This window comes from Coregonus lavaretus, assembly GCF_964263955.1.
Source record: "Coregonus lavaretus genome assembly, chromosome: 24".
Classification (NCBI taxonomy): Eukaryota; Metazoa; Chordata; class Actinopteri; order Salmoniformes; family Salmonidae; genus Coregonus; species Coregonus lavaretus.
This window is the reverse complement of record NC_140011.1, coordinates 45806055-45878143: the sequence shown is the minus strand read 5'-3', so window position 1 is coordinate 45878143 and position 72089 is coordinate 45806055. Positions and strand designations below refer to the sequence as shown.

Below are 72089 nucleotides of genomic sequence, written 5' to 3'. Positions count from 1 at the left end.
ACAGTACACTACTATAGACCAGCTCTATACACCCTATCCCCTACACAGTACACTACTATAGACCAGCTCTATACACCCTATCCCCTACACAGTACACTACTATAGACCAGCTCTATACACCCTATCCCCTACACAGTACACTACTATAGACCAGCTCTATACACCCTATCCACTACACAGTACACTACTATAGACCAGCTCTATCCACCCTATCCCCTACACAGTACACTACTATAGACCAGCTCTATACACCCTATCCCCTACACAGTACACTACTATAGACCAGCTCTATACACCCTATCCCCTACACAGTACACTACTATAGACCAGCTCTATACACCCTATCCCCTACACAGTACACTACTATAGACCAGCTCTATACACCCTATCCCCTACACAGTACACTACTATAGACCAGAGCTCAATACACCCTATCCCCTACACAGTACACTACTATAGACCAGCTCTATACACCCTATCCCCTACACAGTACACTACTATAGACCAGAGCTATACACCCTATCCCCTACACAGTACACTACTATAGACCCTATCCCCTACACAGTACACTACTATAGACCAGCTCTATACACCCTATCCCCTACACAGTACACTACTATAGACCAGAGCTCTATACACCCTATCCCCTACACAGTACACTACTATAGACCAGCTCTATACACCCTATCCCCTACACAGTACACTACTTTATACACCCTATCCCCTACACAGTGCACTACTATAGACCAGAGCTCTATACACCCTATCCCCTACACAGTACACTACTATAGACCAGCTCTATACACCCTATCCCCTACACAGTACACTACTATAGACCAGAGCTCTATACACCCTATCCCCTACACAGTACACTACTATAGACCAGCTCTATACACCCTATCCCCTACACAGTACACTACTTTATACACCCTATCCCCTACACAGTGCACTACTATAGACCAGAGCTCTATACACCCTATCCCCTACACAGTACACTACTATAGACCAGCTCTATACACCCTATCCCCTACACAGTACACTACTATAGACCAGCTCTATACACCCTATCCCCTACACAGTACACTACTATAGACCAGCTCTATACACCCTATCCCCTACACAGTACACTACTATAGACCAGCTCTATACACCCTATCCCCTACACAGTACACTACTATAGACCAGAGCTCAATACACCCTATCCCCTACACAGTACACTACTATAGACCAGCTCTATACACCCTATCCCCTACACAGTACACTACTATAGACCAGCTCTATACACCCTATCCACTACACAGTACACTACTATAGACCAGCTCTATCCACCCTATCCCCTACACAGTACACTACTATAGACCAGCTCTATACACCCTATCCCCTACACAGTACACTACTATAGACCAGCTCTATACACCCTATCCCCTACACAGTACACTACTATAGACCAGCTCTATACACCCTATCCCCTACACAGTACACTACTATAGACCAGCTCTATACACCCTATCCCCTACACAGTACACTACTATAGACCAGAGCTCTATACACCCTATCCCCTACACAGTACACTACTATAGACCAGAGCTCTATACACCCTATCCCCTACACAGTACACTACTATAGACCAGCTCTATACACCCTATCCCCTACACAGTACACTACTATAGACCAGCTCTATACACCCTATCCCCTACACAGTACACTACTATAGACCAGCTCTATACACCCTATCCCCTACACAGTACACTACTATAGACCAGAGCTCAATACACCCTATCCCCTACACAGTACACTACTATAGACCAGCTCTATACACCCTATCCCCTACACAGTACACTACTATAGACCAGCTCTATACACCCTATCCCCTACACAGTACACTACTATAGACCAGAGCTCTATACACCCTATCCCCTACACAGTACACTACTATAGACCAGAGCTCTATACACCCTATCCCCTACACAGTACACTACTATAGACCAGAGCTATACACCCTATCCCCTACACAGTACACTACTATAGACCAGCTCTATACACCCTATCCCCTACACAGTACACTACTTTAGACCAGAGCTCTATACACCCTATCCCCTACACAGTACACTACTATAGACCAGAGCGCTATACACCCTATCCCCTACGTATGTAATGTAATGTTGTCCATCTTTCTATATCTAATCCTAGGTCGTACTGGCAGGGCCGGACGCACAGGGAGAGCGGTCACCTTCTTCACCGAGGATGACAAGCCTCTGCTGCGCAGGTACGCCTGGGGGAGGAGCCTAGAGATCGACAGGGGGAGGGGATGTTTACTGTCAGGATACAAAACAAAAGCGTATTGGAAAGCACAGCCTGATGGGAGCTGTAGTATTAACTGGCCTCTCTCCCTCCTCCCTCTCTTTTCTTCTCTCTCCTCTCCCTCTCCTCGCCCTCTCTCCTCTCCATCTTCTCCCTCTCTTCTCTCCCTCTTCTCCCCCTCTCTTCTCCCTCTCTTCTCTCCCTCTTCTCCCTCTCTCTTCTCCCTCTCTTCTCTCCCTCTTCTCCCTCTCTCCTCTCCCTCGCTCCTCTCCCTCGCTCCTCTCCCTCGCTCCTCTCCCTCGCTCCTCTCCCTCTATTCTCTCCCTCTTCTCCCTCTCTCTTCTCCCTCGCTCCTCTCCCTCGCTCCTCTCCCTCGCTCCTCTCCCTCGCTCTTCTCCCTCTATTCTCTCTCTCTTCTCCCTCTATTCTCTCTCCTCCCCCCTCTATTCTCTCTCCTCCCTTCTCCCTCTATTCTCTCTCCTCCCTCCCTCTCTCTCTCTCTCTCTAGTATTGCCAATGTGATCAAGCAGGCAGGTTGTCCTGTCCCTGACTACATGGTTGGCTTTAAAAAGATGCACAGGTGAGTTTACAGCTGCCTAGAAAGGTTGAATACCTGCATGTGGTTTAGCTGATGTTTCCTGTGTTAATACCTGCATGTGGTTTAGCTGATGTTTCCTGTGTTAATACCTGTATGTGGTTTAGCTGATGTTTCCTGTGTTAATACCTGTTATTATCCAGTTAGTAGATGAGTTATAAATCATTATCTGTTATCCCTTAGCTTACTTTCCAATCCTTTCATTCTCAACCGAATCTCGAAAATCGAATTCCGGTCACAGTGTAGGGCTTCCGGTCACAGTGTAGGGCTTCCGGTCACAGTGTAGGGCTTCCGGTCGCAGTGTAGGGCTTCCGGTCACAGTGTAGGGCTTCCGGTCGCAGTGTAGGGCTTCCGGTCGCAGTGTAGGGCTTCCGGTCACAGTGTAGGGCTTCCGGTCACAGTGTAGGGCGCAAGATAAAACTGACATTTTGAGGGAGAGGAGAAAGTGAGAAAGGATGGAGGACGCTTGCCATGAAGCGCTGGGCGTCTTGTTATGACCTGCATTATCTGAATTAGGCCCACAGAACTACACGTAGGAGGAGCGGCTTCTATGGAGGGACTTGGAAGACATTCAGAGTTGGTTTATCGTTGAACCAGAGCAAACATTAGCTAGCTAGCTAACAAGCTTGTGTGTGCAGAGCAGCACTATAATTTAAAACACGTCTTACCTTTAATGTAGTTCATAAATCCAATGTGAAACGTCATAACTATAGTATCCAGAACTAGCATTGAAAAAGTCAATCCATTGTTCTCTAATTAAACATCTCCCTAATTTCTGAATCAAGCTTGTAACGTGGTCAGTAGGCTACAGTAACCCAGGCTACAGTAACCTAGGCTACAGTAACCCAGGCTACAGTAACCTAGGCTACAGTAACCCAGGCTACAGTAACCTAGGCTACAGAGGGGGGAGGGGCGGGTAGCCTACACACCCACTGGCAGAGAGTTCTGCTGGCAGGCAGACGCTGGAATACGTTTCTGAGTGACAGAGTGAGGGCTTCGTATAGGTGCTTTGTTGCGATTTCTGTGGGACTGGAAAAAAATGCCCGGAATGTAAAATAACGTTAACTGGTTGCCAATCTTTTAAAATAACGGTTTTTTTTCCGGATCAGTATAGATCACTTTTGTTTCAGGTTCTGTTCCTCAAATAATGTTGTTATTTTCCTGTTTTCGGTTCTTTTCCCCTGAACCGGTTCAAGCCCTTGTCCCATGGTAAGGTGAAGCTATGTTCCCTATGTGGTAATAGCTGTGTGATAAAGTGTTAATAACTGTTATTCCTTAGTAGTAAATAGGGCCGTGATGGTAACCTATTTGTACTGAACCATTCGGTACAGGGACTTCGGTTCAGTCAGTACTGTGAACCAGAATGAATACATAAACATGTATATTTTTTAATAAAACCTACACTGCGTTGTATGCCTCGAGTAAATCTGAGCTGAAAAAAACATTTCAAGCTATTCCGTTAAAACAACTACAACTAATCTTAACTGGCGGATTTCAAACTATCCTTTTGTGAGGCGCTGCCGGGAACTCTGTTGATGGCGAGTGGTGGGATCGATAAACCAGAATTGGAGGATCCTCCCATCTTTTAAATCTCCAGTTTTGGGAACATTTTGGTTTCCAAGTAGATTACAGTGGTGATGACAGTGTTAACAGTATGTCGCCACTGATCAATGAGAATAGCCAATGCAGAGTGGCGCGTGTAGCTTGTTGTTGTTGTTGTCAGCCAATCACAAGTCATCAAAGCGCCACTACAGTCATAGAGCCTCCGTGTGGCAAAGCAAGTTAGGAGATTATCTAATCAATGGAAAATGGAATTAAAATGATGGATTTAAAAGTTTAAATGAGATGTATATGCTACAACAACCAAGAGCCAGCAGCTGCTACTTAGTAACCTGAATGGAGTTGTTATTTGTAACTGTAGGACAGGGAGAAAGCCAAGCAGGCTCAATTAGCCTAGCTAGCTAACTTAGCTAACTAGCTTCTCTCGGTTTGATGCAGTCAAGATAGGTACTAGTAATCCTATTGGATGATAAATAACCAAGCTATGACAAGCTAGAAGTTAGTCTACTAGCGCAAGTGGGCTTGGTTGGTTGCTGCCTCTCCCGTTTCACTCGCTCACAGTACACACGCCTCAAGGTCCTCCTCCGCCTGCTCTCCCTGGTGCTGTATCAGCTCTGGTCCTCCTCCGCCTGCTCTCCCTGGTGCTGTATCAGCTCTGGTCCTCCTCCGCCTGCTCTCCCTGGTGCTGTATCAGCTCTGGTCCTCCGCCTGCTCTCCCTGGTGCTGTATCAGCTCTGGTCCTCCTCCGCCTGCTCTCCCTGGTGCTGTATCAGCTCTGGTCCTCCTCCGCCTGCTCTCCCTGGTGCTGTATCAGCTCTGGTCCTCCTCCGCCTGCTCTCCCTGGTGCTGTATCAGCTCTGGTCCTCCTCCGCCTGCTCTCCCTGGTGCTGTATCAGCTCTGGTCCTCCTCCGCCTGCTCTCCCTGGTGCTGTATCAGCTCTGGTCCTCCTCCGCCTGCTCTCCCTGGTGCTGTATCAGCTCTGGTCCTCCGCCTGCTCTCCCTGGTGCTGTATCAGCTCTGGTCCTCCGCCTGCTCTCCCTGGTGCTGTATCAGCTCTGGTCCTCCTCCGCCTGCTCTCCCTGGTGCTGTATCAGCTCTGGTCCTCCTCCGCCTGCTCTCCCTGGTGCTGTATCAGCTCTGGTCCTCCTCCGCCTGCTCTCCCTGGTGCTGTATCAGCTCTGGTCCTCCTCCGCCTGCTCTCCCTGGTGCTGTATCAGCTCTGGTCCTCCGCCAGCTCTCCCTGGTGCTGTATCAGCTCTGGCCCTCCTCCGCCTGCTCTCCCTGGTGCTGTATCAGCTCTGGTCCTCCTCCGCCTGCTCTCCCTGGTGCTGTATCAGCTCTGGCCCTCCTCCGCCTGCTCTCCCTGGTGCTGTATCAGCTCTGGTCCTCCGCCTGCTCTCCCTGGTGCTGTATCAGCTCTGGTCCTCCTCCGCCTGCTCTCCCTGGTGCTGTATCAGCTCTGGTCCTCCTCCGCCTGCTCTCCCTGGTGCTGTATCAGCTCTGGTCCTCCTCCGCCTGCTCTCCCTGGTGCTGTATCAGCTCTGGTCCTCCTCCGCCTGCTCTCCCTGGTGCTGTATCAGCTCTGGTCCTCCTCCGCCTGCTCTCCCTGGTGCTGTATCAGCTCTGGTCCTCCTCCGCCTGCTCTCCCTGGTGCTGTATCAGCTCTGGCCCTCCTCCGCCTGCTCTCCCTGGTGCTGTATCAGCTCTGGTCCTCCTCCGCCTGCTCTCCCTGGTGCTGTATCAGCTCTGGTCCTCCGCCTGCTCTCCCTGGTGCTGTATCAGCTCTGGTCCTCCGCCTGCTCTCCCTGGTGCTGTATCAGCTCTGGCCCTCCTCCGCCTGCTCTCCCTGGTGCTGTATCAGCTCTGGTCCTCCGCCTGCTCTCCCTGGTGCTGTATCAGCTCTGGTCCTCCGCCTGCTCTCCCTGGTGCTGTATCAGCTCTGGCCCTCCTCCGCCTGCTCTCCCTGGTGCTGTATCAGCTCTGGCCCTCCTCCGCCTGCTCTCCCTGGTGCTGTATCAGCTCTGGTCCTCCTCCGCCTGCTCTCCCTGGTGCTGTATCAGCTCTGGTCCTCCGCCAGCTCTCCCTGGTGCTGTATCAGCTCTGGTCCTCCTCCGCCTGCTCTCCCTGGTGCTGTATCAGCTCTGGTCCTCCGCCTGCTCTCCCTGGTGCTGTATCAGCTCTGGTCCTCCTCCGCCTGCTCTCCCTGGTGCTGTATCAGCTCTGGTCCTCCGCCTGCTCTCCCTGGTGCTGTATCAGCTCTGGTCCTCCTCCGCCTGCTCTCCCTGGTGCTGTATCAGCTCTGGTCCTCCTCCGCCTGCTCTCCCTGGTGCTGTATCAGCTCTGGTCCTCCTCCGCCTGCTCTCCCTGGTGCTGTATCAGCTCTGGTCCTCCGCCAGCTCTCCCTGGTGCTGTATCAGCTCTGGTCCTCCTCCGCCTGCTCTCCCTGGTGCTGTATCAGCTCTGGCCCTCCTCCGCCTGCTCTCCCTGGTGCTGTATCAGCTCTGGTCCTCCGCCTGCTCTCCCTGGTGCTGTATCAGCTCTGGTCCTCCTCCGCCTGCTCTCCCTGGTGCTGTATCAGCTCTGGTCCTCCTCCGCCTGCTCTCCCTGGTGCTGTATCAGCTCTGGTCCTCCTCCGCCTGCTCTCCCTGGTGCTGTATCAGCTCTGGTCCTCCGCCTGCTCTCCCTGGTGCTGTATCAGCTCTGGCCCTCCTCCGCCTGCTCTCCCTGGTGCTGTATCAGCTCTGGTCCTCCTCCGTCTGCTCTCCCTGGTGCTGTATCAGCTCTGGTCCTCCTCCGCCTGCTCTCCCTGGTGCTGTATCAGCTCTGGTCCTCCGCCTGCTCTCCCTGGTGCTGTATCAGCTCTGGTCCTCCGCCTGCTCTCCCTGGTGCTGTATCAGCTCTGGTCCTCCGCCTGCTCTCCCTGGTGCTGTATCAGCTCTGGTCCTCCTCCGCCTGCTCTCCCTGGTGCTGTATCAGCTCTGGTCCTCCTCCGCCTGCTCTCCCTGGTGCTGTATCAGCTCTGGTCCTCCTCCGCCTGCTCTCCCTGGTGCTGTATCAGCTCTGGTCCTCCGTCTGCTCTCCCTGGTGCTGTATCAGCTCTGGTCCTCCTCCGCCTGCTCTCCCTGGTGCTGTATCAGCTCTGGTCCTCCTCCGCCTGCTCTCCCTGGTGCTGTATCAGCTCTGGTCCTCCTCCGCCTGCTCTCCCTGGTGCTGTATCAGCTCTGGTCCTCCTCCGCCTGCTCTCCCTGGTGCTGTATCAGCTCTGGTCCTCCTCCGCCTGCTCTCCCTGGTGCTGTATCAGCTCTGGTCCTCCTCCGCCTGCTCTCCCTGGTGCTGTATCAGCTCTGGTCCTCCGCCTGCTCTCCCTGGTGCTGTATCAGCTCTGGTTAATAAAGTAGTTTACAAATGGCCTCCTTTGCTGCTTCCCTCACTCGGATCCGACCACGTCTATACAGAACTGGTCTCTATATAAAAAAATGTATTTATGCATTTATTGTGAATGATGTCACAGAAACTGGACTTTGGCCACAAATAGGGTGCTTTTTAATTTTGCGTATTTAGCAAAATAAACAAATGAACTACAGTAACTGTTGGAATTTTATTTTTGCGTAACTGAATCGTGACCTCAAAACCGCAATAAGTACTGACCCGTGGGTTTGGTGAACCATTACACCCCTAGTAATAAAGCATTATAGCCGTTATTCCTTAGCAACAAAGCATTATAGCGCTTATTCCTTAGCAACAAAGCATTATAGCCGTTATTCCTTAGCAACAAAGCATTATAGCGCTTACAGTGAGGGGAAAAAAGAATTTGATCCCCTGCTGATTTTGTACGTTTGCCCACTGACAAAGACATGATCAGTCTATAATTTTAATGGTAGGTTTATTTGAACAGTGAGAGACAGAATAACAACAACAAAATCCAGAAAAACGCATGTCAAAAATGTTATAAATTGATTTGCATTTTAATGAGGGAAATAAGTATTTGACCCCTCTGCAAAACATGACTTAGTACTTGGTGGCAAAACCCTTGTTGGCAATCACAGAGGTCAGACGTTTCTTGTAGTTGGCCACCAGGTTTGCACACATCTCAAGAGGGATTTTGTCCCACTCCTCTTTGCAGATCTTCTCCAAGTCATTAAGGTTTCGAGGCTGACGTTTGGCAACTCGAACCTTCAGCTCCCTCCACAGATTTTCTATGGGATTAAGGTCTGGAGACTGGCTAGGCCACTCCAGGACCTTAATGTGCCTCTTCTTGAGCCACTCCTTTGTTGCCTTGGCCGTGTGTTTTGGGTCATTGTCATGCTGGAATACCCATCCACGACCCATTTTCAATGCCCTGGCTGAGGGAAGGAGGTTCTCACCCAAGATTTGATGGTACATGGCCCCGTCCATCGTCCCTTTGATGCGGTGAAGTTGTCCAAGAACACCCCCAAAGCATATTGTTTCCACCTCCATGTTTGACGGTGGGGATGGTGTTCTTGGGGTCATAGGCAGTATTCCTCCTCCTCCAAACATGGCGAGTTGAGTTGATGCCAAAGAGCTCCATTTTGGTCTCATCTGACCACAACACTTTCACCCAGTTCTCCTCTGAATCATTCAGATGTTCATTGGCAAACTTCAGACGGGCCTGTATATGTGCTTTCTTGAGCAGGGGAACCTTGCGGGCGCTGCAGGATTTCAGTCCTTCACGGCGTAGTGTGTTACCAATTGTTTTCTTGGTGACTATGGTCCCAGCTGCCTTGAGATCATTGACAAGATCCTCCCGTGTAGTTCTGGGCTGATTCCTCACCGTTCTCATGATCATTGCAACTCCACGAGGTGAGATCTTGCATGGAGCCCCAGGCCGAGGGAGATTGACAGTAGTTTTGTGTTTCTTCCATTTGCTAATAATCACACCTACTGTTGTCACCTTCTCACCAAGCTGCTTGGCGATGGTCTTGTAGCCCATTCCAGCCTTGTGTAGGTCTACAATCTTGTCCCTGACATCCTTGGAGAGCTCTTTGGTCTTGGCCATGGTGGAGAGTTTGGAATCTGATTGATTGATTGCTTCTGTGGACAGGTGTCTTTTATACAGGTAACAAACTGAGATTAGGAGCACTCCCTTTAAGAGTGTGCTCCTAATCTCAGCTCGTTACCTGTATAAGACACCTGGGAGCCAGAAATCTTTCTGATTGAGAGGGGGTCAAATACTTATTTCCCTCATTAAAATGCAAATCAATTTATAACATTTTTGACATGCGTTTTTCTGGATTTTTTTGTTGTTATTCTGTCTCTCACTGTTCAAATAAACCTACCATTAAAATTATAGACTGATCATTTCTTTGTCAGTGGGCAAACATACAAAATCAGCAGGGGATCAAATACTTTTTTCCCTCACTGTATTCCTTAGCAACAAAGCATTATAACTGTTATTCCTTAGTAACAAAGCATTATAACGGTTATTCCTTAGTAACAAAGCATTATAACTGTTATTCCTTAGTAACAAAGCATTATAACGGTTATTCCTTAGTAACAAAGCATTATAACTGTTATTCCTTAGTAACAAAGCATTATAACTGTTATTCCTTAGTAACAAAGCATTATAACTGTTATTCCTTAGTAACAAAGCATTATAACTGTTATTCCTTAGTAACAAAGCATTATAACTTATTCCTTAGTAACAAAGCATTATAACTGTTATTCCTTAGTAACAAAGCATTATAACTGTTATTCCTTAGTAACAAAGCATTATAACTGTTATTCCTTAGTAACAAAGCATTATAACTGTTATTCCTTAGTAACAAAGCATTATAACTGTTATTCCTTAGTAACAAAGCATTATAGCGGTTATTCCTTAGTAACAAAGCATTATAACTGTCATTCCTTAGTAACAAAGCATTATAAATGTCATTCCTTAGTAACAAAGCATTATAACTGTCATTCCTTAGTAACAAAGCATTATAACTGTCATTCCTTAGTAACAAAGCATTATAACTGTCATTCCTTAGTAACAAAGCATTATAACTGTCATTCCTTAGTAACAAAGCATTATAACTGTCATTCCTTAGTAACAAAGCATTATAACTGTCATTCCTTAGTAACAAAGCATTATAACTGTCATTCCTTAGTAACAAAGCATTATAACTGTCATTCCTTAGTAACAAAGCATTATAACTGTTATTCCTTAGTAACAAAGCATTATAACTGTGTATCTGCAGTAAGGTAAAACGTCAGCTCCAGAAGAAACCACCCAAGAGGAGCACCATCCGTACCACCCCTCACTTTGTACTGAAGAAGGGAGGAGGAGAGAAGAAAGGAGGAATGGTTGGACAGAGGAAAAGAGACGGACAGGAGATGAAGGGAGAAAAGGGACAGAAGTCGTCTGTTGGAGTCCAGGGGACGAGGTAGGAGCTCTGATCATGTAGAGGAAACAAAGGATCTTTCGCAATTCATCTCATCTAGTCCTCGCCTCCTTCTCAACCCCATTTGGAGGAGGAGAGGCAAGGTCCTTCCCCGCTGACCTTCTTTTCCAGTTCCAAGATGAATTGAGAAAGATCCATCTGGGTTGATGTTGTCTGCTTTTGATGATATTTGTGTTTTAGTATATTGGGAGGTTGACACAGATCACCTCTGACCCTCAGACTGAACTAACACCCATCTGGGTTCTGTTTTCTCTCTCTCTCTCGTTGTCTCTCTCGTTGTCTCTCTCGTTGTCTCTCGTTGTCTCTCTCGTTGTCTCTCTCGTTGTCTCTCTCTCTGTCTCTCTCTGTGTCTCTCTCTGTGTCTCTCTCTGTGTCTCTCTCTCTCTCTCTCTGTCTCTCTCTGTCTCTCTCTCTCTCTCTCTCTCTGTCTCTCTCTGTCTCTCTCTGTCTGTCTCTCTCTGTCTCTCTCTCTCTCTCTCTCTCTCTCTCTCTCTCTCTCTCTCTCTGTCTCTCTGTCTCTCTCTCTGTCTCTCTCTCTCTCTGTCTCTCTCTCTGTCTCTCTCTCTCTCTGTCTCTCTCTCTCTCTGTCTCTCTCGTTGTCTCTCTCTCTCTCTCTCTGTCTCTCTCTGTCTCTCTCTCTCGTTGTCTCTCTCTCTCTCGTTGTCTCTCTCTCTCGTTGTCTCTCTCTGTCTCTCTCGTTGTCTCTCTCTCTCTCTCCATCTCTCTCTCTCTCGCGCTCTGGTGTTCTGTTCAATTCAAAGGGCTTTATTGGCATGGGAAACATGTGTTTACATTGCTAAGGCAAGTGAAATAGATAATAAAAAATGAACAGTAAATATTACACTCACAAACGTTTCAGAGGAGTAGAGACATTTTCAAATGTCCTATTATGGCTATGGACAGTGTTGATTGCCCTTTGGCAACAGGTCACAGATCTTGCTGCTGTCATGACACACTGGTACAGCGCGTTCGGAACGTATTCAGACTCCTTCCTCCTTTCCACATTTTGTTACGTTACAGCCTTATTCTAAAATGGATTAAATCGTTTTTTCCCCTCATCAATCTACACACAAAACCCCATAATGCAAAAACAGGTTTTTAGAAATGTGGGCATATGTGTATATATATTTTTTTAAACATAAGTATTCAGACCCTTTGCTATGAGACTTGAAATTGAGCTCAGGTGCATCCTGTTTCCATTGAACATCCTTGAGATGTTTCTACAACTTGATTGGAGTCCACCTGTGGTAAATTCAATTGAATCCTACAATGTGATTTTCTGGATTTCTTTCCCTAATTTTGTCTGTCATAGTTGACGTGTAACTATGATGAAAATTACAGGCCTCTCTCATCTTTTTAAGTGGGAGAACTTGCACAATTGGTGGCTGACTAAATACTTTTTTCCCCACTGTACCTACATACATACAGAAAGTGTTTTGGTTCCTTCCCCAGATCAGGGCGGCAGGTAGCTTAGTGGTTAAGAGCGTTGTGCCAGTAACCGAAAGGTCGCTGGTTCTAATCCCCGAGCCGACTAGGTGAAGAATCTGTTGATGTGCCCTTGAGCAAGGCACTTAACCCTAATTGCTCCTGTAAGTCGCTCTGGATAAGAGCGTCTGCTAAATGACCAAAATGTAAGTCTGTGCCTCGACACAATCCTGTCTCGGAGCTCTACGGACTATTCCTTCGACCTCATGGCTTGGTTTTTGCTCTGACATGCACTGTCAACTGTGGGACCTTATATAGACAGGTGTGTGCCTTTCCAAATCATGTCCAATCAATTGAATTTACCACAGGTGGACTTCAATCAAGTTGTAGAAACATTTCAAGGATGATCAATAATGGAAACAGGATGCACCGGAGCTCAATTTTGAGTATTTCATAATATTTGTAATACATTTCCAAAAATGTCTGAACCTGTTTTTGCTTTGTCATTATGGGGTGTTGTGTGTAGATTGATGAGAATTTTTTTTTATTTAATCCATTTTAGAATAAGGCTGTAACTTAACAAAATGGGGAAAATTAGACGGGTCTGAATACTTTCCGAAAGGCACGGTACATATCTGGCAGTAATATTTGCGTTTTCTCCCAGAATAATTCCCAGCTTTGTCATTGTTCTTTTTTATGATGTGATTTTAGTAAATGAAGAAGTTGGGAACTGATTGACAAAATATTCTCTCAGTAGAGGAAAAAGTGCATCCGTCTCTACCTCCCCTGTCGTTCAGTGTCTTTTTGTGTCTCCCTTTTTCTACAGACAATTGGCTGAGTCAGGATCTGTCTCTGATCTGTAGAGATGTTTAGAGATTCTGACCATTTTGTATTCTCTTTTGAGGTCAAAATAGTAATTTTAGTTTTGTGTTTTTGTTTAATTTCTGTACCAATCTGATTTCCCTGTGTGTTTTGGATAATATGGCGGTTTAGTGTTTTAACAGCTGACATTCTCATGCTCTTTTCTCTCAGCTCCGTTTTGCTTTATTGGCACGACGGAACAATGTAAATATTGGCAAAACCTATTTTTTAATTTACAATATTAACATAATTACAATTGTTAATGGGACAATAACTCTGTCACTCTGTTCTCAGGAAGAAGAAGAAGAAAGAAAGGAAGAACTGAAAAGACGGATGGAGATGGTCAGAGATATATATTTACTGTCCTGTGTTCTGGAGATGGTCAGAGATATATATTTACTGTCCTGTGTTCTGGAGATGGTCAGAGATATATATATATATATATATATATATACTGTCCTGTGTTCTGGAGATGGTCAGAGATATATATATATATATATATACTGTTCTGTGTTCTGTTATTGCTTATATATACAGATACGTGTGATTTGTATTTCTTGGACATTTGAATAAAAACTGTTGATTTTCATTATTTATTTGATTTAATAAGTCAGTTAAGAGCAAATTCTTATTTACAATGACTGCCTGACAACAGTGAAATGGAACACACCAGACATCACACAAGATCTACAAGACACACGTCTATCTGTCTTAGATATAAGATACAGACATACGTCTTGTATATCTATATCTTATATCTAAGACATATCAGCTGCACCATCGAGAGCATCCTGACCGGTTTGCATCACCGCCTTGTATGGCAACTGCTCGGCATCCGACTGCAAGGCGCTACAGAGGGTAGTGGTACCGGAGCGCCAAGTCTAGGTCCAAAAGGCTCCTTAACAGCTTCTACCCCCAAGCCATAAGACTGCTGAACAATTAAATGGCCACCCGGACTATTTACATTGACAATTTACATTGGAACAATTTCAAAGATTACAGTTTATATAAGAAAATCTGTCAGTTGAAATGAATTCATTAGGCCCTAATCTACGCAGCGCGACATCGCATTGAGTTGATCAGGCTGTTGATTGTGGCCTGTGGAATGTTGTCCCACTCCTCTACAATGGCTGTGTGAAGTTGCTGGATATTGACGGGAACTGGAACACACTGCTGTGCACGTCGATCCAGAGCATCCCAAACATGCTCAATGGGTGACATGTCTGGTGAGTATGCAGGCCATGGCAGAACTGGGACATTTTCAGTTTCCAGGAATTGTGTACAGATCCTTGCGAAATGGGGCCGTGCATTATCATGCTGAAACATGAGGTGATGGCGGCAGATGAATGGCACGACAATGGGCCTCAGGAACTCGTCACGGTATCTCTGTGCATTCAAATTGCCATCGATAAAATGCAATTGTGTTCATTGTCTGTAGTTTATGCCTGCCCATACCATAACCCTGTCATGGAAATTCACCACTAAGGACTAAAATTCAAAGTAAATTGAGCAATCTTTATTATCACGGCCGGAGAGGTTCACAAACTCAATCCAAGCTTGATGGAAACTCTAAGGGCGTTCCCTTTCAGTCCTTATAAACTGCTACACAAACAAGTCATATAAGCATGATTTACATTATTCATTATTAACGTTGATTCCTGCATGTGACTGACTTATACCACACCAGGCATTTTACCTTGAAACTGAGATCTTGTATCATCACTCCTAGTTCCCAGAGCAATGTTCTGGGCGTACTGCCAAATTGCTTATCAGTGATAGAAGGGATTCCTCCCCTTACAATCAATCAGCCATTTGCATGTACCCAACAAAGTTGGTTATTAGAAAAGCAGCATTGTGCTAAACATACGTTCATACACACAAAGAACATTTCCATCACAACCCACCATGGGGCACTCTGTTCACAACAGTGAAATCAGCAAACCGCTCACCCATCTGCCCGGTACAGTTGAAACTGGGATTCATGCGTGAAGAGCACACTTCTCCAGTGTGCCAGTGGCCATCGAAGGTGAGCATTTGCCCACTGAAGTCGGTTACGACGCCAAACTGCAGTCAGGGCAAGACCCGGGTGAGGACGACGAGCACACAGATGAGCTTCCCTGAGACGGCTTCTGACAGTTTGTGCAAACCCACAGTTTAATCAGCTGTCGGGGTGGCTGGTCTGATGATCCCACTGGTAAGGAAGCCGGATGTAGAGGTCCTGGGCTGGCGTGGTTACACGTGGTCTGCGGTTCTGAGGCCGGTTGGACGTGCTGCCAAATTCTCTAAAATGGCTTATGGTAGAGAGATTAACATTAAATTCTCTGGCAACAGTTCTGGTGGAGATTCCTGCAGTCAGCATGACAACTGCACGCTCCCTCAAAACTTGAGACGTGTAGCATTGTGTTGTGTGACAAAACTGCACATTTTAGAATGGCCTTTTATTGTCCCCAGCACAAGGTGCACCTGTGTAATGATCATGCTGTTTAATCAGCTTCTGGATATGCCACATCTGTCAGGTGGATTGATTAACTTAACCCCTCCCACCCTCTACTGAATTTATCTCCCAGCGTCTGTTGGAAAGCAGACTGAACCAGGTTTTCCTCTAGGATTTTGCCTTTGTTTAGCTCTATTCTGTTTATAAAAATAAATAAAAATACCTAGTCCTCGCAGATGACAAGCATACCCATAACAAGATGCAGCCACCACTATCCTGGAAAATGTGAAGTGCTACTCAGTGATGTTGTGTTTTCCCCAAACATAAAGTACATTTTTTTGCCAAATTTTTTTCAGTTTTACTTTAGTGCCTTATTGCAAACAGGATGCATGTTTTGGAATAGTTGTATTCTGTACAGGCTTCCTTCTTTTCACTCTGTCAAATAGGTTAGTATTGTTGAGTAACTACAATGTTGTTGATCCATCCTCAGTTTTCTCCTATCACAGCCATTAAATTCTAACTGTTTTAAAGTCACCATTGGTCTCATGGTGAAATCCCTGAGCTGTTTCCTTCCTTAATTAATAACTTCAAAGGGATATTCAGTGTCTGCTTTTTTTTAAAATTTACCCATCTACCAATAGCTGCCCTTCTTTGCGAGGCATTGGAAAACCTCCCGGGTCTTTGTGTTTGAAATTCACTGCTCAGCTGAGGGACACAGATAATTGTATGTGTGGGGTACAGAGAAGAGGTAGTCATTCAAAAATCATGTTAAACACTATTATTGCAGTGAGTCCATGCAACTTATTATGTGACTTGTTAAGGACATTTTTACTACTGAACTTATTTAGACTTGCCATAACAAAGTTGAATAGTTATTGACTCAAGACATTTCAGCTTTTCATTTATTTATTTGTAAAAATGTCTAAAAACATATCTACTTTGACAATATGGGGTATTGTGTGTAGGGCAGTGACACACAATCTCAATTTTTGTATCCATTTTAAATTCAGTATGTAACAACAAAATGTGGAAAACGTCTTGTGGTTTGAATACTTTCTGAAGGCAGTGTATTTGGGACAGATCCCCAGTGTCTGCCCATGGTAAGCATCATACAGACTTGTATATCATAATCTGTAAACCTCATTACTCCTGATTGTTATAATTTTGACAGACTAATGTAAGCACTCTACATATTAGTGTTATTTTGACAGACTAATGTAACACTGACTAATGTAATGACTCTATACAGACTAGTGTTAATAGAATATTAGTGTAACATTTGGTATTTGCCCGACCGTCATTGTAAATAAGATATATTTTTTAATTGACCTGCCTGGCAAAACATTTTTTGTAAGATGGCACGTTGATGACATCTGTCGTTAAACGTTCATTACTGCAACACAAGTGTTACCGGATGTCTTGCTGAACAACACTGATGACTCTGTCTTGTCAGTTTGCTCCCCATACCAAATAGGAGAAATTGTGCTCCCGAGTGGCGCAGTGATCTAGAGATCCTGGTTCGAGTCCAGGCTCTGTCGCAGCCGGCCGCGACCGGGAGACCCATGGGCGGCACACAATTGGTCCAGCGTCGTACAGGGTAGGGGAGGGTTTGGCCGGCAGGGATGTGGGTTCGTTTCCCACGGGGGGCCAGTATGAAAATAAAATAAACAAAAAAACATGTATGCATTCACTAACTGTAAGTCGCTCTGGATAAGAGCGTCTGCTAAATGACTAAAATGTAAATGAGACTCCCAGATCTTGATATGTAGTTATCAGGAATATGCAACATTGATTCCTATCATTAGAATAACAGTGGCCCTAGACTCTGAATGTCAGCTTTACCCAGGGGTGACAATAAGGCGGTCTGGTCCGGTAAGCAGAGACCCAGCCAGGCATATCGCAATATTTAAAAATACAATACCGGAAAAAAAAACGTTGGAAAGCAAATGGCTATTACAATGAAAAGACTCCAATCGGTCTTTTAGCTATCCAAATTCTTAACTTAATTGATCGAACAGTAGCCTAGCTTATTGGCACCAGCGGAGAACATCGGCCATGTCCCCGGCGTGTGCACATTCACTGTCTTTATCATTGGGTCAGTGCCACTTTGGTTTGTCTTTGGACAATCTTGTGTCTCCCGTTTTCTTAGGCCAATTATATGGATCAGACAACATCGGTTTTTGTTGATCTGTTTGTCAGCAGAGTAGGCTAACCTGTAGTTTCTGTAGTAGAAAAAAATAATGCGTGTGAACTTGGCTGCCCCCTACCGGTAAGAAATGACATCTACTTTCACCCCTGGCTTTACCTTATCAACACCCCATCGTGTATAAAAACAAACCGGTTACATTATAGAATCTATGAACATAGAAAACTGTCCGATTCTGTTCCGTTATATAATCTATAAACATAGAAACGATCCCATTCTGTTAAAGTAATGCCTGTCAACAAGGATGGTTTTCCTCCTTCAGGCCCTTTATTATTAGTATTATTTTGAATAATTTTGACAAATGTAATTTATATTTAACAATGTTTGGCTTGTTTGTGAATGGGCCGGAAAAAGGAAAACAATCCTGTTGGATCAGGAACTGGGTCAAGTGGTCAGGGCACCATAAGGTGAACAGAATACATAGACATGAACATAGTGTATAGAAACCGTCCCAGTATGTACAGTTCCGGCCAAATATGTTGGCACCCTTGCACTTTTCTTAATTTCAATTTATTTGAGAAATAGGGGACTAAGAAACTTTTGGTCACCACACCTTATTGGATCTTCAACATTGCAGAACCAATTGTATTTTTGTAAACTTAAGTTTACAATTGTAATGTAGAAAATAGAGACAAATGGCATGGACAAAATTATTGGCACCCCAGAGCTGGTAACAAATGGCATGGACAACATTGTCACCCCAGAGCTGGTACTTAGTTGCACAGCCTTTTGACCAAGATAACTGCAGACAAACACTTCTTGTAGCAAAATGATGCTTGCTGCACCTTTCTACTGACAATTTGGGGACTTTTCGCTGGCCACTGCAGAACAGTCCAGCATCTCTTCTTAACCACACCAGGGTGATAAAAAAAAAAAAAAAAAAAAGTATTTGGGGTAGTTGTCCTGCTGGAATACCCACAACCTTTAATGGAGACCCAGTTTTTGGACACTGGGTTGAACATTGGACTCCAAAAACCCTGAATCTGCTGATTCCATGATGTCTTGCATGTGTTCAAGGCCTCCAGAGGCAGCAAAGTAACCCAACAGCATCATCAAACCTCCCCCATATTTGATTGTGGATCAGACAATTGCAAGTGATTGCAAGTGTCCAAAAAACTGTGTCTCTGTTGAAGGTTGTGGGTCTTCTAGCAGGACAACAACCCCAAACACATAAAAGCACCCTGTAATGGTTCAAGAAGAAACGCTGCACTGTTCTGGAGTGGCCAGTGAAGAGTCCAAATCTGAATAACATTCATAACCCTATAGAGAGAGCTCAAAACAGCAGTTGAATAATTAGAACGGGTTTTCTGCTGAAGAGTGAGAGAAATTGCCAGTAGAATAATGCAGCAAGCTCGTTGGTGGAAGAAGAAACATTTGTTGGCAGTTATCTTGGCCAAAAGCTGTGCAAGCAAGTACTAGCAAAAATAAAATATGTTCTGCAATGTTGACAATCTAATAAAGTGTGGAGACCAACTTTCAAATGTCAACTTAGAGAATAGGGAATTATTTAAGAGAAGTTACAAGGGTGGCAATATATTTGTCCGTAACTGTACATGTAGTATATGGAAAGATACATATTCCTCAGACCAACACACTGGAACAGGAAGGTGTGTGGGGTTCAGTGTGGCTTGCGGACGGCAAGGTGTGTGTGCAGCCAGGTCACCCGTGATACAAGTCAGTATTCAACGTCCATCCATGTCTGAGGACGTCGGGAGATGACGTGGAAACCAGCCTGAACTTAACCCTAACCTTAAAAATGAGTGAGTTAATGCCTAAACTTAAATCTTAAACACTTTGTAATTTGACGTTTTAGAAACATGGATGAACGTCTAATTCTGCCGTGAGACTGTGAGAGCTGGTAGGTGTGTTTGTGTGAGACGTCTGGCTCTGTGAAAGAGAAGCAGCTCAGCTTCCCGCTGGGGTCCAACCACCTCGTCACCCCTCCATAACGCTCTGCTGCACAGGGCCTGGGGGGGAGGAGAGTTTGGTTGAGTCACTGTGTCTGGTTGATAGCAGCAGTCTTTGTGTCAGTTAAACAATGTGAGCCAGTCATTCACATCCGCATCACATGCCTGTCCACTGGTCACAACGAGAGGCTCTTAGCTAGCTGACGTAATGACACTCTGCTCTCTCCTGGCTCCGTTCCAGACAGACACTTTCTCTGGTTCCTGACTTCTCCAGGGATGAGTTCTAAATCTCTACCCTTCTAGAAGTGTATACTTGTTCTTTCCCCATTAATATGGTGGAACCTCCCTCCAGGACGGCACTCTTTAAAAAATTGTTTGTTTTTTTACCCCCGGATTCCGTAAATTTTCTTGCCCAAATTCAGTTTTCTACGTTTTATTTTTTCCAGGTTTCAGTTTCCCTCAGTTTTTTTCAGGTTTTCATTCTCAAAAATCACATTTTTTTTTATCATAGAAAAACAACTCAATTGGATGTTCTAAGTTCACAACAATGCTTAAACCACATCAGGAGATCCCTTTGAGGTCTTGGAAAAATCTACGAAATGTGGATTTTTGGGTGTAGTTACCCGTTAACGGAAGTGTGCATGCACCAGCCAGAGACCGTTGTTAGGTTAGCGATGTTTCTGGAGCGCTCATCTTATTGCAGAGTTTGCAAAACAAAACGGCCACTGGATTGATGCAAATAATCATGATATCATTCTGCCAGGTAGTCATGGGCTACTTTGTAGTTGACATTTAATTTAGTTTTATTGGTATTAAGGCTTTCCATCTACCAGAAGACGGTTGTCAATAGCATCATCGCTAACGGCTACACAAAATGTAGACATACGTGCACATTCCTGTGCCTCTTCAGAAAGCTGCAGGAACATACGAATCACTGATGCATTTTGTTAATGTCTTATGATTAACTTGGGTAAATGTATGAATGTTCTAATAAGTTCAATACGTTTAGTTGATTTCCTACTAATAAGTTCAATACATTTAGTTGATCTCCTACTTAGTTCAATACATTTAGTTGATCTCCTACTTAGTTCAATACATTTAGTTGATCTCCTACTTAGTTCAATACATTTAGTTGATCTCCTACTTAGTTCAATACATTTAGTTGATCTCCTACTTAGTTCAATACATTTAGTTGATCTCCTACTTAGTTCAATACATTTAGTTGATTTCCTACTTAGTTCAATACATTTCGTTGATATCCTACTTAGTTCAATACATTTCGTTGATCTCCTACTTAGTTCAATACATTTAGTTGATCTCCTACTTAGTTCAATACATTTCGTTGATATCCTACTTAGTTCAATACATTTCGTTGATCTCCTACTTAGTTCAATACATTTAGTTGATCTCCTACTTAGTTCAATCCATTTAGTTGATTTCCTACTTAGTTCAATCCATTTAGTTGATTTCCTACTTAGTTCAATCCATTTAGTTGATTTCCTACTTAGTTCAATCCATTTAGTGGATTTCCTACTTAGTTCAATACATTTAGTTGATTTCCTACTTAGTTCAATACATTTAGTTGATTTCCTACTTAGTTCAATACATTTAGTTGATTTCCTACTTAGTTCAATACATTTAGTTGATCTCCTACTTAGTTCAATACATTTAGTTGATCTCCTACTTAGTTCAATACATTTAGTTGATTTCCTACTTAGTTCAATACATTTCATTGATTTCCTACTAACCTACCCACAGATACTACATATGGGGTATCCTTGTATGTTTTAGCACAGCCCTCATTCTATTTTATAGGACCCTACTCCAGACATATTTCTTGCACCAATCCATGCATGCACTTCTGGAGAAGGATAGAGAATCAGAACTCAGGCTTTTGTCAACATCTGATAATAATCTGGGTAGTTTAGATGGACAGCACCATGCAATGTCACCAGGTCCACTCTCCCAGTCAGCCAGTCAGTCAGCCAGCCAGTCACCAGGTCCCCTCTCCCAGTCAGTCAGCCAGTCACCAGGTCCCCTCTCCCAGTCAGTCAGCCAGTCACCAGGTCCCCTCTCCCAGCCAGTCAGCCAGTCACCAGGTCCCCTCTCCCAGCCAGTCAGCCAGTCACCAGGTCCACTCTCCCAGTCAGCCAGTCAGTCAGCCAGCCAGTCACCAGGTCCCCTCTCCCAGTCAGTCAGCCAGCCACCAGGTCCCCTCTCCCAGTCAGTCAGCCAGCCACCAGGTCCCCTCTCCCAGTCAGTCAGCCAGCCACCAGGTCCCCTCTCCCAGTCAGCCAGTCAGTCAGCCACCAGGTCCACTCTCCCAGTCAGTCAGTCAGTCAGCCAGCCACCAGGTCCCCTCTCCCAGTCAGCCAGTCAGTCAGCCACCAGGTCCACTCTCCCAGTCAGTCAGTCAGTCAGTCAGCCACCAGGTCCACTCTCCCAGTCAGTCAGCCAGTCAGTCAGCCACCAGGTCCACTCTCCCAGTCAGTCAGTCAGTCAGTCAGCCACCAGGTCCACTCTCCCAGTCAGTCAGCCAGTCAGTCAGCCACCAGGTCCACTCTCCCAGTCAGTCAGTCAGTCAGTCAGCCACCAGGTCCACTCTCCCAGTCAGTCAGTCAGTCAGTCAGCCACCAGGTCCACTCTCCCAGTCAGTCAGCCAGCCACCAGGTCCACTCCCCCAGTCAGTCAGCCAGCCACCAGGTCCACTCCCCCAGTCAGCCAGTCAGCCAGCCACCAGGTCCACTCTCCCAGTCAGCCAGTCAGTCAGTCAGCCAGTCAGTCAGCCAGCCAGCCAGTAGATGGTCCTGCTCAGTACCAGCAGCAGTTCAGTAGCAGTGTCAGGTGAGACAGTTAACTAGTGTAAATAACAACTTGTGGTTACCTGCATATTTACTCTGAGATTAGAGAGTAGCTGAACGTTGTGCTGCAGGAGGGAAAAACAACAACAGGGTTAATTTATAGTGGTTCTAAACAGATAGGGATATACCCTACAGTCCCAGCTACCCAGATAGGGATATACCCTACAGTCCCAGCTACCCAGATAGGGATATACCCTACAGTCCCAGCTACCCAGATAGGGATATCCCCTACAGTCCCAGCTACCCAGATAGGGATATCCCCTACAGTCCCAGCTACCCAGATAGGGATATCCCCAGCTACCCAGATAGGGATATCCCCTACAGTCCCAGCTACCCAGATAGGGATATACCCTACAGTCCCAGCTACCCAGATAGGGATATACCCTACAGTCCCAGCTACCCAGATAGGGATATACCCTACAGTCCCAGCTACCCAGATAGGGATATACCCTACAGTCCCAGCTACCCAGATAGGGATATACCCTACAGTCCCAGCTACCCAGATAGGGATATACCCTACAGTCCCAGCTACCCAGATAGGGATATACCCTACAGTCCCAGCTACCCAGATAGGGATATACCCTACAGTCCCAGCTACCCAGATAGGGATATACCCTACAGTCCCAGCTACCCAGATAGGGATATACCCTACAGTCCCAGCTACCCAGATAGGGATATACCCTACAGTCCCAGCTACCCAGATAGGGATATACCCTACAGTCCCAGCTACCCAGATAGGGATATACCCTACAGTCCCAGCTACCCAGATAGGGATATACCCTACAGTCCCAGCTACCCAGATAGGGATATACCCTACAGTCCCAGCTACCCAGATAGGGATATACCCTACAGTCCCAGCTACCCAGATAGGGATATCCCCTACAGTCCCAGCTACCCAGATAGGGATATACCCTACAGTCCCAGCTACCCAGATAGGGATATACCCTACAGTCCCAGCTACCCAGATAGGGATATACCCTACAGTCCCAGCTACCCAGATAGGGATATACCCTACAGTCCCAGCTACCCAGATAGGGATATACCCTACAGTCCCAGCTACCCAGATAGGGATATACCCTACAGTCCCAGCTACCCAGATAGGGATATACCCTACAGTCCCAGCTACCCAGATAGGGATATACCCTACAGTCCCAGCTACCCAGATAGGGATATACCCTACAGTCCCAGCTACCCAGATAGGGATATACCCTACAGTCCCAGCTACCCAGATAGGGATATACCCTACAGACCCAGCTACCCAGATAGGGATATACCCTACAGTCCCAGCTACCCAGATAGGGATATACCCTACAGTCCCAGCTACCCAGATAGGGATATACCCTACAGTCCCAGCTACCCAGATAGGGATATACCCTACAGTCCCAGCTACCCAGATAGGGATATACCCTACAGTCCCAGCTACCCAGATAGGGATATACCCTACAGTCCCAGCTACCCAGATAGGGATATACCCTACAGTCCCAGCTACCCAGATAGGGATATCCCCTACAGTCCCAGCTACCCAGATAGGGATATACCCTACAGTCCCAGCTACCCAGATAGGGATATACCCTACAGTCCCAGCTACCCAGATAGGGATATACCCTACAGTCCCAGCTACCCAGATAGGGATATACCCTACAGTCCCAGCTACCCAGATAGGGATATACCCTACAGTCCCAGCTACCCAGATAGGGATATACCCTACAGTCCCAGCTACCCAGATAGGGATATACCCTACAGTCCCAGCTACCCAGATAGGGATATACCCTACAGTCCCAGCTACCCAGATAGGGATATACCCTACAGTCCCAGCTACCCAGATAGGGATATACCCTACAGTCCCAGCTACCCAGATAGGGATATACCCTACAGACCCAGCTACCCAGATAGGGATATACCCTACAGTCCCAGCTACCCAGATAGGGATATACCCTACAGTCCCAGCTACCCAGATAGGGATATACCCTACAGTCCCAGCTACCCAGATAGGGATATACCCTACAGTCCCAGCTACCCAGATAGGGATATACCCTACAGTCCCAGCTACCCAGATAGGGATATACCCTACAGTCCCAGCTACCCAGATAGGGATATACCCTACAGTCCCAGCTACCCAGATAGGGATATACCCTACAGTCCCAGCTACCCAGATAGGGATATACCCTACAGTCCCAGCTACCCAGATAGGGATATACCCTACAGTCCCAGCTACCAGATAGGGATATACCCTACAGTCCCAGCTACCCAGATAGGGATATCCCCTACAGTCCCAGCTACCCAGATAGGGATATACCCTACAGTCCCAGCTACCCAGATAGGGATATACCCTACAGTCCCAGCTACCCAGATAGGGATATACCCTACAGTCCCAGCTACCCAGATAGGGATATCCCCTACAGTCCCAGCTACCCAGATAGGGATATCCCCTACAGTCCCAGCTACCCAGATAGGGATATACCCTACAGTCCCAGCTACCCAGATAGGGATATACCCTACAGTCCCAGCTACCCAGATAGGGATATACCCTACAGTCCCAGCTACCCAGATAGGGATATACCCTACAGTCCCAGCTACCCAGATAGGGGTATACCCTACAGTCCCAGCTACCCAGATAGGGATATACCCTACAGTCCCAGCTACCCAGATAGGGGTATACCCTACAGTCCCAGCTACCCAGATAGGGATATACCCTACAGTCCCAGCTACCCAGATAGGGATATCCCCTACAGTCCCAGCTACCCAGATAGGGATATACCCTACAGTCCCAGCTACCCAGATAGGGGTATACCCTACAGTCCCAGCTACCCAGATAGGGGTATACCCTACAGTCCCAGCTACCCAGATAGGGGTATACCCTACAGTCCCAGCTACCCAGATAGGGATATACCCTACAGTCCCAGCTACCCAGATAGGGATATACCCTACAGTCCCAGCTACCCAGATAGGGATATACCCTACAGTCCCAGCTACCCAGATAGGGATATACCCTACAGTCCCAGCTACCCAGATAGGGATATACCCTACAGTCCCAGCTACCCAGATAGGGATATACCCTACAGTCCCAGCTACCCAGATAGGGATATACCCTACAGTCCCAGCTACCCAGATAGGGATATACCCTACAGTCCCAGCTACCCAGATAGGGATATACCCTACAGTCCCAGCTACCCAGATAGGGATATCCCCTACAGTCCCAGCTACCCAGATAGGGATATACCCTACAGTCCCAGCTACCCAGATAGGGATATACCCTACAGTCCCAGCTACCCAGATAGGGATATACCCTACAGTCCCAGCTACCCAGATAGGGATATACCCTACAGTCCCAGCTACCCAGATAGGGATATCCCCTACAGTCCCAGCTACCCAGATAGGGATATACCCTACAGTCCCAGCTACCCAGATAGGGATATACCCTACAGTCCCAGCTACCCAGATAGGGATATCCCCTACAGTCCCAGCTACCCAGATAGGGATATACCCTACAGTCCCAGCTACCCAGATAGGGATATACCCTACAGTCCCAGCTACCCAGATAGGGATATCCCCTACAGTCCCAGCTACCCAGATAGGGATATACCCTACAGTCCCAGCTACCCAGATAGGGATATACCCTACAGTCCCAGCTACCCAGATAGGGATATCCCCTACAGTCCCAGCTACCCAGATAGGGATATCCCCTACAGTCCCAGCTACCCAGATAGGGATATACCCTACAGTCCCAGCTACCCAGATAGGGATATACCCTACAGTCCCAGCTACCCAGATAGGGATATACCCTACAGTCCCAGCTACCCAGATAGGGATATACCCTACAGTCCCAGCTACCCAGATAGGGGTATACCCTACAGTCCCAGCTACCCAGATAGGGATATACCCTACAGTCCCAGCTACCCAGATAGGGATATCCCCTACAGTCCCAGCTACCCAGATAGGGATATACCCTACAGTCCCAGCTACCCAGATAGGGATATACCCTACAGTCCCAGCTACCCAGATAGGGATATACCCTACAGTCCCAGCTACCCAGATAGGGGTATACCCTACAGTCCCAGCTACCCAGATAGGGATATACCCTACAGTCCCAGCTACCCAGATAGGGATATACCCTACAGTCCCAGCTACCCAGATAGGGATATACCCTACAGTCCCAGCTACCCAGATAGGGATATACCCTACAGTCCCAGCTACCCAGATAGGGATATACCCTACAGTCCCAGCTACCCAGATAGGGATATACCCTACAGTCCCAGCTACCCAGATAGGGATATACCCTACAGTCCCAGCTACCCAGATAGGGATATACCCTACAGTCCCAGCTACCCAGATAGGGATATACCCTACAGTCCCAGCTACCCAGATAGGGATATACCCTACAGTCCCAGCTACCCAGATAGGGATATACCCTACAGTCCCAGCTACCCAGGGCCCAGTTTTTCAAAAGTTATCTATCTGGATTTCGGCTATTGGATAGGATGAAATACATAGAAATATAATAAACAGAACAGGAGTCCCCATTCAAGTCAATGATAAATGTTCTATTCACTTTATTTCTATGCATTTAATCCTATCTAATATGCGAAATCTAACTAGATAACTTGAAAAACTGGGCCCTGAAGGCAGAGACTCCTAGGCTTTCACTAATAAGACCTTCTTAGTTGTTCTACCTCATTTCAGCATATGATCAAGTCTTAAAGTCTGATACAATTCATCAAATGACACTGATAAAGTTGTTAATGTTTATAAATCAAATTCCCAGTTCATAACAAAATCCTAATAAAAGTACAAATGTTCATATCAAGTTCCGTGTTCATTAGGGATGTGCATCTTTCCCTTTCAAGACGATTCGATAGAAGGGCTCCGATACGATACAGGAACGATACGTTTTATTTTACATTTACATGTTAGTCATTTAGCAATGCTCTTATCCAGAGCGACTTACAGTTAGTGAGTGCATTCCTTTTTTCATACTGGCCCCCCTGTGGGAAACGAACCCACAACCCTGGCGTTGCAAGCGCCATGCTCTACCAACTGAGCTACACGGGGACACGTCATCGACCGACACGTTGCGATAACGTGCACTGTGTATAATATACACTACGTGACCAAAAGTATGTGGACAATGAATGTGTTCATGCAACACATTTTGAAACGATTCGGTACGATTCGGTTTGGTTAGAGAACGAATCGATGCACTAACATTTGTTGCATGAACACATTCATTGTCCACATACTTTTGGTCATGTAGTGTATATTACAAGTTATCGCAACGTGTCGGTCGATGACGTGGCACGCAACCATCGCTCTCTCTCTCCTCCTCCACCCCTCCTCCCCTGCTATACCCCCCCTCCTCCCCTGCTACACCCCTGCTACACCCCTTCCCCTCCCCTCCCCTGCTACACTCCTCCCCTAAGCACCCCTCCTAAAAATGTCCAACTGTAGCGCGCTGACTCTACAACCCCCCCTCTCCTTTCCTGTCCGTCCTCTCTACAACCCCCCTCTCCTTTCCTGTCCGTCCTCTCTACAACCCCTTTCTCCTTTCCTGTCCGTCCTCTCTACAACCCCTTTCTCCTTTCCTGTCCGTCCTCTCTACAACCCCTTTCTCCTTTCCTGTCCGTCCTCTCTACAACCCCACTCTCCTTTCCTGTCCGTCCTCTCTACAACCCCTTTCTCCTTTCCTGTCCGTCCTCTCTACAACCCCCCTCTCCTTTCCTGTCCGTCCTCTCTACAACCCCCCTCTCCTTTCCTGTCCGTCCTCTCTACAACCCCCACATCATCCCCCTCACTCATCCACATAACACAAACCCAATTTGAAATTGAGCGGGGGCGGGAAGGAATGTGTGTGTGTGGACTAGAGAGAGCAGCTGCAGGGTTTTAGGGCAGGCGACCGTTAGACAGGATCCCCTCCTCAGGGCCCCAGAACAGGAAACACATATCTGAGCCAGAATGGCTACGATAACAGGAAGTAATGCGCTCTAGCCTGCTCCCCTTCCTAACCCCTTTCACTCCTCGGTCCTGCTCCCCAGCCTAACAAAACTAACCCCTCTCATTGCCCTATCAGCTGCATCTCTATATAAATACTAGTGTAAATACAGAGTGAAACGCTGAGGAACAGATGGTCTCTGTATGAACAGTCAGAATTAAAATGTTAGTGTTCTCTTCACCGGTCGTCTCTCTCTATGACATCATCAAAGGCGTGGGACAGACGTTTCAGCTTCCTGAGACCGCTGGACACACTCTCCAGGTCCCGGCCAAACTTCCTGTCAATCACACACAGGACCAATCAGAGAGCAGGACACACCTGTCAATCACACACACTGTTCTGGGCAGGGTGGGGTCAATTCAGTTTCATTATTGGGAGTGTGGATGTGTGTGTGTGTGTGTGTGTGTGTGTGTGTATGTGGGGATGTGTGTGTATGTGTGCGTTTGTACGGGGATGTGTGTACTGTATGTGTGTGTGGATGTGTGGGGGTGTGTGTATGTGTGGGGTGTGTGTATTTATGTGGATGTGTGTGTATGTGGGGATGTGTGTGTATGTGGGGGGGTGGGGGGTGTGTGTATTTATGTGGATGTGTGTGTATGTGGGGATGTGTATGGGGATGTGTGTGTGGATGTGTGTGTATGGGTGGGGGGTGTGTGTATGTGTGGGGGTGTGTGCTCACCGTCTGAGGCTCTGAGTGTTGGGAGAGGCGAAGGGGCTTCGTAGTGCAGCCATCCGAACCAGCTGCCTCCTCCCTCCCCCATTCTTCACCCCTGTCACCTCAGGACTTCCCCTGCGTTTGGGCACGGTGGCTCTGGGGGTGCGTCTGGGGGTTGTTGTGGGGATAAGTGTGGTGGAACGGACGGGGGTGCGTCTTGGTGTACGGGAGGGGACCTCCCCGCTGTTCTCTGTCCCCTCACACACCCGGCCAGGTGTCACCACCAAACACTCCTCCTGATCCTGCACCACTGCTCTGTTCCTCTGAAGCCTCTGGGTGTGTGGGTGTGTGTGTGTGTGTGTGTGTGTGTGTGTGTGTGTGTGAGTGAGTGAGAGAGAGAGAGAGAGAGATCACAATTCAGATGAGCTTCTGAATTTTTCAGCATGTTTTTACAAAAATATAGATTTAGAGTTGGATTTGTATTGGTACAGGGCAACCCCAAACAGTTTCAGCTGGACTTTCACAGAATCAAAGAGGGAGTGCAGCAGGAGAAGCTCTCTCCTGGTGAAGACCAACGTTCCCTCTAAGCTGTGCCTTATAGAAGAAATATCAGCTCACTGAGAGAAGCACAGATTGAACTTCACTCAACTTTCTAGAGTTTTCCCTGTTAGTAAACGTTTCCCTTTACTGTGGCAAATGTGATCGAATCAACGCAATGTTAGCCACATGCAACATACTGAAACTAAACAAACTATGCAAGAGATTTTGTTGTAGGCAGAACACATCGGAGTAGGATTCTATTGCGCATAACCCACTCTACACCGACCTGTGCAGCATAACCAATCAGAGCTGCAGTAGGCCTATATGCAAATAGACCATTGCCATATATGGATCTGTGCGATTTACTTTCAACTGGACTGTGTTTACAGCATGAGCGGTCGTGAGTAGATGCGCTTGTTTTGAGATCAAAGAGAGAGCTGCGTGTAGCCACGTGTGCACATTTCTGTTAATATCCTTTGCTAGTTAGTGAGTTATTAGCCCAGTTATAGATCATTTAGTTCATATCCTTTGCTAGTTAGTGAGTTATTAGCCCAGTTATAGATCATTTATAGTCAGCAATGGGGGAGTGATTGCTTCCTACAAGAAAACGTGTACATTTCTAGACATCTTTGAAAAGCCAGTCAGGTAAAGAGATGCTTTTTGTCTTAAAGGGGCAGTGTTGTATTTTGAGACAGGTTTGAATAAGCCAAGTAGCCAATAGGCAGAGGGTAGCATAATATTGAGTGGCCGAGCCAGAGCCTGGACTTGAACCCGATCGAACATCTCTGGAGAGACCTGAAAATAGCTGTGCAGCGACGCTCCCCATCCAACCTGACAGAGCTTGAGAGGATCTGCAGAGAAGAATGGGAGAAACTCCACAAATACAGGTGTGCCAAGCTTGTACATTTTATTATTTTTTTTACATTTTAGTCATTTAGCAGACGCTCTTATCCAGAGCGACTTACAGTTAGTGAATACCTATTTTATATATATATATATATATATTTTTTTATACTGGCCCCTGTGGGAATCGAACCCACAACCCTGGCGTTGCAAACGCCATGCTCTACCAACTGCACTACATCCCTGCCGGCCATTCCCTCCCCTACCCTGGACGACGCTGGGCCAATTGTGCGCCGCCCATGAGTCTCCCGGTCGTGGCCGGCTGCGACAGAGCCTGGATACGAACCAGGATCTCTAGTGGCACAGTTAGCACTGCGATGCAGTGCCTTAGACCACTGCGCCACCCAGGAGCTTTAGTGTCATACCCAAGAAGACTCGAGGCTGTAATCGCTGCCAAAGATGCTTCAACAAAGTACTGCGTAAAGGGTCTGAATACATATGTAAATGTAATATTTCAGTTTTTTTTATTTTTAATACATTTGCAAAAATGTCTAAAAAACGGTTTTTCCCTTGTCATTATGGGGTAGTGTGCGTAGATTGATGAGGAAAAAACAATTAAATCAATTTTAGAATAAGGCTGTAACGTAGCAAAATATGAAAAAAGTCAAAAGGGGTCAGAATACTTTCCGAAGGCACTGTATATACATTTTGCTGACAGAGTTACATTAGTTATCTTGTTTTTAATCCCACCCTTCAGCTCCACTCAACCCCTCCCATCCATCTCTTAACACCATCCATTTAGTATTTATATTTGCCATATATTTTTCAACTGTGATGTTTCACAAAAGTTCTTAAAACTTTATTTTCTCATTGTTTCTACAGATAAATTAAACATTTTTGCTAAAAGTATTATTGATCGATTGACTATGACTTTTCAAATCCCCCAGTAGTGCTATCTGCAGAGTCAGCTCCAGGTAAATGTTGCACTTCTTCAACCATTCCTGGACCTGCGACCAAAAACAAGCTACAGATGGAAACAAATGACCTAATGATTGCCTCTTCGCAGCAAAATCTGTAGGGCTGGGATGGTTGACATAACTCCACCAGTCCCATTTATGATATCATTTACAAAGATTATACCCTTTTAAAACATTTTTTCAAAAAAAATTATATATTTTTTAATCAATTAGTATATTTGAGTTTAACCACAATATTTGTTGTATTATTTGTTCTGTCGTTTCTGGTGGATTAAACTGAAATCGCTACCAAGTTTCTATGGCTTGTTTTAAATAGTGATTTTTGGAGATTATTTCATTTTCAAATAACCGAAAGTGAGAGGTTGTAATCTGAATAAAGGGAAAAAGGCCGTTCTCGAACATGGTGTGAGACATTCTTACTAATCTGCTAGAGAAGCAGTTAAAATCTAAATGTAAAATCTTACTAAAATGTACTAAATCTTTCCCTGACTCCATGAGCTAATAAATATACTGGAGTTCGGCCTAAACATGGTCCGTGTCTGGTTGTCATGGTTGGTGTGTTTAAACATGGTCCGTGTCTGGTTGTCATGGTTGGTGTGTTTAAACATGGTCCGTGTCTGGTTGTCATGGTTGGTGTGTTTACAAGTAGGCTACAACTTCTACTGTAGTTCTCTCTGTGTTATGGAGGCTTAGCTGATTGTTGGTGTAAGCCTTGAAGAGAAGATGAGGTATTAATATGGAGGGGATGGTGTGGGTGACTGACTGGTGTCTGCTGACTGGTGTCTGCTGACTGGTGTCTGCTGACTGGTGTCTGCTGACTGGTGTCTGCTGACTGGTGTCTGCTGACTGGTGTCTGCTGAGGGTGGGGGGGGTGGATATAGTACCTTGTTAGAGTGTGTATTGATGGGGACAGAGTAGTAAGATGTTGGATAATCACTGACTACTGTATGGCCTACAGACTAATCCTGCTGCTGAGGACGATGACCTGGACACCAGCTTCAGCAGGACAGAGCCTGTAGACCCATTGGATGAAAGCTTTCAGCCTGGAATAAGCCTCAAGCACAACATCTGACTTTGAAACAAGCCAGGACAGCCAGCCAAAAAGGTATTTATAAAGGCACAATACCCTGGAGAAAACAAAGATCCCCAATACACTAAACTGTCTACAAGACAAGTGCTCCTCAAACTTTTCCCACCCTTGCAGTCAGTTCTTTGGCATTGGGGGAGAGGGGCTGTCAGTGTACTCTTCTAGCCTAGTCACTATTGTTGGCAGTGCTTGTCAGCTAAACCAGCTGCCATTACCCAATACACGAGGTTCACCAGCTGAAGAACATTCTGGAACATTCAACCAACACAACATCCATATTCAGTTAGACTGATGTTGTAGTATAATATAGAATGAACAAAGCTGCATTGTGCTATAGATATTGCCAGCTGTTGTACAGTATGTATATAATGCTGTTTTTTCTCTCTTTTTTTAAGTGTCCTGACAAGCGACTAAATGATTCCAGCTGCATCAGAAACCAATAGAGTGTTAACTTCATCTTCTGGATCAATTCATTGTGATATTCATGAAATGTATTTTGGATAAACTAGCTTCAGTCTTACTGCTAAAACAAATGATGCAGGGAGTTGGTGTATCATTTAAACTAATTTGTTGGCAAGTAAATATGTTTCAAAACAGCAGATTAGTCTGTCAATATAGCAAATAAGTAGACATGGCTTGTCTTCAAGACAACGTTTATTTGCTCTGGAGACCGAGGTGAGTTTACACAGCAGTATGCAGGAACAGTTATGGAAATGTATTGACATACACCGAGTATACCAAACATTAGGAACCCCTTCCTAATATCGAGTTGTGCGCGTGCCCTTCTTAAACCGGTCTCCTCCCTTTCATCTATACTGATTGAAGTGGATTTAACAAGTGACATCAATAAGGGATCATAGCTTTCACCTGGTCAGTCTGTGTCATGGAAAGAGCAGGTGTTCTTAATGTTTTGTACACTCAGTATTTATACAGTAGAAGAAACATATACTATTAATGCTTATAATAAATCCTGAAGTTCTGCAAAGGTAATACTGGCATATGGTGTGTTTAGGTGGTGCAGTATTACTGCTGTAGCAGCATGGTGCAGAATATAAGACATCTCAGACACGTTAGCTAGCTAGCTACAACACACAGGTGTAGTTACTCCAAGACATCTCAGACACGTTAGCTAGCTAGCTACAACACACAGGTGTAGTTACTCCAAGACATCTCACACACAGACACGTTAGCTAGCTAGCTACAACACACAGGTGTAGTTACTCCAAGACATCTCACACAGACACGTTAGCTAGCTAGCTACAACACACAGGTGTAGTTACTCCAAGACATCTCAGACACGTTAGCTAGCTAGCTACAACACACAGGTATAGTTACTCCAAGACATCTCACACACGTTAGCTAGCTAGCTACAACACACAGGTATAGTTACTCCAAGACATCTCACACACGTTAGCTAGCTAGCTACAACACACAGGTGTAGTTACTCCAAGACATCTCAGACACGTTAGCTAGCTAGCGTCAACCTAGGTATGCTGCAATGTCCTGGCAGATAGGAACATCGTTGAGACTAGTCAAATGGTTCTATTGAACAAGGACAGCCATATCCACTAGTATGATTGTGCAATTGGCAAAACACAAAGGTCACAATAATTGCTAAAAAAAAACATGACTATTCATTTTTAGATCAGACAGCATGCTCAATCAATCAATGGCATCTCCCGGTGCAAAAATAGTGCATAATTATGTCTGAAACACCCTCTCATCACTCATAAGGATGAGGTAGGGAGACTGGAAAAACACTAGCTGTGAAGTTTCCCTTTAATATGAACTCCTGCAGAATTACGCATTTCTTCCATTAAAATTACACCCCAAATGTAGGCAAAATGGACTCTGGAACAGGAGTGGAGAAAATTGATTTATTTTCTTTCAGCATCTTGAGAGAATACAAATGCGCAGTTAGATACCGTCTGTAGAGGTGCTGTCTTTAATCAGCATCATAAAAGCTGATAGTATTTCAACCACATAAAATATGCATCCAATCCAAACTGAAATCTTATCAGCAACACATTCGATCGTTTTTTTCACAGCTTTCTATTTCCTTACAACTGGTCAAACTGATGTCATTTGGAAATGTTGCACAGAAAACATGTTTTTGTTGAGTTATTACATTTTCTCCCCGGCCCCTAAACGTCTTTGCTCTTCTAAAGAAGCAGAAATGACAGAACTTTACCGATGTCAACTAGAAGCATTCATTCTATTGATTTATGAAATTCTGGTGAGCAAGGGTTTACTGAGTCTTCTAGGGCAACATATAATGACAGAAGAAAAGCTGCATCTATCTAATTATAGACAAGTTTGACTAACAAATAGCCTACTAAGATGTCGGAAATTTTAAGCACTCCCTGTCAAAGAAATCGTTCCGCCAGATCTGACTATAACCTACAGAGCATTTTCTATATTTGCGGGTTAGGGTCAGTTGCTGGCCTCAGATTTTCACTTTATCACATATACAGTTGAAGTCGGAAGTTTACATACACTTAGGTTGGAGTCATTAAAACTCGTTTTTCAACCACTCCACAAATTTCTTGTTAACAAACTATAGTTTTGGCAAGTCAGTTAGGACATCTATTTTGTGCATCACACAAGTAATTTTTCCAACAATTGTTTACAGACAGATTATTTCACTTATAATTCACTGTATCACAATTCCAGTGGGTCAGAAGTTTACATACACTAAGTTGACTGTGCCTTTAAACAGCTTGGAAAATTCCAGAAAATGTCATGGCTTTAGAAGCTTCTGATAGGCTAATTGACATCATTACTAACTGAGTGTATGTAAACTTCTGATGTGACGAAAGAAATAAAAACTGAAATAAATCATTCTCTCTACTATTATTCTGACATTTCACATTCTTAAAATAAAAGTGGTGATCCTAACTGACCTAAGACAGGGACTTTTTACTAGGATTAAATGTCAGGAATTGTGAAAAACTGAGTTTAAATGTATTTGGCTAAGGTGTATGTCCAACTGTAGGTTGTCTCCTACCTGGTACACTCCCCCGATGTGGCTGCGTGCGCTGCGTGTGAGCTGGCAGACAGCGCCGGTCTTCTGATTGGCCTGCAGACTCTCCCAGGTGGGGTCAGGGGTCGGCTCAGGGTCTGGCAGGGAGTTGGTCTGGAGGAACAATACACCACTTTACTGGGCCGTTATCGATCTGGACGAGAGGATCATTACCTTAGCCCCCCCGACACACACTGGGTACAAAACATTAGGAACACTTGCGCTTTCCATGACATACCTACCAGCTGAAACCAGGTTAAGGCTATGATCCCTTATTGAAGTCACTTGTTAAATCCACTTCAATCAGTGTAGATGAAGGGGAGGAGACAGGGCAGAGAATGTTTTTTAAGCCTTGAGACATAATAATATGCCATTTAGCAGACGCTTTTATCCAAAGCGACTTACAGTCATGTGTGCATACATTTTTACGTATGGGTGGTCCCGGGGATCGAACCCACTACCCTGACGTTACAAGCGCCATGCTCTACCAATTGAGCTACAGAGGACCACATGGATTGTGTATGTGTGCCATTCAGAGGGTGAATGGGCATGGTAGTAGGTGCCAGGCGCACTGGTTTGTGTCAATAACTACAACGCTGCTGGGTTTTTCACACAACAGTTTCCTGTGCGTATCAAGAATGGTCCACTACCCAAAGGACATCCAGCCAACTGGACACAACATGGGTCAGCATCACTGTGGAACGCTTTAAAGTCCATGCCCTGACGAATTGAGGCTGTTCTGAGGGCAAAGGGGGGGGAAGGTGTTCTTAATGTTTTGTAAACTCAGACACACACACCCTGGACAGAGAGCAGTTGTAGGGGTTAGTTGCTTTGCTCAAGGGCCCAATGGCAGGAGATGTTATCTAGGATGATGTCTTTCTGTGCATCCCAAATTGCACCCTATTCCCTAGGGCTCTGTCTTTCTGTGCATCCCAAATTGCACCCTATTCCCTAGGGCTCTGGTCAAAAGTAGTGCACTACATAGGGAACAGAGTGCCATTGGGGACGTGTACAGCTTGATTCAGCCCTCCTACCTGTACGGAGCGCAGCGGCAGCCTCTTCTTCAGAGACATGCGGAGGGAGTTGATGGAGGAGGAGGAGCGTAGCTTCCTGAAGCGGTCGGGGGGGGGGGCCTCAGGGGAGCTGGACTCGCCCCCGTCTGACTCCTCCAGAACGCTGTGAGCCCTCCACACCGCCACACCACTCATCACCGACGACGACATACTGAAGCTGGCCAATCAGAGAGGGGAGAGCAAGAGATCAGGGCCGCGTTCAGCACACACAACATTGTAGAGTATTCAGATAGAAATATGTTATGTAGAACAAACATGCCTCACCTCAAATGTAAAAGATATGCACATAATAAAACAGGGATATTTTAGACAGTGTCTGTCTTTCCCATCCATTTGGGATGAAGTTCTGCATGGGCTCATTTAACACGTCTGACAAACTGTGATTTTGGAGTGAACTCTCTCTTTAACTAGAAGCCTGTAGAAGTTTGTTCCAGGGCGTCAGTGTGCTAGGCACATACCATAACCCGGTAACCGATAAGTGGTCGAGGAGTGTGTCAATTTGGTATTTTATTAGGATCCCCAATAGCTGTTGCAAAAGCGGCAGCTACTCTTCCTGGGGTCCACACAGAACATGACATAATACAGAACATTAGACAAGAACAGAACTACATAATTACAATTTTAAAAAGGCACACGTAGCCTATATATCAATACATACACACAAACTATCTAGGTCAAATAGCGGAGAAGGGTTGTGCCGTGAGGTGTTGCTTTATCTGTTTTTTGAAACCAGGTTTGATGTTCATTTGAGCAATATGAGAAGGAACGGAGTTCCATGCAATAATGGCTCAATATAATACTGTACGCTTTCTTGAATTCTTTCTGGATTTGGGGACTGTGAAAAGACCCCTGGTGGCATGTCTGGTGGGGTAAGTGTGTGTGTCAGAGATGTGTGTGTAAGTTGACTATGCAAACAATTTGGGATTTTCAACACGTTTCTTATAAAAAGAAGAAGTGATGCAGTCAGTCTCTCCTCAACTCTTAGCCAAGAGAGACTGGCATGCATAGTATTTATAATCAGCCCTCTGATTACAATGAAGAGCAAGACGTGCCGCTCTGTTCTGGGCCAGCTGCAGCTTAACTAGGTCTTTCCTTGCAGCACTGGACCACACGACTGGACAATAATCAAGATAAGACGAAACTAGAGCCTGCAGGACTTGCTTTTTGGAGTGTGGTGTCAAAAAAGCAGAGCATCTCTTTATTATGGGCAGACCTCTCCCCAGCTTTACAACCATTTAATCTATATGTTTTGACCATGACAGTTTACAATGTAAGGTAATGCCAAGTAATTTAGTTACATTGACATTCTTGGGCATAGGGACTATGGTGGTCTGCTTGAAACGTACAGTTGAAGTCGGAAGATTACATACACCATAGCCAAATATATTTAAACTCAGTTTTTCACATTTCCTGACATTTAAACCTAGTAAAAATTCCCCGTCTTAGGTCAGTTAGGATCACAACTTTATTTTAGGAATGTGAAATGTCAGAATAATAGTAGAGAATTATTTATTTCAGCTTTTCTTTCTTTCATCACATTCCCAGTGGGTCAGAAGTTTACATACACTCAATTAGTATTTGGTAGCATTGCCTTTAAATTGTTTAACTTGGGTCAAACGTTTTGGGTAGAATTCCACAAGCTTCCCACAATAAGTTGGGTGAATTTTGGCCCATTCCTCCTGACAGAGCTGGGGTAACAGTCAGGTTTGCAGGCCTCCTTGCTCGCACACGCCTTTCAGTTCTGCCCACAAATGTTCTATAGGATTGAGGTCAGGGCTTTGTAATGGCCACTCCAATACCTTGACTTTGTTGTCCTTAAGCCATTTTGCCACAACTTTGGAAGTATGCTTTGGGTCATTGTCCATTTGGAAGACCCATTTGCGACCAAGCTTTAACTTCCTGACTGATGTCTTGAGATGTTGCTTCAATATATATCCACATAATTTTCCTTCCTCATGATGCCATCCATTTTGTGAAGTGCACCAGTCCCTCCTGCAGCAAAGCACCCCCACAGCATGATGCTGCCACCCCCGTGCTTCACGGTTGGGATGGTGTTCTTCAGCTTGCAAGCCACCCCCTTTTTCCTCCAAACATAACGATGGTCATTATGGCCAAACAGTTCTATTTTTGTTTCATCAGACCAGAGCACATTTCTCCCAAAAGTATGATCTTTGTCCCCATGTGCAGTTGCAAACATAGTCTGGCTTTTTTATGGCGATTTTGGAGCAGTGGCTTCTTCCTTGCTGAGCGGCCTTTCAAGTTATGTCAATATAGGACTAGTTTTACTGTAGATAGATACTTTTGTACCTGTTTCCTCCAGCATCTTCACAAGGTCCTTTGCTGTTGTTCTGGGATTGATTTGCACTTTTTGCACCAAAGTACATTCATCTCTAGGAGACAGAATGCGTCTCCTTCCTGAGCGGTATGAGAGCTGCGTGGTCCCATGGTGTTTATACTTGCATACTATTGTTTGTACAGGTGAACGTGGTACCTTCAGGCATTTGGAAATTGCTCCCAAGGATGAACCAGACTTGTGGAGGTCTACAAATTTTTTTCTGAGGTCTTGGCTGATTTCTTTTGATTTTCTCATGATGTCAAGCAAAGAGGCACCTTGAAATACATCCACAGGTACACCTCCAATTGACTCAAATGATGTCAATTAGCCTATCAGAAGCTTCTAAAGCCATTACATAATTTTCTGGAATTTTCCAAGCTGTTTAAAGGCACAGTCAACTTAGTGTATGTAAACTTCTGACCCACTGGAATTGTGATACAGTGAATTATAAGTGAAATAATCTGTCTGTAAACAACATGCACAAAGTAGATATCCTAACCGACTTGCCAAAACTATAGTTTGTTAACAAGAAATTTGTGGAGTGGTTGAAACACTTAGGTTGGAGTCATTAACTTGTTTATGTAAACTTCCGACTTCAACTGTAGCTAGTAGCTACCACAGCCAGTTCAGCTCTAGCCTCTAGCTATCTGTCAGCTAGCTAACAGCTGCTGTGTGTATGAAATGTCCTGTAGCCTTTTTGTCCTGTTTCAACAGAAGTAAATTAACACGGCTAGTTTTCATCAGTTGATGTACCATTACTATTAGAGCTAGCCAAAAGTTGGCTAACATTAGCTAGCTAGCTCACCAACTTTAGCTATTATTTTTGACTCAATCACACTAGACCTGAATCAAACGATGAAACCAGCGGCCAAACGACTGAAGACCGATGTTGACGTTTTTTTGACAGTGCAATGTGAGTTTTTATTAGAGTCAGTATAGCAATGTAAGGTTATTGATCAGTCAGTTTCCCTAGTAAATTCCCTACTTTCCACACTGACATGGTATAAACAGCTCTATAGGCTTCACTGTCATGGTGCACAGTCAGTACGCAACACTATGCTTATCATGTCTTAGCTGGATCAGATGGTGACCGGTATCCCTGCAGGGTCAGACAGCCACGGAAGACCAGTCTACAGTCTTTGAATAACACCTGTGATTGCTTTATGCCTCTCTCCCATGTCAATATGCCTTGCTTATTGCTGTTTCAGTTATTTCTTATTGTACTATTTCACTGTAGATCCTCCAGCCCAGCTCAACCTGCCTTAGACAGCTCCTTTGTCCCACCCCCCATACACGCGGAGACCGGCTCAATCGGTGCCTCCAGTGATGCTATCTCTTTCATCGTTACCCAATGCTTAGGTTTACCTCCACTGTATTCATATCCTTCCATATCCTTGTCTGTACATAATGCCCTGAATCTATTCTACAACGCCCGGAAATCTGCCCCCTTTATTCTCTGTACCCAACGCACTAGAAGACCAGTTCTTAAAGTCTTTAGCCATATCCTTATTCTATTCCTCCTCTGTTCCTCTGGTGATGTAGAGGTTAACCCAGGCCCTGTAGCCCCCAGTATCACTCCTACTCCCCAGGCGCTATCATTTGTTGACTTCTGTAACCGTAAAAGCCTTGGTTTCTTGCACGTTAACATCCGAAGCTTCCTCCCTAAGTTTGAGTTACTCACTGCGTTAGCACACTCCGCCAACCCTGATGTTCTAGCAGTGTCTAAATCCTGGCTTAGGAAGGCCACCAAAAATTCAGAAATGTCCATCCCCAACTACAACATTTTCCGTCTCGATAGAACTGCCAAAAGGGGTGGGGTTGCAATCTACTGTAGAGATAGCCTGCAGAGCTGTATCATCCAGGTCTGTGCCCAAACAGTTTGAGCTTCTACTTCTAAAAATCCACCTTTCCAGAAATAAGTCTCTCACTGTTGCCGCTTGCTACAGACCCCCCCTCAGCTCCGAGCTGTGCCCTGGACACCATATGTGAACTGATTGCCCCCCATCTATCCTCAGAGTTCGTACTGCTTGGTGACCTAAACTGGGATATGCTTAACACCCCGGCCAACCTACAATCTAAACTAGATGCCCTCAATCTCACACAAATTATCAACGAACCTACCAGGTACAACCCTAAAATCAGTAAACATGGGCACCCTCATAGATATCATCCTGACAAATGTACCCTCTAAATACACCTCCGCTGTCTTCAACCAGGATCTCAGCAATCACTGCCTTATTGCCTGCGTCCGTAATGGGTCCGCGGTCAAACGACCACCCCTCATCACTGTCAAACGCTGCCTAAAACACATTAGCGAGCAGGCTTTTCTAATTGACCTGGCCCGGGTATCCTGGATGGATATTGACCTCATTCCGTCAGTAGAGGATGCCTGGTTGTTCTTTAAAAGTGCTTTCCTCTCAATCTTAAATAAGCATGCCCCATTCAAAAAATGCAGAACTAAGAACAGATATAGCCCCTTGTTCTCCTCAGACTTAACTGCCCTTGACCAGCACAAAAACATCCTGTGGCGTACTGCATTAGCATCGAACAGCCCCCGCGATATGCAACTTTTCAGGGAAGTCAGGAACCAATATACACAATCAGTTAAGAAAGCAAAGGCTAGCTTTTTCAAACAGAAATTTGCATCCTGTAGCACTAACTCCAAAAAGTTTTGGGACACTAAAGTCCATGGAAAATAAGAGCACCTCCTCCCAACTGCCCACTGCACTGAGGCTAGGAAACACTGTCACCACTGATATATCTACAATAATCAAGAATTTCAACAAGCATTTTGTTACGGCTGGCCATGCTTTCCACCTGGCTACCCCTACCCCGGCCACCAGCTCTGCACCCTCCGCTGCAACTTGCCCATGCCCCCCCCGTGCAACCCATATTACTAGCCTGTTCAACCTCTCTTTCCCCAGAGATTGGAAAGCTAATGCGGTCATCCCCCTCTTCAAAGGGGGTGACACTCTAGATCCAAACTGTTACAGACCTATATCCATCCTGCCCTGCCTTTTGAACGTTTTTGAAAGCCAAGTTAAACAGATCACCGACCATTTCGAATCCCACCGTACCTTCTCCGCTATGCAATCCGGTTTCTGAGCTGGTCATGGGTGCACCTCAGCCACGCTCAAGGTCCTAAACGATATTATAACCACGATCGATAAAAGACAGTAGTGCGCAGCCGTCTTCATCGACCTGGCCAAGGCTTTCGACTATGTCAACCACTGCATTCTTATTGGCAGACTAAATAGCCTTGGTTTCTCTAATGACTGCCTCGCCTGGTTCACCAACTACTTCTCAGATAGAGTTCAATGTGTCAAATTGGAGGGCCTGTTGCTGGACCTCTGGCTGTCTCTATGGGGGTGCCACAGGGTTCAATTCCCGGGCCGACTCTATTATCTGTGTATATCAATGGACACCATTTTGTATACATCTGGCCCTTCATTGGACACTGTGTTAACAAACCTCCAAACGAGCTTCAACGCCATACAACACTCCTTCCGTAGCCTCCAACTGCTCTTAAAACACTAGTAAAACTAAATGCATGCTCTTCAACTGAACGCTGCTTGCATCCGCCCACCCAACTAGAATCACTACTCTCGGCGGGTCTGACCTAGAGTATGTGGACAACTACAAATACCTAGGTGTCTGGTTAGACTGTAAACTCTCCTTCCAGACTCACATTAAGCATCTCCAATCAAAAGTTAGATCTAGAATTGGCTTCCCATTTCGCAACAAAGCCTCCTTCACTCATGCTGCCAAACATGCCCTCGTAAAACCGACTATCCTACCGATCCTTGACTTCGGCGATGTCATTTACAAAATAGCCTCCAACCCTCTACTCAGCAAATTGGATGTAGTCTATCACAGTGCCATCCGTTTTGTCACCAAAGCCCCAAATACTACCCACCATTGTGACCTGTACGCTCTTGTTGGCTGGCCCTCACTACATATTTGTCGCCAAACCCACTGGCTCCAGGTCATCTATAAATCACTGCTAGGCAAATCCCTGTCTTATCTTAGCTCACTGGTCACCATAACAACACCCACCCGTAGTCTGCGCTCCAGCAGATATATCTCACTGGTCATCCCCAAAGCCAACACCTCCTTTGGCCGCCATTCCTTCCAGTTCTCTGCTGCCAATGACTGGAACGAACTGCAAAAATCTCTGAAGCTGGAGACTCTTATCTCCCTCACTAACTTTAAGCGTCAGTTGTCAGAGCAGCTTACCGATCACTGCACCTGTGCACAGCCATTCTGAAATTTGCCCACCCAACTACCTCATCCCCATATTGTTATTTATTTTGCTAATTTGCACCCCAGTATCTCTATTTGCACATCATCTTTTGCACATCTATCATTCCAGTGTTAATTACGAAATTGTAACTATTTTTGCACTATGGCCTATTTATTGCCTTACCTCCATAACTTACTACATTCACACACACTGTATATATATTTTCTGTTGTATTTTTAACTTTGTTTTGTTTACCCCAAATGTAACTGTGTTGTTTTTAATCGCACTGCTTTGCTTTATCTTGGCCAGGTCGCAGTTGTAAATGAGAACTTGTTCTCAACTGGCTTACCTGGTTAAATAAAGGTGAAATTAAAAAAAGGGTCAGACAGCCAGGGAAGACCAGTCTACGGAGCTCAGGTGAGTTTTGCAGTATATTTTAATCAGTGAATGGATACAAAGTTCCATCTTGAGTTGATGGGTAGGCTACAGTCTGGGAACTGGGAATAATGGTCATTTCAGTTATTGAACCATTGATTCTATTCTTGGATAATATCATGTACACCAAGGTAATTATTTGTCATGCCTCATCTGAGCAGGATCAGATGTTGACAGGGGTCTCAGCAGGGTCAGGCAGCCAGGGAAGACCAGCCTGTGACGGCACTGGGGTAAACTTTTGCAGATACAACACTTTATTCTCTTTGTGCAGAAAAAATAAAAAAACTGGACAAGCCAGAAGCTTCAAAGAAACTATTTTAAGGCAGTCTGACAAACCTCAAGTTGATTTTCAAACTGTATCAAAAGGTTGATAGAGGCTTTTCCTGAAGACACAAAACATGTCAAACTAAAATGTGAGGAAGACCTGAATGACACGATTGATGATGAATGGATACAGATATGTTTGAATGCCCAGTCATGTTCATATAATCTCAGACATAAATTACTGCAGTTTAAGACCATCCATAGAACATACTATATGCCAGTGAAACTGAATATCATGCACTCAGAAATGTAATTCCTCTGCTGGAGGTGTAAAACAAACAGGGACATATTTGCATGTTATGATCTTGTGAAGACTGGCTGTAATTCTGTCAGAGTATTTTATTTTATCTCAGCATGTCTACAGATTCTCCCTTCTCTCAGTTTTTGTTTGCTTGGAAAGGTTGATAGTGGAGAATGTTATCAGAATAAACTAATTTAGCCGCTATAAATGCATTGCCATTATTTGGAAGGTTGTTATCCTCCCAAAATGTCACAATGGATGGCAGAAATGGAAAGTTATGTATCACTAGATCTGATTTATTACAAGATTAAGGGTATAGTGTGCAACTTTCATAAGGTCTGGGTGCCTTATATGGAATACTGTACGACAAAAGGGGTCTGTATTGAAATATATTTTTGGGTCTAGCAGTTGCAAATTAATACATAGATTTCATTTTTTATGGCACACAAGACACCTGTCTGATTTGCGCCTGTCAGTGGACTAATCCATTGAGGCCACTGGGATGATTTAGTCCAGAATATGGGGATTGTGGCTCAGATGCCCAAGGCACTTCTCTCTCCAGAATGCGCTCTCTCCCGCCATTTTGTCAGTATTCATAACATAATTGTGTGCATTGGTTGCTGTGTCTATCAATTCCCCATTACTATATCACCAGTAGTAGCTAATTGCCATAATTTCAAATCTGTAATGTTTGTTTGGTTAAGGTAATTTCGGTTAATCCATTCAATATATGACAGTTATTTAACGTTGTCATTGTCAGATTCGACTTGTTTTGCAGCACTTATAATCTATGCTATACTTGTGAGAAACAAGATTTTAACTAAATTAGGCCGGGACAGCCCTAGTAGAAATGCAGGAAATTAGTTTTAGATGAGGTTACATCCCACCCACTTCTAAAACCTAAGTGCACCCCTGCTCAGCACAGTCGCTACTTGCTAACTTTGCTGGTGTTTCTGATTAATAAACAATGCCATTCTGGTGGGTGGTACCATTCAAATAAAACCCAGCACTGAAACGAAATTTAGGCTAAAAATAATTTACAAGTCCACTTTTTCGAGCTGAAAGAAGATGGCCAGAGCTTACGGATGTAGCACGATGATGTAAATCAATATGTCATCGTTTTAGTCAAAGTATGATATATTTGGGCTTGAAGTGTTAACCGAACTGCCCGCTTCATGCCAATGAGGGGGTTCGATTAATCTCGCTGGGCGCCCATGTTGGCGTGTTTTGCACCGGGTGAACGTTGATTACATTCGTTTTGGACTCCCTGGATCGAGCCAGGTGCCCGGTTCAAAGCCCACAGTGATGTCGGTTCAAAGCCCACAGTGATGTCGGCTCAAAACAAAGTGATGTAGGAGTAATGAGTAGGATTCTGTGTTTTCACATGCAAAAGTGATTGCTATTGAGCATCATCTGCCTTCCCAGTGAAAAGGAGTTCGAAAATTAAAAAACATGTATTTTATGGAAAATAGATTTTTTCTGGACGATGCACCGTGCTGCCTTGTTGACAAAATGACTGAACGGCAGCACAGATTCCTGTTCGATCTGAGTAAGGCGCTATTCCGTCCCCGCTTTCGCCCGATGACATAACCGGCCGGTGCCTCGCGGCTCAACTTAATCGAATCAGCCCACTGACAGGTCTTTTCCTATGAAATTGATTTCAACTGGTGTGGGCGTTTAAACCATGAAAAATTTGAGAAACTAATGTAAAGACTACAGAGTTGCCTGTCATAATGTCAGAACATTTTTACCTGACCAAATTACTGTCCTGACCGACAAAAATTAAATTGAACGCACTGCAGAAATGTGGGAACCAGTAAAAGGCTATCTCCTCACTATCTATTGTTCCTGCAGTGAGGAATTACAATCTTCAGATAATGTTTTTATGCCGATAATCGTTGTCTGCAGCTCAAAAAAAGCAGTATGCAAATCAGGGAGCCAAATAAACGGCTCTTTCACCGATGCAATTCGGTTACCGACGTTCACCAAAAAGAGCAAACGACCCATCAATAGTATCTGCTGGAGCCACACCTTATTAAAGCGTTTCGTCTCTGAAAGGAGTCGACTCCGGTTGCTTTGTTTACAATTCGTCATGCGGTTCACAGCGGTCCCGTTATGCTACCTTTATCGGCTTGCCCCAACAATAAATTACCCAGTTAGCTACCTACTGTAGTCATCTCAAATGATAGTTAACACCACAATAAACATATCAACCAAATGTAGCTTGCTTACGTTAACTAGTTAGATACTTTTTTTCTACGTTTGAATTCGCTAGCCTAGCAACTTCGGATTAGTTGTCTAGCAAGCGGACAAAGTTAACATTATTAGCTGGCTAGCTACAGTAACGTTAGCTAACGTAAGCTATTTGAATACATGTTTATGGCTAAATCGTCCATTGAAAGAGGTGAATAAGCTAGCTTTTGCTGTAAACGCATTTATTATAAACGACGGCTGCACCACAATGAAGTATTTTATATTCGATCATATCTACCTTGTAAAGTTGGTTGGTCTCTCTTTCTCTCTCTTGAAGAAGATGGATAACTAGTCGATGGTAATCTCTCTTGTAGAAATTGGCTAACTCGTCAACGGTAATCTCTCTTGTAGAAGTTGGCTAACTCGTCAACGGTAATCTCTCTTGTAGAAGTTGGCTAACTCGTCAACGGTAATGTCTCTTGTAGAAGTTGGCTAACTCGTCAACGGTAATATCTCTTGTAGAAGTTGGCTAACTCGTCAACGGTAATGTCTCTTGTAGAAGTTGGCTAACTCGTCAACGGTAATATCTCTTGTAGAAGTTGGCTAACTCGTCAACGGTAATCTCTCTTGTAGAAGTTGGCTAACTCGTCAACGGTAATCTCTCTTGTAGAAATTGGCTAACTCGTCAACGGTAATCTCTCTTGTAGAAGTTGGCTAACTCGTCAACGGTAATCTCTCTTGTAGAAGTTGGCTAACTCGTCAACGGTAATATCTCTTGTAGAAGTTGGCTAACTCGTCAACGGTAATCTCTCTTGTAGAAATTGGCTAACTCGTCAACGGTAATCTCTCTTGTAGAAATTGGCTAACTCGTCAACGGTAATCTCTCTTGTAGAAGTTGGCTAACTCGTCAACGGTAATCTCTCTTGTAGAAGTTGGCTAACTCGTCAACGGTAATATCTCTTGTAGAAATTGGCTAACTCGTCAACGGTAATCTCTCTTGTAGAAGTTGGCTAACTCGTCAACGGTAATCTCTCTTGTAGAAGTTGGCTAACTCGTCAACGGTAATCTCTCTTGTAGAAGTTGGCTAACTCGTCAACGGTAATATCTCTTGTAGAAGTTGGCTAACTCGTCAACGGTAATCTCTCTTGTAGAAATTGGCTAACTCGTCAACGGTAATCTCTCTTGTAGAAGTTGGCTAACTCGTCAACGGTAATCTCTCTTGTAGAAGTTGGCTAACTCGTCAACGGTAATCTCTCTTGTAGAAGTTGGCTAACTCGTCAACGGTAATCTCTCTTGTAGAAGTTGGCTAACTCGTCAACGGTAACTTTGTCTTCATGTGTTTGAATTTGGCGGTTAGTTATTAGACGGCGACCACTCCCCAACTGGCACGGGCAGACCCTCGGCGCTATCTGATTGGTCGACGCTGTCCTGAGCGTTCCAAACTTCCCCCATTTGGGTTCCTAACTCCTTAGTTTCTTAGTTCCTACTCTAACTCCTTAGTTTCTTAGTTCCTACTCTACTGATATCTGCTGAATATGAGAAAAGACCGGCGGATAGTGTGACCTTTACGACAGTGATGGCTGACTCGGACGGATACTCTACCATTCTGCCTTTGCCTATCCAGTCCTTTTATGACTATGAATAACTTTGGGATAAAAACTCAGACTTGTGGCTGTGGATTGGAACCAAATCCTGTTCTTTGATTCCGTGTGCGCTCCAGCGGACACAGACAATAGGATAGTTGTAGTAGTCCCTGCCTGTGCTGAAAAATATTATAATAACGGATACAATTATTCAGTTGACTAAGTATCCACTGACTGTATTCATTGTATCTACTAATGAAATGTTCTGATAATAGGGTGACAGGTTAAGAACTATAGTTTTTGTCAGTGTTTCCCTAGGGATACTAATTAGGGGAGCATAGGCAGAAAATTATAAAAGTCCCTTTATACAAATTTAGGAGAGGTAACGGTTCTCGTACGCTTGGACGACAAAGGACACAGTGCTGTTCTCTTTCACGGTTTATTCTGCAGACACACACAACACAAAGTGTAAACTTCAAAGCAACTGCAAATCCGTCATGAAATCTCCATCAAAGTTTAACAACTCTTTTGCTCTTTTTATAAAAGCAACTCTTTTTCTTTTTAAATGTATTGTTTAAATGTATTGTAAATACCGGACACAACTCTGTAACACTATCACATAACATGTCAACATCGATAGTAATTATAAAACAATATCGTTTTCAGCCTAACATACATTAGATATCATTTTTAAAGTGAAAACATTGGGTGCAGCATGGATCACGTTACATACCTCCAAAATTGTACAACTCTTTGGCTGGATCCAGCGTGATCATGCGCACAGAGATGCACAGAGATGCAGTTGCACAAATAATACAGCAGGTGGCTCCACAACTATACAGACATATACCTAACCTGGCTGCTTCATTATGGCAAAACCCATACAACAAAAGGATGCCTATTTCAACCCTGTTACACCCACCCCCACTGAATTTAGCCAGAATTTAAGCAGCAATCACAAGACCTGAGCGCACATACATATGAAATTACACAACATATAGGATCCATTGACAAGATAGCCAACATCTGAAGTATCTACTGGTTGTAGGATGCCTTTCGACACCCCACTGTGTACTACTGGACCCCACCAATAAAATACAATGCCCATGTAAAATCATAGAAACTGGGACCTTCACTGAACGATTATGTGGAAATTACAACTCTAGTTTTGCTTGATCTCTGAAGGCTTGGATCACTGACTTGCAAACTGCTTGAATATTTAGAATTTAGAACTGTAGAATATTTAGATTAGTGTCTCTTAGAGTATCTTGTCTAGACATAGTGTAGATCAATCTGTTGACAGGTCTGATGATTCGACCAACACGGGTCCTGATTTGCATAACTGCACTAGGATTCTCAGTGTGAGTGTAAGTCGCTAGTGTGTCAGTGAACTGTGAGTCACTAGGCTGTTCAGACTGTCCCAATGGCGATAGAAGAGCGTGTCTACTCACTGGATCTCTTCTGAATCTGACTCTTGAGAGACCAGTGGATCTGAATCTCTGTGTCTTGAGAGACCAGTGGTTCTGAATCTCTGAGTCTTGAGAGACCAGTGGTTCTGAATCTCTGTGTCTTGAGAGACCAGTGGTTCTGAATCTCTGAGTCTTGAGAGACCAGTGGTTCTGAATCTCTGAGTCTTGAGAGACCAGCGGTTCTGAATCTCTGAGTCTTGCGAGGCCAGCGGTTCTGAATCTCTGAGTCTTGCGAGACCAGTGGTTCTGAATCCCTGAGTCTTGTGAGACCAGTGGTTCTGAATCTTGTGAGTCTTGCGAGACCAGTGGTTCTGAGGTCACACCTGGAGAATCCTCACCTCTACTACTTGGTAACTGTGTGATCCAATCTCCAGTTCTTCCTTCAGAGTCCACAAGCTCCTGATCAGGTAAAGACTTCTCTCTCTCTCTTTCAGAAATGGAATCCACTCTCTCCCCCTCAGGCATGTACTCTCCTCTTTCCTCTCCGTGATCTGGTTCTCCCTTCGTGACACCTTGTACAGACACATCCTGCTCCATTCCAGATAACGAATCTTGACTCTCTTCTTCAGGAAAGGAACGCCCTTGTCTCATGTCTGATACTGAATCCATCTTCACATTGTGAGCACCGGAACTTGGAGTCAGGTCAACGGACATGGATGAGGTTGGGACAGAAACTGCACTTTCATCGTCCACTGGGAGGAAGTTGACCAACATGATCAGGTTCCGATGGACTACTTCTTCCTGTCGAGTGGCTACATTACATATTCTGTATGTGTGAGTGCCTGGATTCTTGTCCGCCACAGTGTATATTGTCGATTCCCATCGATCCGCCACTTTCCTCTTGCCTATTTCTTTCTTGTTTGCCAACAGTACTTTATCGCCCCTTGACCTTTCTGTTGTAAATCTCAGTTTGTCGGTTGTGTTCTTTTGCAGCATGTTCCTGTCCTATCACCATAGCATCCTTCAGATCCTTGGAGAGCGACACCACATACTTGTCATAACTGGTAACAGCTGGGTCGTTCAGGATGTTTCTAAAAAGCACATCTACTGGCAGACGAGGGATCCTTTCACACATCAGGTAGAAGGGGGCGTACCCTGTCGTCTCATGGGTGGTGCAATTGTACATGAACGTCAGTGTCTGCAAGTGTCTTGGCCAGTCTTGCTTGGTGTTAGGTGCTAGAGCTCGGATCATGTTGCCAAGTGTCCCATTGAAACGTTCCACGCTGCCATTCCCCATTGGGTGGTCCAGGATTGTGTGCGACTTCCTCACACCGGAGACTCTGAGTAACTGGCTGATCAACTGACACTCGAAGCTTGCCCCTTGGTCGCTATGAATTCTCTCAGGAAATCTATACACACAGAAGTATCGGTCCCACAGGATTCTTGCCACTTGCTTAGCTGATTGGTCTCTGCAGGAAAATGCTTGAGCCATTCTTATAAAGTGGTCTGTTATCACTAGTATGTCAATGGACTTGTTGCTTGAATCTTCAGCTGACCAGAAGTCAATACAAACCAGTTGTAGCGGCCTAGTCGAGGTGATACTTTCCAGTGGGGCCCTGCCCTCGGACTCAACTGTCTTGCTGATGATGCAACGGTGGAAACCACGGACATAGTCCCTAGGATCTCTGTCAAGGTGCATCCAGAAGAATCTCTGTCTAGCTAAGCTAAGGCTTCTGAACTGACCCTAATGACCCGCGTGGTCATGAACACCCTTCAGGACTTCTGGTTTGAGAGACTCAGGAACTACGTACTGGAACCGCTTTGTCTTTGATATCTGATCTCGTGAGACTCTGTACAGTATGTCATTACTGACAACAAGCTTCTCCCAGCTCTTCAAGTATCTGATGACTGTAACTGTTTCTCTTGCTCTTTCCCTTCTAGAAGGCCTGCAGTGTCTCTCCACATAGAATAGCACACGGGAGAGGGTCCTGTCGTTGAGTTGCTCATCACGAAGCTCCTTCTCAGAGTAGGCAGGTAAGGTGTCTTGACCAGGAGGTATCAGTTGAGGTAAATGATGCATCGTTTCCACAGCACGTGTTCTAGCTCCGGATTCACAGTTGTCATGTGACTGACACCTCATCCACTGACAAGGACTGAGAACACATGTAGACAGACGTGGGAGTTCTCTGTGAGCTTGCACATCTGGGGCTACCTTTGAGATCGCTGGACCACCTGAAGGCATCTTGGACTGAGGCGTTTGACACTGCTTGAACGTCGCTAAGGAGGTTTTCGTAGGGCTCACGAAGTAGTCTGTGGCCAACACCTTTGACAAACGGCATTCAACTCAGAGCATCAGCAACCATATTCTGAGGACCTGGCACATACTTGATGTCAAAATCGTAACTGGCTAACTTGGCCACCCAGTGCTGCTCGCAACAGTCCAGCATTGGCTTGGTCATGAAGTGGATTGTTGTCAGTCCAAACAGTAATGACATGGCCTTTCAACCAGTAACTGAACTTGTGGCATATTGACCACTTCATTGCCAGGACTCTAACCGATGAGCTGGGTACTTCTTCTGAGACTGAGACAAGGACTTGTTGGCAAATGCAATGGGCCAATTTTTCCCCACTGTATGTGCCGGGTCCTCAGAATATGGTTGCTGATGCTCTGAGTTGAATGCACAGGTTTCTCCGTCTTCCAACTGTGACAGGACAGCACCAATGCCATCCAGGGACGCACCTGTCGACAACATGAACGGACGGGTGAAGTCAGGATGTGCGAAGACCACCGTGTCTACTAGAGATGTCTTCAACTTTTCGAAGGCCTGCTCATGTTCGGGTGTCCAGTCTGCTTGACTTTCTGGCGACCCTTGGGTTTTCTCTTTGATCCAGTCCACAACGAGAAGAGAGGTCTGGCTATTGCGGAGAAACGTGGCACAAAGTGTTGCTAGTGGTTTATTATGCCAAGGAACGACCTTATCCGTTTGCTGCCGACTTTGCTAGGATCTTTAGACACACCATTTTCATCAATTATGTGACCACGGAACTTGACAGACTTCCTGAGGAAGAAGCAACTTCTTGGGGGCCAACTTCATGTTGTGACTACAAAGCCTGCTGAAGACCAGTGTCGTGGAAATTCACCACGTTGTGGAAATTACCACCAGAGACACTCCAAGTCAATCTTAAATGAATCATAGTTTATTTGTCAGCATGCTGGAGAGGTTCCAACCAACCCAATGCACCATAGTACACGTCTGTCAGAAGCTCTGCCGGGGCCGTCCCAGCAGTTGTCTTATATACGGCTATACACAGACAAGTTATATTTGCATGATTTAGCATAATTAATTCATCATTAGCGTTTTGTTTTCATTCATGTGACCGACCAATACTGGTTCATATAACATGTGACAGACCGATACTGGTTCATATAACATGTGACCGACCAATACTGGTTCATATAACATGTGACAGACCAATACTGGTTCATATAACATGTGACAGACCAATACTGGTTCATATAACATGTGACAGACCAATACTGGTTCATATAACATGTGACAGACCAATACTGGTTCATATAACATGTGACAGACCAATACTGGTTCATATAACATGTGACAGACCAATACTGGTTCATATAACATGTGACAGACCAATACTGGTTCATATAACATGTGACAGACCAATACTGGTTCATATAACATGTGACAGACCAATACTGGTTCATATAACATGTGACCGACCAATACTGGTTCATATAACATGTGACAGACCAATACTGGTTCATATAACATGTGACCGACCAATACTGGTTCATATAACATGTGACCGACCAATACCTCACGAGGCTTCTTCTCTCTCTAAGCTGAGACCTTGAAACGGAGATATCTCAAAACAAAGGTCTGGGCGTCCTGCCAAATTGTAGCTACTGATAGTGAGGATATGTTCAGTTAGTCACTTGCATGAACACGGGTATTAGAACAGCACATGAATAGAACATAGAAATGGGGTATTAGAACAGCACATGAATAGAACATAGAAATGGGGTATTAGAACAGCACATGAATAGAACATAGAAATGGGGTATTAGAACAGCACATGAATAGAACATAGAAATGGGGTTTTAGAACAGCACATGAATAGAACATAGAAATGGGGTTTTAGAACAGCACATGAATAGAACATAGAAATGGGGTATTAGAACAGCACATGAATAGAACATAGAAATGGGGTATTAGAACAGCACATGAATAGAACATAGAAATGCATAGAATAGAAAACACCAACATTAAAAATGTCCATCACATTCCATCTTCTTATCACTTGTGTGATAATAATCATTACATTTTAATGTAAGCATTTAGATTTTAGCTTCCCTCAAAGGAGGTTCTATCAAAATATTTATATTAAAGTAAGCAAAATCAACACATAAAAACCAGACACTTCATCATTTCAAACCCCTCATTCTGGGTTGTACCATCCAATTAGTGTGAATCCAATTAGTAATAATAATACTATAATCATAATAAAGGTTATACTTCTATTAATGGGAGTGAGTATCGACAACACACACACACATACACAAGGGACCTGTGGATTCAGAGCGGAATAAATCTCTCAATGTTAACCATATCACAATTGGGTTGGATTGACCTATGTTTTTCACTAACTGTCCCTGGGACATCAACTTAAGTCAAAATATGAAACCCTGTTGTTTAACAATTCTGCTAAGACCTTCAAAAGGTTGGTGCTGTGGCTCATCAGCTCAGTGTTCCACATCATGAAAACAGATTAAGGGTTTAGATGACCTCACCCTCAACTTGCTAAAAGAAAACAACCTGTAATCGGCCCCGTGTAGCTCAGTTCGTAGAGCATGGCGCTTGCAACGCCAGGGTTGTGGGTTCGATTCCCACGGGGGGGCCAGTATGAAAATGTATGCACTCACTAACTGTAAGTCGCTCTGGATAAGAGCGTCTGCTAAATGACTAAAATGTAATTGTAAATGTAATCATTACTCATGTCTGTATTTACAGGGGGGAACTGGCAGCTCATCCGTTTCACCATCCTCCGGAGGAGCAGAAAACATGATAGCTGCTGAAATCTTATCAGCCAGAGAGGCACAGATCGCCTTACAGTATGTTAATAACATTTCACAGGGAAGAGAGAGAGAAAACACACGTTATAACAGTTTCACACTAAGAATGAGATTGGGGCAAGGTTAGCCCAATCTAGTGGCTCCCCTCACATTTTAGGGGTCATCGCTCTGTCTCTAGAAACTTCGCCTTTCCAAATCATAATTATAACTATTGATCAATTATCCAACCCACATTTAGTATGACAGTCCTTAGTGCTTCACGTTGGTTATATCACTTTAATTCAAGACCCTCACTTTTCTCATCACTTGTCGTAATGACAGATTGGTATCTCAATGCGTTCTTATGTCTAAATTACTATACATTACGCAGTGTGCAGACCTCCACAATCAACCTGATACCCCAAATCATGAATTTTGGACAAACCTAAATCAATTACGGCACAGTTTACCAAACTGTTACAGACCTTTACAGACCTATATCCATCAGCTGGGCTAGACAATCTGGACCCTTTCTTTCTAAAATTAGCCGTCGAAATTGTCGCAACCCCTATTACTAGCCTGTTCAACCTCTCTTTTTCGTATCGTCTGAGATCCCCAGAGATTGGAAAGCTGCCACAGTCATCCCCCTCTTCAAAGGTGGTGACACTCTAGATCCAAACCTTTATAGACCTATATCCATCCTGCCCTGAAAGCCAAGTTAACAAACAGATCACCGACCATTTCGAATCCCACCGTACCTTCTCCGCTATGCAATCTGGTTTCCGAGCCGGTCATGGGTGCACCTCAGCCACGCTCAAGGTCCTAAACGATATTATAACCGCGATCGATAAAAGACAGTACTGTGCAGCCGTCTTCATCGACCTGGCCAAGGCTTTCGACTCTGTCAACCACCGCATTCTTATTGGCAGACTAAATAGCCTTGGTTTCTCAAATGACTGCCTCGCCTGGTTCACCAACTACTTCTCAGATAGAGTTCAATGTGTCAAATTGGAGGGCCTGTTGTGTGGACCTCTGGCAGTCTCTATGGGGGTGCCACAGGGTTCAATTCTCGGGCCAACTCTTTTCATTTACATTTACATTTACGTCATTTAGCAGACGCTCTTATCCAGAGCGACTTACAAATAGGTGCATTCACCTTATAGCCAGTGGGATAACCACTTTACAATGTTTTTATTTTTTTTATTTTTGGGGGGGGGGGGGGGGGGGGGGGGGTTGGAGTAAAGGGGGGGGGGGGGGTAGAAGGATTAGTTTATCCTATCCCAGGTGTTCCTTAAAGAGGTGGGGTTTCAAATGTCTCCGGAAGGTGGTGAGTGACTCCGCTGTCCTGGCGTCGTGAGGGAGCTTGTTCCACCATTGGGGTGCCAGAGCAGCGAACAGTTTTGACTGGGCTGAGCGGGAACTATGCTTCCGCAGAGGTAGGGGAGCCAGCAGGCCAGAGGTGGATGAACGCAGTGCCCTCGTTTGGGTGTAGGGACTGATCAGAGCCCGAAGGTACGGAGGTGCCGTTCCCCTCACAGCTCCGTAGGCAAGCACCATGGTCTTGTAGCAGATGCGAGCTTCAACTGGAAGCCAGTGGAGTGTGCGGAGGAGCGGGGTGACGTGAGAGAACTTGGGAAGGTTGAACACCAGACGGGCTGCGGCATTCTGGATGAGTTGTAGGGGTTTAATGGCACAGGCAGGGAGCCCAGCCAACAGCGAGTTGCAGTAATCCAGACGGGAGATGACAAGTGCCTGGATTAGGACCTATGCCGCTTCCTGTGTAAGGCAGGGCCGTACTCTCCGAATGTTGTAGAGCATGAACCTACAGGATCGGGTCACCGCCTTGATGTTAGCGGAGAACGACAGGGTGTTGTCCAGGTTCACGCCAAGGCTCTTCGCACTCTGGGAGGAGGACACAACGGAGTTGTCAACCGTGATGGCGAGATCATGGAACGGGCAGTCCTTCCCCGGGAGGAAGAGCAGCTCCGTCTTGCCGAGGTTCAGCTTGAGGTGGTGATCCGTCATCCATACTGATATGTCTGCCAGACATGCAGAGATGCGATTCGCCACCTGGTTATCAGAAGGGGGAAAGGAGAAGATTAGTTCTGTGTCGTCAGCGTAGCAATGATAGGAGAGGCCATGTGAGGATATGACAGAGCCAAGTGACTTGGTGGATAGCGAGAATAGGAGAGGGCCTAGAACTGAGCCCTGGGGGACACCAGTGGTGAGAGCACGTGGTGCGGAGACAGCTTCTCGCCACGCCACTTGGTAGGAGCGACCGGTCAGGTAGGACGCAATCCAAGAGTGAGCCGCGCCGGAGATGCCCAGCTCGGAGAGGGTGGAGAGGAGGATCTGATGGTTCACAGTATCAAAGGCAGCAGACAGGTCTAGAAGGACAAGTGCAGAGGAGAGAGAGTTAGCTTTAGCAGTGCGGAGAGCCTCTGTGACACATAGAAGAGCAGTCTCAGTTGAATGACCAGTCTTGAAACCTGACTGGTTTGGATCAAGAAGGTCATTCTGAGAGAGATAGCAAGAGAGTTGGCTAAAGACGGCACGCTCAATAGTTTTGGAGAGAAAAGAAAGAAGGGATACTGGTCTGTAGTTGTTGACATCAGAGGGATCGAGTGTTGGTTTTTTGAGAAGGGGTGCAACTCTCGCTCTCTTGAAGACGGAAGGGACATAGCCAGCGGTCAAGGATGAGTTGATCAGCGAGGTGAGGTAAGGGAGAAGGTCACCGGAGATGGTCTGGAGAAGAGAGGAGGGGATAGGGTCAAGCGGGCAGGTTGTTGGGCGGCCTGCCGTCACAAGTCGCAAGATTTTATCTGGAGAGAGAGGGGAGAAAGAAGTCAAAGCATAGGGTAGGGCAGTGTGAGCAGGACCAGCAGTGTCATTTGACTTAACAAACGAGGATCGGATGTCGTCAACCTTCTTTTCAAAATGGTTGACGAAGTCATCCACAGAGAGGGAGGAGGAGGGGGGGGGGGGGGGGGGGGGGATTCAGCAGGGAGGAGAATGTGGCAAAGAGCTTCCTAGGGTTAGAGGCGGATGCTTGGAATTTAGAGTGGTAGAAAGTGGCCTTAGCAGCAGAAACAGATGAAGAAAATGTAGAGAGGAGGGTGTGAAAAGATGCCAGGTCTGCAGGGAGTCTAGTTTTCTTCCATTTCCGCTCAGCTGCCCGGAGCTCTGTTCTGTGAGCTCGCAATGAGTCATCAAGCCACGGAGCTGGAGGGGAGGACCGAGCCGGCCGGGAGGATAGGGGACATAGAGAGTCAAAGGATGCAGAAAGGGAGGAGAGGAGGGTTGAGGAGGCAGAATCAGGAGATTGGAGGTAGAAGGGTTGAGCAGAGGGAAGAGATGATAGGATGGAAGAGGAGAGAGTAGCGGGAGAGAGAGAGCGAAGGTTGCGACGGCGCATTACCATCTGTGTAGGGGCAGAGTGAGTAGTGTTGGAGGAGAGGGAGAGAGAAAATGATACAAAGTAGTGGTCGGAGACTTGGAGGGGAGTTGCAGTGAGATTAGTAGAAGAACAGCATCTAGTAAAGATGAGGTCAAGCGTATTGCCTGCCTTGTGAGTAGGGGGGGACGGTGAGAGGGTGAGGTCAAAAGAGGAGAGGAGTGGAAAGAAGGAGGCAGAGAGAAATGAGTCAAATGTAGACGTAGGGAGGTTGAAATCCCCCAGAACTGTGAGGGGTGAGCCATCCTCAGGAAAGGAACTTATCAAGGCGTCAAGCTCATTGATGAACTCTCCAAGGGAACCTGGAGGGCGATAGATGACAAGGATATTAAGCTTAAATGGGCTAGTGACTGTGACAGCAGTCTCTCTTTTCTCTGTGTATATGAATGATGTCGCTCTTGCTGCTGGTGACTCTCAGATCCACCTCTACGCAGACGACACCATTTTGTATACATCTGGCCCTTCATTGGACACTGTGTTAACAAACCTCAAAACGAGCTTCAATGCCATACAACACTCCTTCCGTAGCCTCCAACTGCTCTTAAACACTAGTAAAACTAAATGCATGCTCTTCAATCGAACGCTGCTGGCACCCGCCCACCCGACTAGAATCATGCCAAAGAGCTCCATTTTGGTCTCATCTGACCACAACACTTTCACCCAGTTCTCCTCTGAATCATTCAGATGTTCATTGGCAAACTTCAGACGGCCCTGTATATGTGCTTTCTTGAGCAGGGGGACCTTGCGGGTGCTGCAGGATTTCAGTCCTTCACGGTGTAGTGTGTTACCAATTGTTTTCTTGGTGACTATGGTCCCAGCTGCCTTGAGATCATTGACAAGATCCTCCCGTGTAGTTCTGGGCTGATTCCTCACCGTTCTCATGATCATTGCAACTCCACGAGGTGAGATCTTGCATGGAGCCCCAGGCCGAGGGAGATTGACAGTTATTTTGTGTTTCTTCCATTGGGCGAATAATTGCACCAACTGTTGTCACCTTCTCACCAAGCTGCTTGGCGATGGTCTTGTAGCCCATTCCAGCCTTGTGTAGGTCTACAATCTTGTCCCTGACATCCTTGGAGAGCTCTTTGGTCTTGGCCATGGTGGAGAGTTTGGAATCTGATTGATTGATTGCTTCTGTGGACAGGTGTCTTTTATACAGGTAACAAGTTGAGATTAGGAGCACTCCCTTTAAGAGTGTGCTCCTAATCTCAGCTCGTTACCTGTATAAAAGACACCTGGGAGCCAGAAATCTTTCTGATTGAGATGGGGTCAAATACTTATTTCCCTCATTAAAATGCAAATCAATTTATAACATTTTTGACATGCTTTTTTCTGGATTTTTTTGTTGTTATTCTGTCTCTCACTGTTCAAATAAACCTACCATTAAAATTATAGACTGATCATTTCTTTGTCAGTGGGCAAACGTACAAAATCAGCAGGGGATGAAATACTTTTTTCCCTCACTGTAGGTGTCTGGTTAGACTGTAAACTATCCTTCCAGACTCACATTAAGCATCTCCAATCCAAAGTTAAATCTAGAATCGGCTTCCTATTTCGCAACAAAGCCTCCTTCACTCATGCTGCCAAACATGCCCTCGTAAAACTGACTATCCTACCGATCCTTGACTTCGGCGATGTCATTTACAAAATAGCCTCCAACACTCTACTCAGCAAATTGGATGTAGTCTATCACAGTGCCATCCGTTTTGTCACCAAAGCCCCATATACTACCAGCCACTGTGACCTGTACGCTCTTGTTGGCTGGCCCTCACTACATATTCGTCGCCAAACCCACTGGCTCCAGGCCATCTATAAATCACTGCTAGGCAAATCCCCGCCTTATCTTAGTTCATTGGTCACCATACAACACCCACCCGTAGTATGCGCTCCAGCAGGTATATCTCACTGGTCATCCCCAAAGCCAACACCTCCTTTGGCCGCCATTCCTTCCAGTTCTCTGCTGCCAATGACTGGAACGAACTGCAAAAATCTCTGAAGCTGGAGACTCTTATCTCCCTCATTAACTTTAAGCATCAGTTGTCAGAGCATCTTACCAATCACTGCACCTGTACACAGCCCATCTGAAATTAGCCCACCCAACTACCTCATCCCCATATTGTTAATTATTTTCCTTATTTGCACCCCAGTATCTCTATTTGCACATCATCTCTTGCACATCTATCATTCCAGTGTTAATACTAAATTGTAATTATTTTGCACTATGGCCTATTTATTGCCTTACCTCCATAACTTGCTACATTTGCACACACTGTATATTTTCTGTTGTATTTTTGACTTTATGTTTTGTTTACCCCATATGTAACTCTAACTGACAAAGGACACAGTGCTGTTCTCTTTCACGGTTTATTCTGCAGACACACACAACACAATGTGTAAACTTCAAAGCAACTGCAAATCCGTCATGAAATCTGAGTGACATGAAATAAAAATACATTTACACTTCAAGAGGTGACTAACCTCATTAGCAAGGAAAGTACAGGACGGATGCTAGCCAGCCTTTAGCGTACAGCAACGTGCTAACTTTGTAAATGTCCATAAAATTGTAAATACGGGACACAACTCTGTAACACTATCACATAACATGTCAACATCGATAGTGATTATGAAACAATATCGTTTTCAGCCTAACATACGTTAGATATCATTTTAAAAGTGAAAACACTGGGTGCAGCATGGATCACGATACATACCTCCAAAGTTGAACAACTCTTTGGCTGGATCCTGCGTGATCATGCGCACAGAGATGCACAGAGATGCAGTTGCACAAATAATACAGCAGGTGGCTCCACAACTATACAGACATATACCTCACCTGGCTGCTTAATTATGTCAAAACACATATAACCAAGGATGTCTATTTCAACCCTGTTACATATAGAAAAGAGCAGATGCGCCGGGCTGTCTTACCAGGAATAACAATAACACTAGTGTTGGGAAATCAAGGCTTTCTGAACCCTTTGGCTTTCACCAAATTGTTCTGAAAAACAGTTCTCTTTTAACCAACCGTTTTAACACAGGGCACATTCGGGACATCTGCTGGTCAGGGATAAATATTAGCATGTTTGGCGTTTATACAGACTGTTTTCCCAGTGGACATGTGGTTTGGTTTATACAGACTGTTTTCCCAGTGGACATGTGGTCTGGTTTATACAGACTGTTTTCCCAGTGGACATGTGGTTTGGCGTTTATACAGACTGTTTTCCCAGTGGACATGTGGTCTGGTTTATACAGACTGTTTTCCCAGTGGACATGTGTGGTCTGGTTTATACAGACTGTTTTCCCAGTGGACATGTGTGGTCTGGTTTATACAGACTGTTTTCCCAGTGGACATGTGGTCTGGTAAACCCTCCTTACCCTTTTTGCCTCCAGGTATTATTATGCTGAAGACAAAATATTGTCATAGGCTACTCTAAATAAAACGAGTTATTTGAACAACAATGGGAAGATAGTGTGGTCACAGGCATAGCCAGGATTCAGTCTTGTGCCTATGCCAGTGTCTGTGCCTAAATCGCTGACCCTACCTACTGAGCTACCGACCCTACCTACTGAGCTACCGACCCTACCTACTGAGCTACCGACCCTACCTACTGAGCGACCGACCCTACCTACTGAGCTACCGACCCTACCTACTGAGCTACCGACCCTACCTACTGAGCTACCGACCCTACCTACTGAGCGACCGACCCTACCTACTGAGCTACCGACCCTACCTACTGAGCTACCGACCCTACCTACTGAGCGACCGACCCTACCTACTGAGCTACCGACCCTACCTACTGAGCTACCGACCCTACCTACTGAGCGACCGACCCTACCTACTGAGCGACCGACCCTACCTACTGAGCTACCGACCCTACCTACTGAGCTACCGACCCTACCTACTGAGCTACCGACCCTACCTACTGAGCGACCGACCCTACCTACTGAGCTACCGACCCTACCTACTGAGCGACCGACCCTACCTACTGAGCTACAGACCCTACCTACTGAGCTACCGACCCTACCTACTGAGCTACCGACCCTACCTACTGAGCTACCGACCCTACCTACTGAGCTACCGACCCTACCTACTGAGCTACCGACCCTACCTACTGAGCGACCGACCCTACCTACTGAGCTACCGACCCTACCTACTGAGCTACCGACCCTACCTACTGAGCGACCGACCCTACCTACTGAGCTACCGACCCTACCTACTGAGCGACCGACCCTACCTACTGAGCTACAGACCCTACCTACTGAGCTACCGACCCTACCTACTGAGCTACCGACCCTACCTACTGAGCTACCGACCCTACCTACTGAGCTACCGACCCTACCTACTGAGCTACCGACCCTACCTACTGAGCGACCGACCCTACCTACTGAGCTACCGACCCTACCTACTGAGCGACCGACCCTACCTACTGAGCTACAGACCCTACCTACTGAGCTACCGACCCTACCTACTGAGCTACCGACCCTACCTACTGAGCTACCGACCCTACCTACTGAGCGACCGACCCTACCTACTTAAGTAGTTTTTTTTGGGTATCTGTACTTAGTTTACTTTTTATATTTTTGACAACTTTTACTTCACTACGTTCCTAATGAAAATTATGTACTTTTTACTCCATACATTTTCCCTGACACCCAAAAGTACTCATTACATTTTTAATGCTTAGCAGGATAGGAAAATTGTCTTATTCACACACTTATCAAGAGAACATCCCTGGTCATCCTTACTGCCTCTGATCTGGACTCACTAAACACAAATGCTTTGTTTGTAAATTATGTCTGAGTGTTGGATTGTGCCCCTGCCTATCAAAAATAAAAAATATATATATACTGTGCCGTCTGGTTTGCTTAATATAAGGAATTTGAAATGATTTATACTTTTACTTTTGATACTTAAGTATATTTAAAACCAAAAACTTTTATACTTTTACTCAAGTAGTATTTTACTGGGTTACTTTCACTTTTTCTTGAGTCATTTTCTATTAAGGTATATTTACTTTTACTCAAGTATGACAATTGGGTACTTTTTCCACCACTGGAAACTGAGACCTTCAAGCAGACACAGCCTGTGTAGTTAGTTAGTTACTGTAGGATGAGGGACACAGGGCCCAGGACTGACAGAATCTGTGCAGAAGATCTAGGTGCTGCTGCAGGCCCTCCTTGGTTGGGGACAGAAGATCTAGTCAGGAAGTGTATAGTGGATGTTGTTCCCGCTGTGACTATTAAAACCTACACAAACCAAAAACCGTGGATAGACGGCAGCATTCGCACAAAACTGAAAGCGCAAACCACCGCATTTAACCACGGCAAGGTGACTGGGAATATGGCAGAATACAAACAGTGTAGTTATTCCCTCCGTAAGGCAATCAAACAGGCAAAACGTCAGTACAGAGACAAAGTGGAGTCGCAAATCAACGGCTCAGACACGAGACGTACAGTGCATTTGGAAAGTATTCAGACACCTTGACTTTTTCACATTTTGTTACGTTACAGCTTTATTGTAGAATTGATTAAATTGTTTTTTTCCCCTCATCAATCTACACACAATACCCCATAATGACAAAGCAAAAACAGGTTTTTAGAAATGTTAGCAATTTTACTTTTTTTCTTAAACGGAAATATTACATTTACATAAGTATTCAGACCCTTTACTCAGTACTTTGTTGAAGCACCTTTGGCAGCGATTACAGCCTCAAGTCTTCTTGGGTATGACGCTACAAGCTTGGCACACCTGTATTTGGGGAGTTTCTCCCATTCTTCTCTGCAGATCCTCTCTGTCAGGTTGGATGCACAGCTATTGTCAGGTCTCCAGAGATGTTTGATCGGGTTCAAGTCCAGGCTCTGGCTGGGCCACTCAAGGACATTCAGAGACCTGTCCCAAAGCCACTCCTGCGTTGTCGTGGCTGTGTGCTTAGGGTCGTTGTCCTGTTGGAAGGTGAACCTTCGCCCCAGTCTGAGGTCCTGAGCGCTCTGGAGCAGGTTTTCATAAGGGATCGCTCTGTACTTTGCTCCGTTCATCTTTCCCTTGATACTGACCAGTCTCCCAGTCCCTGGCGCTGAAAAACATTCTCACAGTATGATGCTGCCACCACCATGCTTCACCATAGGGACGGTGCCAGGTTTCCTACAGACGTGACGCTTGGCATTCAGGCCAAAGAGTTCAATCTTGGTTTCATCAGATCAGAGAATCTTGTTACTCATGGTCTGAGAGTTGATTTGGTGCCTTTTGGCAAACTTCAAGCGAGCTGTCATGTGCGTTTTACTGAGGAGTGGCTTCCGTCTGGCCACACTACCAGAAAGGCCTGATTGGTGGAGTGCTGCAGAGATGGTTGTCCTTCTGGAAGGTTCTCCCATCTCCATAGAGGAACTCTGGAGCTCTGTCAGAGTGACCATCGAGTTCTTGGTCACCTCCCTGACCAAGGCCCTTCTCCCCCGATTGCTCAGTTTGGCCGGGTGGCCAGCTCTAGGAAGAATCTTGGTGGTTCCAAACTTCTTCCATTTAAGAATGATGGAGGCCACTCTGTTCTTGGGGACCTTCAATGCTGCAGAAATATTTTGGTACCCTTCTCCAGATCTGTGCCTCGACCCAATCCTGTATTGAAGCTCTATGGACAATTCCTTCGACCTCATGGCTTGGTTTTTGCTCTGACATGCACTCTCAACTGTGGGATCTTATATAGACAGGTGTGTGTATTTCCAAATCATGTCCAATCAATTGAATTTACCACAGGTGGACTCCAATCAAGTTGTAGAAACATCTCAAGGATGATCAATGGAAACAGGATGCGCCTGAGCTCAATTCCGTGTCTCATAGCAAAGGGTCTGAATACTTATGTAAATTTCAGTTGTCTATTTTTTATAAATGAGTAAAAAAATCGAAGAAACTGTTTTCGGTTTGTCATTATGGGGTATTGTCTGTAGATTGATGAGGATTTTTATTTATTTAATCAATTTTAGAATGAGGCTGTAACGTGACAAAATGTGGAAAAAGGGAAGGGGTCTGAATACAATCACGGATTACAAAGGGATAACAAGCCACGTCGTGGACACCGACGTCTTGCTCCCGGACAAGCTAAACGCCTTCTTCGCCCGCTTTGAGGATAACACAGTTCCACCGACGCGGCCCGCTCCCAAGGACTCTCGTTCTCCGTGGCCGACGTGAATAAGACATTTAAGGCATTTAAGGGTGGTAATCCTCGCAAGGCTTCTGGCCGAGATGGCATCCCTAGCCGCGTCCTCAGAGCATGCGCAGACCAGCTGGCTGGAGTGTTTACAGACATATTCAATCTCTCCCTATCCCAGTCTGCTGTCCCCACATGCTTCAAGATGGCCACCATTGTCCCTGTACCCAAGAAAGCAAAGGTAACTGAACTAAATGAATATCGCCCCGAAGCACTCACTTCTGTCATCATGAAGTGCTTTGAGAGACTAGTCAAGGATCATATCACCTCTACCTTACCTGTCACCCGAGACCCACTTCAATTTGCATACCACAGCCTACAGGGAGGAGGTGAGGGCCAGGAAAATAACCTCTCCCTCAACGTCAACAAAACGAAGGAGATGATCGTGGACTTCAGGAAACAGCAGAGGGTGCACGCCCCTATCCACATCGATGGGACCGCAGTGGAGAAGGTGGAAAGCTTCAAGTTCCTCAGCGTACACATCACCGACAAACTGAAATGGTCCACCCACACAGACAGTGTGGTGAAGAAGGCGCAACAGCACCTCTTCAACCTCAGGAGGCTGAAGAAATTCGTCTTGGCCCCTAAGACCCTCACAAACCTTTACAGATGTACAATTGAGAGCATCCTGTCGGGCTGTATCACCGCCTGGTATGGCAACTATACCGCCTGCAACCGCAGGGCTCTCCAGAGGGTGGTGAGGTCTGCCGAACGCATCACCGGGGGCACACTGCCTGCCCTCCAGGACACCTACAGATGTCACAGGAAGGCCAAAAAGATCATCAAGGACATCAACCACCCAAGCCACGGCCTGTTCACCCCGCTATCATCCAGAAGGCCATCAGACTTTTATATAGCCATCACTAACCGGCTACCACCCGGTTACTCAACCCTGCACTTTAGAGACTACTGCCCTATATACATAGACATGGAATCACTGGCCACTTTAAATGGAACACTAGTCACTTTATAATGTTTACATACTGTTTTACTCATTTCATATGTATATACTGTAATCTATTCTACTGTATTTTAATCATTGTCACTCAGACATTGTGCATCCTAATATTTATATATTTCTTAATTCCATTATTTTACTTTTAGATTTGTGTGTGTTGTTGTGAATTGTTAGATACTACTGCACTGTTGGAGCTAGGAACACAAGCATTTTGCTACACCCGCAATAACATCTGCTAAAAATGTGTATGTGACAAATACAATTTGATTTGATTTGATTTGTTCTATATGTTGTATATATTGGTACTATGTTCTATGTGACCATCACAAACTTCTACAGATGCACCATTGAGAGCATTCTGTTCACCGTCGAGAGCATTCTGTTCACCGTCTTGCTGTATCACCGCCTGGTACGGCAACTGCACCGTCCGCAACCGCAGGGCTCTCCAGAGGGTGGTGTGGTCTGCCGAACGCATCACCGGGGGCAACCTACCCGCCCTTCAGGACACCTACAGCACCCGGTGTCACAGGAAGGCCAAAAAGCGAGCCACGGCCTGTTCACCCTGCTATCATCCAGAAAGTGTCACGACTTCCGCCGAGGCTGCCCCCCCCTCCTGGTTCGGCAGGCTTCGGCGTTCGTCGTCACCGGAGTACTAGCTACTGCCGATCCCATTCTCATCACTCCACTTGTCATGTCTTGTCAATCACACACACCTGGTGCTCATTCCCCTAATTAGTATGTGTATAAGTGTTCCCTCTGTTCCCCTTGTCTTTGTGAGTGATTGTTTGTTGTGAGAGCGTGTAGCTCGGTTGACCTACATTTCACTGTGTTATTGCCAAGGTGGATGTTTTCCCTTGTATAGTTTAGTTTGACGTTTGGGGCGTTTGATTTATGCAAACGGAATAAACTCTGGACTTCTGTATTTTTCCTCCTGGGCCTGACTCCTCCCTTCACACCTCGTCACAGAAAGCGAGGTCAGTACAGGTGCATCAAAGCTGGGACCGAGAGACTGAAAAACAGCTTCTATCTCAAGGCCATCAGACTGTTAAATAGCCATCACTAGCCGGCCTCCGCCCAGTACCCTGCCCTGAACCTTAGTCACTGTCACCAGCCGGCTACAACCTGGTTACTCAACCCTGCACCTTAGAGTCTGCTGCCCTATGTACATAGGCATGAAACACTGGTCAGTTAAAACATTTTTTACATACTGTTTTACTCATTTCATATGGAATGTGGCAGACCAGGGGGTTTGATCAAGACGTTTGCACAGATCAGACACAAGTGTGATACCTCAGTTTACAACAACAAAGAAAAATAAAAGAAACATGTCTCCTCCAGGAGACCTCTTCCTGGTTACCGTCTTCCTGGTTACCGTCTTCCTGGTTACCGCCTTCTGGGCTCCGGGGGAACGCTGTCTCCTCTCAGGTAGAACATCGAGCCCCTCGGTTCTAGCAGACCGTGAGTATATCCGGTAGCAACCTCTAACTACCTCCAACCTCTCCCCTGTGCTGGCCTCCTGGCAGAGTAATCAGCTCCTTGATTACTCACCAGCCTCAATCAGCCCCAATTAGTCCTGGCCGGAAGACCTGTCTTGACCTGGCAGGTCCAGCAGAGGGAGCCACCGCCGCGTGATGTAGACCCCGTCTGTCACCCGGCCTCGACGAGTCTCCCCCTGGTGGCTTGTCCTCGGTCCTCCACAGTATATACTGTATTTTAGTCTAGTCCATCCTATTCAACTATGGCTGAATATATACTATTCTATCAACCTATTTTTCAGATATACTATATATTTTCTATCTATTTACTGTCCATAACATCTACACACCCCATCACACACACAACATCTATACATCCCATCTAACAAATACGCAACATCTATACATCCCATCTAACAAATACACAACATCTATACATCCCATCTAACAATACACAACATCTATACATCCCATCTAACAATACACAACATCTATACATCTATACATCCCATCTAACAAATACACAACATCTATACATCTATACATCCCATCTAACAATACACAACATCTATACATCTATACATCCCATCTAACAAAGAGTGTGCAAAGCTGTCATCAAGGCAAAGGGTGGCTATTTGAAGAATCTCAAATATAAAATATATTTTGATTTGTTTAACACTTTTTTGGTTACTACATGATTCCATATGTGTTATTTCATAGTTTTGATGTCTTCACTATTATTCTACAATGTAGAAAATAGTAAAAATAAAGAAAAACCCTTGAATGAGTAGGTGTGTCCAGACTTTTGACTGGTACTGTACATACAGACTCCGGACACTGTTCGTCCTAATATTTAAATATTTCTTCCATTCTTTTACTTTGCTGGTACACAAGCATTTCTCTGTGTGTGTGGAGGAGGAGGAGGAGGAGGAGGATGGAGAGAGGAGGAGGAGAGAGGAGGAGGAGGAGGAGGGGGATGGAGAGAGGAGGAGGAGAGTGATGGAGAGAGGAGGAGGAGGAGGGGACTGGAGAGAGGAGGAGGAGGAGGAGGAGGAGGAGGAGGAGGAGGAGAGTGATGGAGAGAGGAGGAGGAGGAGGGGGATGGAGAGAGGAGGAGGAGAGTGATGGAGAGAGGAGGAGGAGGAGGAGGAGGAGGGGGGAAGGAGGAGGAGGAGGAGGAGGAAGAGAGTGATGGAGGAGGAGGATGAGAGAGGAGGAGGAGGAGGAGGAGGAGGAGGAGGAGGAGGAGGAGAGTGATGGAGAGAGGAGGAGGAGGAGGAGAATAGAGGGGGAGGAGGAGGAGAGTGATGAGAGAGGAGGAGGAGGAGGAGGAAGAGGAGGAGGAGGAGAGGGATGGAGAGAGGAGGAGATAAGGAATGTAAAAGAGAGGGAAAGGGTGAGAGAGAGGGAAAGGGTGAGAGAGAGGGAAAGGGTGAGAGAGAGGGAAAGGGTGAGAGAGAGGGCTTAAGGAGAGGACAATAGGATGAGAGGATGAGAGGACAATAGGATGAGAGGATGAGAGGATGAGAGGATGAGAGGATGTGTGTGTGTGACGTGGAATCTCCTGATTTCTGTTGTTAGTTCTGCTGCCTTCCGGCTGCTTTATTCTGGCCAGGGGAGATCCTATGCTGTGGTATTGTCTGTTGAGTGTACACTACACGCTACACACTACACACTATACACTAGATGCTACACACTATATGCTACACACTACACACTACACACTACACGCTACAAGCTACACGCTATACACTACACAAAATACACTAAACACAATACACTATACACTACACTATAAACTACACTACACTACACGATACACTACACTACACTACACGATACACTACACTACACTACACGATACACTACACTATAAACTACACTACACTATACGCTACACGCTACACACTATACACTATACACTACACACTACACCCTACAAGCTACACACTACACACTACACACTACACTACACGCTACACACTAGACACTAAACACTACACTACAAGCTACACGCTACACGCTACACACTACACACTATACACTATACACTAAACACTACGCTACACGCTACACGCTACACACTACACACTACACACTACACGCTACACACTACACGCTACACACTACACGCTACACTCTATACACTAGACACTAGACACTATACGCTATACGCTATACGCTAAACGCTAAACGCTAAACGCTATACGCTACACACTACACTCTACACTCTATACACTATACACTAGACACTACACACTATACACTATACACTATACACTATACACTACACACTACACACTACACACTAAACACTAAACACTACACTACACGCTATACGCTACACACTACACACTAGACACTAGACACTAGACACTAGACACTATACACACTACACACTATACACTATACACTACACACTACACACTATACACTATACACTATACACTACACACTACACGCTACACGCTACACACTAGACACTATACCATGTATACAGTGCGTTGTGTGTAAACTGCAAACAATTACAATTAAAAATAAATAAAAATAAAGAATACAAATACTTGAAACAGAGTTACTGTGCTCCTAGTTAGGTGATGACAGCAGTTTTGAAACAGAGTTACTGTGCTCCCAGCATCATGTTAGTTAGATCACCAAACAGCGTGTTAATACAGATGATTTAAACAGTCTACTTCATGATTTTAGTTTTGACAATTGAAGCTGAGATTAATATTAGTGTTTTAATGTTATTTTGAGGAAAGAAGAGGAAAGTACATAAGATAAAAAGAGAGAGCAGAGAAGGAGGACAGAGAAGAAGAGAGGAGTAGAGAGGAAAAGAGGGTGATGGAGGGGAGGAGAGAGGAGGAGAACGTGATGGAGGGGAGGAGAACGTGGTGGAGGGGAGGAGAGAGGAGGAGAACGTGATGGAGAGAGGAGGAGAGTGTGATGGAGGGGAGGAGAACATGATGGAGGGGAGGAGAGAGGAGGAGAACGTGATGGAGAGAGGAGGAGAACGTGATGGAGAGAGGAGGAGAGAGGAGGAGAGCGTGATGGAGGGGAGGAGAGAGGAGGAGAGCGTGATGGAGGGGAGGAGAGAGGAGGAGAACGTGATGGAGAGGAGGAGAACGTGATGGAGAGAGGAGAAGAGCGTGATGGAGAGAGGAGGAGAGAGGAGGAGAGCGTGATGGAGAGAGGAGGAGAGTGTGATGGAGGGGAGGAGAGAGGAGGAGAGCGTGATGGAGGGGAGGAGAGAGGAGGAGAATGTGATGGAGGGGAGGAGAATGTGATGGAGGGGAGGAGAGAGGAGGAGAACGTGATGGAGAGAGGAGGAGAGCGTGATGGAGGGGAGGAGAACGTGATGGAGTGGAGGAGAGAGGAGGAGAACGTGATGGAGAGAGGAGGAGAACGTGATGGAGAGAGGAGAGAGGAGGAGAGCGTGATGGAGAGAGGAGGAGAGCGTGATGGAGGGGAGGAGAGAGGAGGAGAGCGTGATGGAGGGGAGGAGAGAGGAGGAGAACATGATGGAGGAGAGGAGGAGAACGTGATGGAGAGAGGAGGAGAACGTGATGGAGAGAGGAGGAGAGAGGAGGAGAGCGTGATGGAGGGGAGGAGAGAGGAGGAGAGCGTGATGGAGGGGAGGAGAGAGGAGGAGAACGTGATGGAGAGAGGAGGAGAACGTGATGGAGAGAGAAGAGAGGAGGAGAGCGTGATGGAGAGAGGAGGAGAGCGTGATGGAGAGAGGAGGAGAGCGTGATGGAGGGGAGGAGAGAGGAGGAGAGCGTGATGGAGGAGAGGAGAGAGGAGGAGAGTGTGATGGAGGGGAGGAGAGAGGAGGAGAGCGTGATGGAGGGGAGGAGAGAGGAGGAGAACGTGATGGAGAGAGGAGGAGAGAGGAGGAGAACGTGATGGAGAGAGGAGGAGAGAGGAGGAGAGCGTGATGGAGGGGAGGAGAGAGGAGGAGAGCTTGATGGAGGGGAGGAGAGAGGAGGAGAGCGTGATGGAGGGGAGGAGAGCGTGATGGAGGGGAGGAGAGAGGAGGAGAACGTGATGGAGAGAGGAGGAGAGAGGAGGAGAACGTGATGGAGAGAGGAGAGAGGAGGAGAGCGTGATGGAGAGAGGAGGAGAGTGTGATGGAGGGGAGGAGAGAGGAGGAGAGCGTGATGAGAGAGGAGGAGAACGTGATGGAGAGAGGAGGAGAACGTGATGGAGAGAGGAGGAGAGCGTGATGGAGGGGAGGAGAGAGGAGGAGAGCGTGATGGAGGGGAGGAGAGAGGAGGAGAGCGTGATGGAGGGGAGGAGAACGTGATGGAGGGGAGGAGAGAGGAGGAGAATGTGATGGAGAGAGGAGGAGAATGTGATGGAGAGAGGAGAGAGGAGGAGAGCTTGATGGAGTGGAGGAGAGAGGAGGAGAGTGTGATGGAGGGGGGG

General features: G+C 45.6%; 2 protein-coding genes across 2 annotated transcripts in view; one reads left to right on the top strand and one right to left on the bottom strand.

The window, feature by feature from the left end:
- Positions 1–13587, top strand: part of LOC311099676 (putative ATP-dependent RNA helicase DDX52) — a 34901-nt gene extending 21314 nt beyond the window's left edge. Inside the window, exons 12-15 of the mRNA XM_084140395.1 lie at positions 2191–2266; positions 2810–2881; positions 10658–10843; positions 13442–13587. Of these exons, the coding sequence (XP_083996521.1) occupies positions 2191–2266; positions 2810–2881; positions 10658–10843; positions 13442–13472 (365 nt within the window). The 3' untranslated portion in view covers positions 13473–13587. The remainder of the gene's footprint in view (positions 1–2190; positions 2267–2809; positions 2882–10657; positions 10844–13441) is intronic.
- Positions 13588–19513: 5926 nt separating this feature from the next.
- LOC311099529 (uncharacterized protein) lies at positions 19514–46842 on the bottom strand. Its single transcript, XM_084140231.1, has 7 exons — positions 46808–46842; positions 36700–36895; positions 35651–35779; positions 29221–29528; positions 28723–28818; positions 22579–22620; positions 19514–19754 (listed from the first exon to the last, which is right to left on the bottom strand). Exons 2-6 carry the CDS (start codon positions 36886–36888, stop codon positions 22587–22589), a joined length of 756 nt encoding a protein of 251 aa, XP_083996357.1. The 5' UTR covers positions 36889–36895; positions 46808–46842; the 3' UTR covers positions 19514–19754; positions 22579–22586.
- Positions 46843–72089: the final 25247 nt, after the last annotated feature.

Bases quoted from the DNA above. Each gene is read 5' to 3' on its own strand.
- LOC311099529 (XM_084140231.1), bottom strand. From the start codon at position 36,888: ATGTCGTCGTCGGTGATGAGTGGTGTGGCGGTGTGGAGGGCTCACAGC. The intron at 35,780-36,699 runs GTAGGAGGGCTG...TTGTTCCTCCAG, and splicing joins TGCCGCTGCGCTCCGTACAG to ACCAACTCCCTGCCAGACCC. The intron at 22,621-28,722 runs GTGAAGAGAACA...TCCCTCCTGCAG, and splicing joins GTCATAGAGAGAGACGACCG to CACAACGTTCAGCTACTCTC.